This window comes from Amblyomma maculatum, chromosome 1, assembly GCF_055883805.1.
Source record: "Amblyomma maculatum isolate TAMU_Amacu chromosome 1, ASM5588380v1, whole genome shotgun sequence".
In the NCBI taxonomy this organism is placed as follows: Eukaryota; Metazoa; Arthropoda; class Arachnida; order Ixodida; family Ixodidae; genus Amblyomma; species Amblyomma maculatum.
In genome coordinates, this window is record NC_139344.1 from 401,121,701 (window position 1) to 401,193,789 (window position 72,089).

The 72,089-nt window shown below is 45.4% G+C and overlaps 2 long non-coding RNA genes across 3 annotated transcripts; one reads left to right on the forward strand and one right to left on the reverse strand.

Moving 5' to 3' along the window:
• Positions 1-5,099: 5,099 nt before the first annotated feature.
• Positions 5,100-35,103, forward strand: LOC146208698 (uncharacterized). Its single transcript, XR_014703397.1, has 3 exons — positions 5,100-5,213; positions 26,212-26,254; positions 34,591-35,103. It is a non-coding gene; the product is annotated as an uncharacterized LOC146208698 (long non-coding RNA).
• Positions 35,104-46,457: 11,354 nt separating this feature from the next.
• On the reverse strand, positions 46,458-54,019 carry LOC146208699 (uncharacterized). Of its 2 annotated transcripts, none has more exons than XR_014703398.1 (3): positions 53,437-54,019; positions 51,412-51,561; positions 46,458-46,625 (listed from the first exon to the last, which is right to left on the reverse strand). It is a non-coding gene; the product is annotated as an uncharacterized LOC146208699 (long non-coding RNA). The 2 variants fall into 2 exon arrangements; XR_014703399.1 differs by lacking the exon at positions 46,458-46,625 and adding an exon at positions 50,788-51,158.
• Positions 54,020-72,089: the final 18,070 nt, after the last annotated feature.

Below are 72,089 nucleotides of genomic sequence, written 5' to 3' on the forward strand. Positions count from 1 at the left end.
CCCCGGGAGGGGGTCTTTAAGGTGAATGAAGTGAAATGAAGCTTTATTACCATTTACCTAATTGTTTATCTTAAAGTAGAGGGCTGCACCGCTTACGCTATGAATGCAGTATCAATTCATCATTTATCTAACTTAATCTACCATAAACCAAATTAGTCACCTATAATTTAACCTCACCTAAATTAATTCAGCGTGATCACCCATAATCAAACATGATCAGCCTTAATTAAACGTAATCCGCCAGTATCTAAGCAAATCAAAAGGAATAACTTTTAATCCAACGTAATCTACTATATTCCAGCTTAGACCACTATAATTCAACTTATTCCGCCCTAATGTAACATTACCACGCTTCATAAACCGCACTGAGCTCTAAACGTCCCTCAGGTACTTACCATTATTACACCTTAATGAAACTTGATCTAACCGTCTGCACCTGATGCTCCTTAATCTCCATAGTGAAAAATACCCTATGAGTCACAATAACCTCATATTCATTCTCATACTGAACTCATACGAAACTCGTACAATTCTCATACCATCTCATACAAATCTCATTCAACATATGAGAAATATACGAGATTGTGTGACATTTGTATGAGTTTAGTATGAGAAATCTGTATGAGGCTATTGCGACTCATACGGCTTTTTTCACTAGGGCTACCCACAATCTAACATTCTCCACACTTTATCAGAATTAACACGTCATTCATTTGCGCGACGAAAGACGCCACGGCCTCATAGACACCAGGCCTGGCCATTTTTTCCATATGTTTTTGTTAATTTTGGGGCACAGCGATGCTTTTCGAGAGAGTTAACTATATACTCTTTGCGTAACAATCGCGCGAAAATTCATCAGCCATTTATACTTTAATGTACAGAAGAAACGGTGTTGACCCTATATACTGATTACCGGCGACTTTAGCTGCTCTGAAAATTGCAGAGCCGGCACAGAGCGTATGTCCAACCGTGCCGTTTGTCCAATCCAGTTAAAGAATTCTATAGTAAAATAAACCGAACACAAGCTCCCTCTCAGTTCAGTTCAGTCGTTCAGTCGTGTCCGACTCTTCGTGACCCTATGGACCGTGTCATGCCACGCTTTCCGGTCTCTCACTATCTTCGTAACATCACATAACTTCATCTGCAGCGCCTCGAGGATGCCATCTAACCATCGCGTTCGCTGCGTACCCCTTCTCCGGCGACCCTTAACCTTTCCCAACATCAAATCTTTCTCCAGCGACTCCTCTCTTCTCATCACATGACTAAAGTGTCTGCCTCTATATTCCTTTTAATTGCCAACCCTCGAGGCGAACAGCCCTTTCTCGAAATATTCGCGCCTCGGGCCTCAAGATTCTTTGGAAACCATGCACAAAAGAAACAACCGCTATATGCCACACGAACGCACCGAACTGCAAGGGGCACGGTAAGTTAGGAATTAACTATAATGTTTGCAATTTGTGAAATATGACTTGTGGTGTCGTTTTTTCACGTTTCGTACAGCCCTAAGCCATGCATGAACCAACAATGTTTGTCTCGATTGAGTTACACGCCGCGCAGCTTAACCAGTTTCTCTTCACCTTTCGCTCCGCCAGCGCGCTCAGAGGCATTTGGCTCGCTTTTCTGCCCTCCCTCAAGATGGCGTCGCGGAGGCTTCACACGACGGGCGCGCCTTCAAATACAGCAGTTTCTTATAACATCTTTGGCTTTCTCAGCCTTGTCAAAAGCTCTTATCAGCAGCGGCTCGAGGCGCGGTTATGTAGGTCACTACAATGCTCACTTGAATACTTGGTGCGTTTAGCTAGGGAACGGGCAGCATATACATGCCCTCACTAGCACGAGTCCCTGTACAAGACAGGACCATGAACGTCACTGCTCTTCACTAAATACCACCGAGTCTTGTTATCTCGGTATAGAAAACTTGAAAATTCACCGAGGGATGTTCAATCCCCACTGCAAAATTTTGTCAAACATTTACCAATCTCTCGAAGACATGCACCTCCTCAGAGAAATTATGCCCGCGTCCTAATATTTTCCAGGCTGCACGTCTTGGATCTCTCTTTTCACGCAGAGTGACGTCTTGCTTCTTTTTCCCAATGAAATTAATCCGGTTGCGTTCGGCACTCACTCTCGTCACGAAGCACAGCGTAGTTGGCAGAGAAATGCGACGAGGCATCACTAAAAGCTATCAAGGGTTCCAAGAACTCTTAAGATTTCCGCTTCAACGTCCCCGCCATCCATTGCAAATATAACATAACAAGTACTATAGGAAGCGCCTCTTCCAGCAAATGTTACTAACTAAACACGTTCCACAGACCTCGGTATTTCACTCGTATAGCATTACAAACTACGAAATAAACGGAGGAAAAGAACGTGTAAACAAAAGCTCTCGTAACAAATTGTTTAATTTTAGAGTTCATGGCCATTGACGCCGCTTTGATTAGCTTTTAGCGCTTCTCGTTTCTCAATTTCTCAATCGTTTGCTTCAAAGTACCTAATACAAAAAAATAAAAACTGCAGTACCTTAACACAGGTCTCGGATGCTTGAGTAGACTGATTTCTGCCTAAGGTGTTACTGAGCCGAACTAGTGATCATGCTGACGATTCCGAAATATTTGCTGTGCTTTTGCAATTGGAACATTATTTACTTCGGATAGTACATTTAGTCTGAAGCTTGTTATAATATTGTGGTGTCCGGTCTCCGGACGGAGGTAACAAACAGGCTTTTCAAGGACTCGGGATCGAATCCCGGTCTCGGCGGCAGCTTTTCGATGGAGGCGAAAAGCAATCACGGTGTGCTCTGAGATGTCAGTGCACGTTAAGAACTTCAGGTGGTCGGCATTTCCGGAGTCCTCCACTACGGCATCTCTCATAGCCCGAGTCGCTTTGGGACGGTAAAGCACACAAACAAACCAGATAACGAACAGGCTCAAAGGGCAGCACTGTTTATTTCTAACCGAGCGCGTAAGCGTGTGTGCTCGAGAGTAGAAGTGATGATAGCACATGTCATAGTAGAAACGAAGCTTAAACTGGTGAGGGACAAAATTACCCAATGAAGCATTTGTAAAATGTCTTTAAGTGAAATTCTGGCAAGCAGGAAATACTGATGAAGGAAAGCCATTTTCAAGTGCAGCCTATTCTTGCCTCATTGGCAGTTCTTTTAGCCAGCGTTTTTGCGGGCCTCCCTTGCTTCCAGAGCTTCCTAAATATTTGCTGAATTTCAAGTAATTGTATTCATTTTAAGCACTTTACTTGACATGTTTGTTCTTGCGTCGGTGATGGGCACGTGTGCGCAGCATGCTTGACAGCTTTCTTAACTTTGGGGATCAGTCTGGATAAGCTTCCATAACCTTTTAGTGACAAGCTAGTTTCTTGAGTGGCCTTTTCTTGCTTCGATGCTCATTCTTTGATGAATACTGACAGAGGTTGTTGATTATGTATGAATGCTGTTAGGCGGTGTTCTTTATAGGACACCCCTAAGCCGGCCGAGGAGGTGTATTATTTGTCATTTCAATGGCCATGAACAACTGCTGGTTCCGCATTTTCCGGAACTATGAAACAATGCATTCAAGTATGTCTTCATTGACTCTGCCAATTCTGTGAAATCTTAGGACCGACCCGTTTACATCAAGCAGAAGATCAGGCAAGAAATGCTTGAAGCAATAAAGCTAGGTACAAGGTACGCAGCGCGTAAAACCAAAGATAGGTATCGGGGAGGTTAGGCGCAAAAAAAATGCGATCTGTTTTCTCAGCTGGCCAAAGGTTATCGCCAAGGCTGAACAGCTTGTACGCACCTTTCAACCACGAGACTCCTGCCAGCTGATGAACATCCTGAAAACGACTTATTCAATAATAATAATAATAATAATAATAATAATAATAATAATAATAATAATAATAATAATAATAATAATAATAATAATAATAATAATAATAATAATAATAATAATAATAATCTTTATTTAATGTGCGCAGTAACAACAATGTGGTCTTTGTGCTGCAGCACAAATAAAAAAACAAAAATGAAAAAGCACAAACATGTTTACACACACAGAGAGAACACAAAAAAAGAAATAAATAATACATGAAATGAAACTGAGACAAAAAGTATCACGGAAAGTAAGCAATCAATGAGTAGCATCACTTAAATACACAGCGAGAGAATTTTTGAGCACACCAGGAAAGAAAAAAAAAAAGAACGGTAGATAGAAGAGAAAATAAAACAACAACAAATAACTGACATTGATTAGAGTAATATAGAAATATACATAAAATAAACAACCATTCCAGGCTCAACAAGTGCATGGCACTTAAAACACAGGCTAGAAATACAGAATAATACAATAAAGAAGTAAAATTGAACAAAGGACAGTAAGATTCGAATATAAAGTTTAAAGTTGAAATATAAGAAACGGATAAAAAGTAGTTGAAGATACAGACAGCATTGAACAGAAGAAAAAGCAAAAAGTTAAGTAAATACAATACTAAGGCTAGAAAGTGGGAGTTAATAATAATAATAATAATAATAATAATAATAATAATAATAATAATAATAATAATAATAATAATAATAATAATAATAATAATAATAATAATAATAATAATAATAATAATAATAATAATAATAATAATAATAATGATAATAATAATAATAGGTTTATTTCTTCCTCCAAAAGTGCAGGGACAATGGAGCTGCAGAAAACGCTTAAAAAAAAAAACAGCTCGACAAAGCCACAGTGCTCATTTGGAAAGCAGCAAACAACGACTCATTCATTCAGGCGTAGTCTTATACTAAGAAAAACCTAAAAAGAAAAGATACGAAGAAAAATGAAATAAAAACGAACAGCACATAACTGAGTACATTACGATGCCATTCACATAGAACTAAATAGAAACAGCTGATAACTAAGTACAATGCAATATAACTCGCTGCGAACGGCACACAAGCCGGAACAAAAAGAGAAGTTTGCAACAAATGTATGATACTTTCATGCAACAAATGTATAACACCGAACCAAAGTGTAACTCGGCATGAAAAAAAAAATGGGCTGTACCTTCTACATAAATGCTACGCAGCATCCGATGGGTGTAATAAATTAGCGGAAGATTAAAGAAGAATGAGCATTCAGAAGGGAAGCAAGTATATGTTGCAAGCTTTCTTGCCCACAGTTAGGTGTACAGTCGGCACTGTCCAGTTATCGAGCTGTCTGGGGGTGGTATGTTGTTTTTTCTTTCAAACTTGCCAGGCTTCGAATATTCTTTATGTTAATTTTAATTTCTTTAAAATGAGTGCTTAAGCGATACTGATATAACCCAAACATCCTTATCGCATTAGCTTCTAGAAAGAGACCTTTGCTGAGTGCCCTATAAGTAATATTAAATTCATAGCGAAGAACCCTTTTTTGTAATGCGTGAATTTTAAGGAGACAGGAATATGTTGCAGATTTATACAATGGGCTAGTAATTCAGGTGAAAATGAACGCGTGCGTTATAAAGAACTAGATTAGGTGACATGGGAGTAATTTCTCCTGTTCCCACCTATCATGCCAATTACTCTAGCCAATGGTATGACATTATTTACTTGATCTCCCAATGACATAGCTAAAGAAACGTTCACCCCGAGGCACCAGAAATAATCAACTATGTTTATCGGTCAAAGGTTAAATGTAATAGAATAGTCAGTAAAAACTGTTTTTTTTTTTTTTTCGGGAGAAACACACTGCTTTTGTTTTCTTTTCATTCACACACATTTTAAATTGAGACAATTTTTCCATCATTGCCATTGTTGTATTAACACTTTCACTAAAACCTGAATATTGTTTCCAGTAAAAAAAAAAAATACTCGTGTCAGTTGCAAATATATTAAAATTGGCATCTCTATAATATTGATGAGATCAATAATATATACATATTAAAAAGAAATGGCACCAGTTTGCTACATTAGGAGACACCGGAAAAATTTGGTTTTACTTCTGAGAGTACATTATTTATAATGACTGCTTGCTTTATTTTAGTGAGGTAAGATTATATTAGATTTGCAGGTTGGTCTCGGATCCCGTAGCACCAAAACTTCGTTACGATCAACTCAAGATTTACCATGTCGACTGCCCTTAAAAAATCTACAAATATTCCTATTACGAAAGTTATGTTTTCAAACTGTCACAAAATATATTATTTTTGCTCTAAATGTCCTAGATGAGTATATATATATTTGCGGAAACCGAAGTCAGTACCTTAACTTTATTTTGAATAGTCGACGTAACTGTTTGATAAATTTAATTAACAAAAAAAAGAAAGCAACGGTGGTGACATCAGGTGATGTTTTGCTACATGACAGCCTGAGTGTATAACGGCGGAGCAAGAGTATTATAATTAGGACTAATCATGAGTCAGAATGTTTGAAAGGAGATATCAAGAAGTCACCTCATTTTGGAAGTGATCGCTGGGTTTAAAATTTTTCTACCAAACGCTTTATAACCAAATCAAATAAAGGATACATTCATGTATACACATGTTCATTAAGAAGTCGCTATGGAGCTGAAACGCGGAGACTAACCAAATGGGTACTACTTAAGTTGAGGACAACCCGGAGGGCTATGGAACGAAAAATGGTCGGGCTAACATTAAGAGATAGGAAGCGTGCAGATTGGGTCAGAGAAATAAAGTCACTGACACTCTAATGTAAATCAGGAAGAAGAAATGGGCGTGGGCAGGATATGTAGTGCGAAGAGAGGATAACGATGGTCGCTTAGGGTAACAAACTGGATTCCAAGGGAAGGAAAGCGTAGCAGGAGGCGGCAGAAAGTTAGGCGGGCGGATGAGGTTAAGAAGTTCGCAAGGGTCAAGTGGATGCAGCTAGCACAGAACCTGGTTAATTGCAGAAATATGGGAAAGGCCTTCGCCCTGCAGTGGGTATAGTCAGGCTGATGATGATGATGAATTTATTCGAATATTAATGTTGTCCGCTGTAACTAAGTATTTTTTTTCTACAAGCAATTTTGAAATTTCTATTGCTTCATATGTAAAAAGCTGAACAAGGCCAGCAGAGTGCCAAGCACGTAGCTCCACCGCTGCGTGAGTAATTATTTTTCGGATTTGTAAACAGTTTGAACATCCTACTCATCATGGCATACAATAATTAAAACATTACATAAATTTGAGTGCTTTAATGGCCTCTCATTATTGGGTCTTATATATAGATATGCAGAAAAACATTTGACCTCGGTTTAGCAAATAAAGAAATTTGAAAAGTCGATAATTTGAAGACGCTGTTGCTATAAGCAACATTTCTGGAAAAAGTCAAAGTTTGGCGGAACGGGCGTGTCCTTTCAGCTAAGAAAATGAGGCCAGAGAGATGGGCTTTTCGCAGCGGTGGTTCAGTATGTAATAGGAGATATCCTATTATCCAAAGAGGAAAGTAGAGCAGGTTATAGCACAAATATAGGACCATTTCACCTGCTCCCGTTTGTGAGAGCGTCGGTTGCTCGTCTCACCAGTGGTGTGAACTGTTCAGTAAAATTGTTAACAGAGCACGTTCGAAAAAAGTTGATGCCAGTTGGTCGTCTTCAAAACGCACTTTTTGTCACTAGTGCCTGCCGAGAATAAACCGCTGATCTGGGGCCCTCGTGTAGATACTGGGTTGTTTCCAAAAATGCTTTACCTCAGAGGAGTCCGTAAGTGGGGCTTGAAAATTTGTATGGGAGCGGCTGAGTGGCGAGCAGACAAAGCCGAGGGGACCTAGTGATACATTGTATCTAATTAAGAGTCATGCCACATGCCTGCTACCACGTGGCAGAGGAATGGCGACACTTTTTTTCACACAATGCCGGTGCCAGATGTCGTGGAGATAGAGGCTTTAGCCCTCTCTTGCTGCATGAAAGCGAATTTTTAAATCTCCATTCAAGAGACCGCTGCAAGAGGAGTCCTTGTTGCATTTTACACGCCAAAAATATCTGCGATGAACGCTGAAGTCATTCTCATTGCGTGAAGGGAACCCTTCCTTTACCTTTGTACCTGGCCAGGACATTTTGTGGGGTACAATAGCTGCGTCAAGTTGATCAGTGATTAGTAATGTGCATAAAAAATGACAATGCACATTACAGAGGAGGCTCTAAGGCATCGCACAGATAACTAAGAAACATTATTGATGTCATAATTCTAGAGATGCCTACATGATAGATGGCTATTGAAATCAGGTATCAATACGCATTTTTTATTTAGACTTTAGCAAAGAAGCTCTTTTTCATTTAAGTGCCAATTAGTAAAAGCTGACATTTCCTAGCATTTGATGATCTTCGCGGAATTCGAAACATGCGAAGACGTCATTAGAAACTTCTAGGGAATTGAAAATATTCAGATAACTCATGCGATTTTTATGGTACACTTTGTAATCGGAGCTGGTCAAATATATTTTACGATGTTTTCACTTGACGAAAAATTGGAACATAGGGAAAATGCTGATTTCTATAGCATCATTATGCGTTTATGCTAGAACATTCACACACAGGAAAACGTCAGTCACAGTTTTAAACCAAATACATTATACATATAGTGCCTAACCTGTCTCATTAATGACGCGACTCAAGAGGACGTGGTGTCTTTTACAGAAACCAAAAATGGGAAACCTAAAACGATGGCCACCTGCCAAATGCCGAGCAGTAGTAGCCTGGAGCTTGGCGCGCAAGGTGGCAAGCGGAAGTAATCCATTGGTTTTAAACATGTGCACGGAAGATGGCCAAAATAATTGCTTCGCACGAAATGTGAGATTAGTGAGGCCCAGTACGGGTTAAGGGGGGGATCTAGTTTAGGGAAAAGGTGTATAGGAAGAAATCCGAGCATTCTTATCACGTCTTAAACCATATGTCACTGATATTTAGCGACTGCGCGGTGCATTCGAAAGCGTAGAGGCTGGAAAATAATGCCGGTACAGGATGTGACTAGACATCAAGTACCTTGCGCTTGTGTTAAAATCAGTAGATGGCGCGGATATCTTATTGTTAGATATTGAATGTCTCTTTGTCTATGCAGCAAACACTACTCTAAACATACAGAAATTCAGCTGCGTGATCATCAATGACACCTTTCAAGACGACAATAGAATTGCTGAGATTTTCGAGGCCCAAACATGTTATAGAATCGTTTAGCTGCATAGCAATTCGACTCACCTTTCGTAAATGTACGGCTCGGTTATAGTTTGCTTTGGGAATAAACGGAGCTGATAGTGTTTTTCTATCCGTCAGCCCGCAGGTCGACCTTCTTATTCAAGGAATATTGGTGTTGGATAGGCGGCGCATTGAGTATATTTCCAAGGGGTTGTACACGTTAGGGGATTGTGCGTACCATATAAATACTCAGGCTTCTCGGTGAAGCCACGTCAGAACGGCAACACTAGCCGCAAATATGAGAGCAAAACTAGAAATGTAAGAAGAGAAGCCTACGAAGCAGCGCAGTTCCTTAATGACGGATGATTGAGAAAGGCAGACTCAGCAAGACGTTTGTCGGCATCAAGAGGCATCCGATTTTAACACGAGGGTTCAGGTTTTCTTCTCACTGGAATAAACGTGACACTGTTGTATTTGAGCAGCGCCTGCACGCTGATGTTCACATGTCAAGACGTATTTTAGGAGCGGAGAGTTTCAAAATTTTGAAGCGAATTCCCTATGTGGTCATGGTAACACAGCCATCTTTTCAGCTTCAAGCAATGCGTGCTCGTATTCATTATAACCACGAAAACAGCACGGGCCATACGCCGGCTAATAGGCAAGGCAAGGACTACAAAAAGATCACTAGGCTTCCCAAAAGCGGTTTTCAAGTTTCCGAAAATATAATTTAAAAGTCAGCTTTCTCCTAATTATGATTTCACTTCCAACCACAACAACACGAAATCTAAAAACCAAGACTTTTTTGCTGTCACTATAAAGCGATAATGGTATACTCTCAGATGCATCAGAAACGCCATTGAGTCCGTATCTCTATTCAAAACAACCAATGAGCCAACAAATATAACTAAGTGGATACTCCATGATGTGCAGCTCTCCACACAAATCTCCCTGAAATCTCTCGCTTATGCTTGTTCCATAACCTTGGTAGGAGAAACCCTCTAAAATATCAAATTTGTAATTTTGGTACAGAAACATCGAAACATCAGTGTCCTCTTCTTTCAAGCGCCACCTAAGAACATCAGAAACACCAGGTGATAATATCATCACATTCATCTGTGTGGTTACAGAGAAAAGGTACCTACACATCTCACATTTTGGGATTAGCCCAAAGGAAAGGAAAACAATCTAAACTCCAAGTATCTCACGTTGTACGCAAGGGCATCTTTTATGAGCACGTGAAATATGATGCAGATATCTGCACCAGTTTCTAAAATATTACAGTAAAAGTAAAGTATACTGCGTATGCCATCACAATCGACTCTCCGCCAAGCATTCTGCTTCATATTAATCATTCCCTGCAATATGTCCTGTCCACATGTTCGCATGACGATGTTTACTGCACTGTTCTTTCCTCCCCTAAATAGAATGGGTTTCCATAGGACATTGCTGCGCACTTATGGGCAATTAAATGCTCCTAATGTTATAGGTTCTAGTCTTAAAACTTTATATTTTGTATATGCAATAATGCATGTCTGTAACAAAGTCTTTCTGTGCTACCGCTGATATCGGGTACTTAGTATAGTGATATATCTTATCGATATAATGCGTAATTTATGTATGTGTGCATATTTTCAGCCGAAACTGGGAATAATATGGCACGGGAGCTGATTTCAAATAAATATACCTATACAGAGATGTTAATTTCACTCCCGAACAAAGCACGTCAAATGCATTACACAATTAATCTACAGAACCGATTGCTTCAAATATTCCTTTTAGTTCAGTCAATAGACGAGTGGAACAAGCTGCAAAACGATATTGTCATTATTACAGAACTTACAGCGTTTTAAAATGCTTTGAAAAAGTGCTCGTTAACTGTATGATGATTTCCTGGTGCGCTGTCTAAATTATTCGGTTAACGAAGAGTAGTTATCCCATGTACTTATTGCATTAGAATTTGCTTCTTGTTCTATGATAATTAAGGCTGTGCGGGTTTCTTGTGAAGTGGTGTGTTTTGTGCATGCGAGTACCAATGAACTGCACAGTTTGATCGTTTCTTTTTCTTGATGTCTGTAATATGGTTATTGTACATATCCTGCAACTCCTGTCTTGGCTCAACCTGACAGTATGAATAAATAAGTAAATAAGTGAATAAAATATGCACACATATATATATATATATATATATATATATATATATATATATATATATATATATATATATATATTGCCGCGAAACCTTCAAAACAGTATTTGTTGTTTTTTAACAGCCACCGGCATACAGGCTTATCACTCTGATTCTGGACCGCGTATCAGTTCCGTAATCTTTGTTTGTTAATGCTCGATGTCGCGAGTCACACCTTTATCAGTTTTGTTGTAGCGCAAGATGCACCGAGATCTGTCTCGAAGGTTCCGGCCACTTGGGTGTCTTTCCACGATGTTCCAGCCCGTGCTGGTAGCTGTTTGCGACGTTATCTATATTGTTCTGTGCAGCCTTTAAATTGAGCGTTTCCGAATGTGGCGAGCATTCTTTGTTCGACGATCGACGAGCACGTTTGTTTCTATCGCCGCCGCCGAGTTGCTTAGTTCTTTTGCGGGTGCAAGTCAGCCAAAATAAACAGTTTCTTTAGTGCAATCATCGACCCTTCAATTGCGTCGTCGACCTCGTCACCACTACGTGACAATATATATATATATATATATATATTGTGAGCCTTCTGTGGACCTTCTTTCATTTGTACATGCCATGATCTTCTTCTTTCATTTGTACATACCATCATCATCGTCCCGCGGTGCCGGCTCCGGCGCGCGCCTGGGTTCGTGATCGGATTAAAACGCTAGACAAGGCTTCACTGTCCTTGCCGTCACGACCTCGCCGTCTCGACCTAGCCTTGTTTTACAATATATATATAAACTGCAGAAAAGAGAAGAGCGAGCAGATTGACAAAGAAGGCTATAGTGATCATGCCAACTGATGTGAAGACTTTCAGATGAGAAGAGGTGTTCACTTTGAGCAAAGCCCAGAATATTGCTATGTAACTGGTAGCATGTTAGTATTAAAATACCAGAAGGTAGAAAACGGTTTGGTAGGCACTGCAGCTATAAAGTGGAGTGCAGAAAACCTGGTAGAAATTTTCAGGTAACAAATACAATACATCTTACTTGGTTGCACAAAAACGATGCCGGCATTCTGTCTCACGATCAATGGAATCAATAAATTTGCATCATCTAATTTAGCAGGCGAAGTCTAACGCAGGGTAAGTGATAGGTATGTACTATCGGGGACATAAGTGCCCAGGACGCGGCTTCGCCGGCCGGAGCGCGAAAAACTGCATCGTTGCGCCAGCTAGTGGCAGTTCACCTGGTTCGAGATCAAGGAGGAACGCATGAGCGCCCTAGCTAGCACGTAAGCATGTACTGACGGTGCCTTCACGTGAGTTGCTCTTCACGAAGGAGGCTGCCGCCAGATGCCGCAATATGGGTATCGCTGTGTTCGTGTGCTACACGTGCTGCTGGTCAGAATGACAAGACACTTGTCATGTCGTTCGTCAAAAGAACGCAATAATTTCTTGAACAAACCTGCATTGAATGCCTTGCTGTTTTTATTCTTATTATTTCTAACGGCGGCTCTCTTCGCAGACAACCGAAAATTAGTTTTGTGGAATTGGAAAGTGGTACACGCCCCCTTTGAAACCCTTATCGGTATTTGATAGCGCATGATTTAAACCCACGAAATGTGCCGGTCAAGAGACATTGGTAGCGAAAGCTTTTGTAAGTCAGTCACTGCGTCTCAGAGATGGCCCCTCCTATTCCAATTCAAGAGAGGAAATTAATTGTGCGCTACTTTGTTGAAGGTGTGCCTCAAAGAGAAATCGCTCGGCTCACTGGCCATTCGAAGTGGGCAGTGACTCGTATTATAAAGGCGTTCCGTGATGAGCAGGGGCGACTTACCGACTTCCCCGTTCTGGACGGCCAAGGGCAACTGACGACGAGACAGATCTTCTCATAGTAGGTGCCGCAGTCGCCGATCCGTTTATGAGCGCCAAAAGCATCAAGAAGGAGCTATCCTTGGATGTCTCTTGCAAGACCATCAAAAGGAGACTGCATGAGTGCGGGCTAAAAAACCATGTCGCTGTCCAGAAGCCCGTTCTCAGGGAAGCACAGCGACAGGCAAGGCTTCACTTCGCGCGTACACATGAGCAGTGGAGTTCTGCCGACTGGTCCGAGGTCATCTTCACCGATGAGTCTACCTTTTCGACAAGGTGGGACCAGAAGCGGCGCGTTTGGCGCCCCATGAATTGCAGGTATGATTTACAGTCCTTTGCATTACTGTCAAATAGAACGGAAAAAAATTATCTGCCATTCATGGTACCGGAAGCATTGTGGAGCTTTCTCAGTTCCTTTAATTTTTGTGAAGCTTTATTCTATTCATTCCCTACAGAAACTTGCTTTAAATTCATTCGTACGCAAATTGGCACCGTACCTGTTACTGCATAACTATGCTGCTCTATAAGCACAAAAAGACGAACAATCATATTTACGCCTTCAGATCAATGAAAATATTAGCTATTAGAACCCACCAAAAGAAAAACTCGAACTTTGCCCAGTTTTCCCACTGTCGTCTTTCAAATAGGGGGTTACGCGCAAAAATACATGGACAAAAGAAGTAACTCCTTTGAGGCGCACTAACCCACTTTTTGCAGGATGAATGTCCACCAACTAGTACACATTACTGCTCTCATTGCACCGTTCTCTTCTCCTTCGTGCAGGTACTTGCCAGAGTACACTCAAAGTGTCCTCTCCAGTGGGCGCTGTGCTGTTGCTGTTTGGGGAGCCATAAGCAAGGAAGGAGTGGGGCCACTTGTAAGAATAAGTAGTCACTTCGACGCGGACGCCTACTGCGAGATCATAAAAACCACACTTGTGCCGTATGTTCTTGACGGTCCGTTTCCGGATGGGCGCTACCTGCTGCAGCAAGATCGCAGCCCAGTGCACACTGCCCGAAAAGTGAGCGCAACGCTTGAAAGACACAGCATACCCGTGCTGGAGTGGCCACCCAATGGCGCCGACATGAACCCAATTGAAAACGTTTGGGGCATCCTCAAAAGGAACTTGCTGTCAAAAAAACCTCGGTGGCGCCACAGCAGACGGATTGTGGAATGCAATACAGCACGAGTGCGAAACGCTGCGTGAGCATCCCGAATGCATAATCCGCCTTTACGAGTCAATGCCTCGCAGACTGCAACAAGTCATTGCTGCGGAGGGAAAATTTTCCAGGTATTAAACCAAAGCCACGGTACTTTCTATAGCTATGCTGAGCATGCCAAGACGTTTTTGTTATTAGGCGAATAAAAAGTTTTATCGCCCCTGACTGAATTTTTTCCTCATATCTAAGGCATGAATTAGATATGTTTTTCTCAGTTGCAAGTAAACGTGATGGTAACATCATAGTCACCAACGAACACATAGAATTTTCAAGATATTGGCTTCCAAACTCGCTGCTTGTTAAAATTGAAAACAAAGCATCAGACAAAAAATCACCTAATTGAAGCTCAGTACTTTCTACACAACGTTGCGCCCAGTTAACGACAATCATTGAGAATCTGCGTGTGTTTTTTACTCACGTAATATAGAGACGACGTTCGCATGAAGCTTTAACTTCCCAGAACCGGGAAGAAAACCACTGTTGCAAACAATAAGAATAAAAACAGCCTGCCTATCAATGCACGTTTCTTCAAGAGCATGCGTCCAAATGGCAAAAGACATATGACTAGTGCCTTGTCATTCTAGCGCAGCAGAACGTGTAGCACACGATCACAGCGATGCACATATTGCGGCATCTGGCGGAAGGCTCCTGGCTGAAGAACAACTTGCGTGAAGGCATCGTCAGTACATGCTTACGTGGTAGCTAGGGCGCGCATGCGCTCCTCCTTGATTTCGAACCAAGTGAACTGCCACTAGATGGGGCAACGATGCAGTTTTTCGCTCTCTGGCCGGTGGAGCCGTGTCCTGGGCACTTCTGTCCCCGATAGTACAAAGGACGCATTGTCGTGGCTTCAAAGCTTCGTGGCATTCATAAATACAGTCACGCCATTGGAGTCACAGTATTCTCCTTGTTGAGAACGAGAAGTAATGCATTTGCCCCAATTCTGCGTCAAATATTGTCCGGAAAATTTGAATAATAAAAAGTTACCTTTGCATATATGATAGTTTTTTATGACACATTGCTTAGTTTTGCGCCGTCATAGCGTATTCCAGCTACATCGGTTGACAGGTATTATTTGAGAGACGAAAGTCCTACTCTCCAAATTTAAGTTGGGGAGAAAAGAATGGCTGTCTTGGAAATCAAACTAGCGCACTTCAAAACAAAGACACAGGGAGAGAACGACAACACAGCGCTGACTTCAACTGGTTTTTATTAGAGAGTGACACAATATATATATGTACGAAAAGTGGGCGTGAAAGGATTGATAACTGCTGAGTTTGCACGTGGCGTAAAACACCGAACGCAAAGTTAAAAGACGCACGATAACAATATAGGTCAAAGCAAGGCAGAACGGCAGGGCTATAAAAAATAAAGAAGCGAAAAACGGGGAGGCATGTAGGTAAAAACAGTAAAGAAGGCACGATCCGAAGATACATAAACTAAAATCGAAAAAAGGCCAAAAGGGGCATTAAGAGCGATAAAAGCCAATAGGGGCATTAAGAGCGATAAAAAACACAAAAGGGGCATCAAGAGCGATAAAAGAGTCAAAAGGACAATTAAGAGCATTACAAGACAAAAAGGGCATTAAAAACAGAATACCTAAAACAACCAAGGCCAGGCCGCTAGAGGCTGAGGAGTGTACCCGGAATCTAAACATTAAAACTACTGTGCGTCTGATTCAGATATTCTAACTCGCGTTTAGTCAGGGCTATTGAGGGTGTGCGAACACAATTTTGACCTAAGTTTAGAATGTGAGCGGCTTCTATGATTTCGCGTGTATACTGATGTGCATTTCTCGCAATGACAGTGCAATTATGAAGGGATGGCTCACAGGGCTGAGAAGGACACTTTAGGCAGTGAACACCAAGGTTTCTTTTCGTAGTATTGTAAACACTGTTTGAGTGTTCCATTAGTCGTTCGTTTAGGCAACGCCCGGTTTGCCCCACGTAGGCCTTGCCACAGCTCAGGGCAATCTTATAGACGACACCAACTTGGCAGGGAACGAAAGGTGCCTGGTGCCTAACAGGGCAGGCTGGCTTTCGCACAGCCGGGGCATTGACTCTGCGGCAAAGCTTGGAAAGCTTATCAGGCGCCGAGAACACAACACGGACGCCTGCCTTTTGCCCAATCCGTTTGAGCCTGTGGGAGATTGTATGAAGGTAAGGCACCACAGCAACCTTGTGTTGATGCTCAGGAGCAGCTCTCACTTGACCCCTTTTAAGCTTCTGCAGGAGGGAGCCTGCTACTGAGGTCAGCAAATGCTCAGGGTAGCCAGCATTGATCAGCCGCTGAGTTTGCTCATCGATGCTCCGGCCCATAGAGTGTACACAGGACTTCATTAAGGCATTTGTGAAACAAAGGTTCACAATGCCCCTCTTAACAATCTTAGAATGGGCTGAACTGTAGGGCAAGAAGGACTTGCCCCCTCTCGGCTGGTACCACCAGCACAGGTGGTCATCTGCCCTGGATAGCCTTAAATCAAGAAAGCGTAAAGCTCCCTTATCCGGTACCTCATATGTCAAAACAAGGGGAGAGAGGCACTGTTCAAAGCAAGAAAGCACTTCTGAAACTGAGCTCTGAAAAGTACATTCGTTACTAGCCAAAAGGATTAAGTAGTCATCGACAAATCTGAAAATCTTCACAGCAGCTGACGAAGATAGCTGCTGCTCTAATAGTCGGTCATGATGGGCGAGATATATATCACTTAATATTGGAGCAATGCAGGAGCCAATGCAAACTCCGCTTTTTTGAATAAAAATGCTTTCATCCCATGAAACGAAAGTTGAGCTAAGGTAAACTGTCAAAAGTTCCAAGAAGCCGCTCACCGAGATGCCACAAGAATTCTGGAAGGTAACGGATCCGAACGCGTCGATACAACTTTCAACACACAAAGGAAGCTTGTCGTGTGGAAGTGAATAGTAAAGATCCTTAATATCGACTGAAAAAGGCATTAAAACATCAGTGGTGTCTTTTAAGAAATGAAACACCTGTCTCGAATCTTTAATGCCCCTTTTGGCCTTTTTTCGATTTTATTTTATGTATCTTCGGATCGTGCCTTCTTTACTGTTTTTACCTACATGCCTCCCCGTTTTTCGCTTCTTTATTTTTTATAGCCCTGCCGTTCTGCCTTGCTTTGACCTATATTGTTATCGTGCGTCTTTTAACTTTGCGTTCGGTGTTTTACGCCACGTGCAAACTCAGCAGTTATCAATCCTTTCACGCCCACTTTTCGTACATATATATATTGTGTCACTCTCTAATAAAAACCAGTTGAAGTCAGCGCTGTGTTGTCGTTCTCTCCCTGTGTCTTTGGTTTGAAGTGCGCTAGTTTGATTTCCAAGATGAATTACCAACTAGCCCGTTCTTCCACCCTTGCAAGAATGGCTGCACAAGGATCTAAGACAACAAATGGACTGATGGCTCCCACATCCACTTTCTGTGTGGTCATGTATGGTTCGAAACTCGCCAAAGACAATGATGAGAAAAAAAAAACATTTCCCCTCACGGTTCCTATATTTCTTAGTAATGTACGCTTGAGCATTTCAAACATACTAGCCTGTAAAGGTGGTTCGTGTTATCACCGCTCATACATGAATAAACAATGAATTATGCATGCCCCAAGTTTCGATACCCGTTCTGGCGTCCTATCACTACTGTAAGCAATCTGGAGAAGGAAGGTTTTTCTACGTGTCCCTACAAACCGAGAATGTCCACGCTTACCTGCTGCTTGACTATTTGAGATGAAGAACAGGAGATCGAATCAAAAGCTCATACATCACAGCAATGCTGTGTAGGTGGCGTAATACAATCATGAGGGTCCTGTGAGTAATCATCATAGCGAGAGCTGACATTTCTATTACATGTGATAACATTTCAGCTGACATACTGACCTAGGCAAGACATGAGGGACTCATGAATTAACAATAGTTTGGAAGGTGTTTACCAGAGAACCGTATCACTGCGCCTGCTGGAGAAGTGCTAGCTTCCCACTATGTTTAAAATAACGTGGTAGATATCTCTCCTAGCCAGAATGTATACTCGCCGGAAATTGTTGACCTTGATAAATTATTTTTGGATCAAAATTATCTTTCTCAGAAAAGAAAGTATTTTGTATTTAGAATTCCGAGAAAGCTGCAACATAAAAACAAATGACATTGAACAATAATTGCGCATTATATTTTCGATGCCTATACCTTTTTATTGCTTTTTTTTACTACAAGGCCATGAATAAGTTTCAAAAGAGGATTATTATCGCAATCACAGCCCTCTTTAAAAGCTTTCAGCATTGGTGTAGTTGGTGCAGGAGGCAGAAGAAATGAAACTCGTTTGGATATTCCTTTTCTCTGCTCTGGGGTGTTTAAAAGTAGCTGAGTGAGTACCAGTTTTTCAAAATGTGCTCATGAAGTCTTATATTTTTGCCACAAATGACCGTAAACCATCCATACTTAGCGGTGAACCAGCCAGCATAAGTAATGTTTTCTCAGTACGACGCGTTATTCATCTGGGTCGTTATTAATCAATGAAATGCAGCTGCCATGCAATCTATAAGTTTAGCGATTCTAGCACCCAAAACGTTACTTCAGTTTTTAATGTTTGCGTTCGCGGCCATCATTTGTCCACAGGTAGTGTTGCCTCCTGTTCCCTTCTTAACGCCTCCTGGATTTTAAGTGTAAGCATTGGACGTTTTCTCCTGAAGAAAAAGAATACAGGAGTGGGCTGAAATCTGTGTAAGAGCGGAAATAGCCAACGCCGAATTAGAGTAGTGTTCTCACTAGGTGCATCGTCAATTTTATCTCTTCTATCAGTATCTCTATCTTTACTACCATCATTGTCAACTAATGAACCGTGATTTTTATTGCTGTATCCTTATTATTGTCCCTGACTCGAACGTCGTCGTCATTGATACTATTATCCGCATGCTAGACAATAAAAATTACGATCGGTGTCTCATGATGCTTAATCACCTAAATGATCGATGTCTTTATTCTTAGAGCGCGGAATTTGGGGGTGCGAGTAGTGTATGCTGCACTACAATGACAGCATATTTGGCTACTGCATCTCGATTATTGTGCGTGCGTCCTGGAGCTTTGAGATTTGCTTTTGGGGGGAATTACTGGTTGATAATGTGCTTGCATGGAACACCTACTTGATCTAGTGCATTAGCTCTTGCAGTTTCTTTTCCTCGGAAGTATCCCAATGTAATAAAAAAAAAGCTCAGCACAAAGCAAGGTTTGTGCGCTTGACTGGGCATCGGAGGGAATAGGAGTTCCATTCCTAGTAATACATATTTCAATATAACTCGCTTCTTGGAAATATTTCCGCGCCATATTCCATGAGCCTAAAAATGCTTACGTCCTAGAAGGCATCGGCTTGTGTTGACGTCGACGTCATGACGGAAACGTCAAGTGCATGACTATTACGGCTGATAGATGGATTGTGAAAAGGTTGCGTACTAGATCGTGCCTAGTTGTCTTATTGACGAAACTACATGCCATGACCGAAAACGCACGCGGTACTCAGTCGGTGCCCTCCATTTAGGTGAAAAGAAGAGCGGAATTAAGTCCTCTAGGGCTTTTGAAAGCCTATGTATAGGCTTCTCCCCAAGGCCATGGATGAACGTTGCTAAGAGCATGGATCTATATTTATACCTTGTTGTCTTTCATCTAATAAGCCAGCTCCGCACAGTATGTTAATGACAATCTGTTAGAGGAAATAGCACAGTTTAGGGAAATGCTGATTTTGCCAGTCGCAAAGGGATTGAGCAAAGTACACACAGTGTCCGCGTCTCCGCGTATTTTTGGAACGTTGCCTCAATTACGTTCATTTGCAAATTTCGCGTTATTCGGCGTTATTCCAGCACTTAGCGTCTTATGTGTTTCCTAGATGGTGGAACCTACACACGCTACGAATGTTGTTTAACATCGCGCGGTTGTATCCACGCTGTGAAGCAAACTTTGTCTTCATCGTAATGGGCAGGCACAAGAGCACTCTGCTATTGCCGTCGCCGATCAAGCTTCATGAAAAACTAACATACTCTCGTGCAATGAAGTAACCATCGTCGTCTTCATGAAGATGCAACTGCAAAATACTTGCTTGCTGTGCAGTGAACATCGTTGTCTTTATAGCATAGTTTCCATTGCTCCGTTACTTCACTCAAATAACCAAATTCATCATACACATACACGAAATCTCTCAAGACAAAGACCAAAGTTGTGCCAGGCAGGCCTCCAAGGCTATTGATCAGTGAGAAGTGACACTAGCCAATTGCCGAGAAGCTAACCAAGCGCGAAATCGAGCCAAGATAGCAGTGGCAGCCACGACTGTAGTTACGGCCGGTACCTAACACTAGTGAAACATGGTTCAATATAGTGGAACCTCAACATTTTGAAGCGAAAAGCTTCACTACGAGGGTCGGAGACGAGCTTCGCGTGAGCCGGTGCACAGATTGTACCAGTTCTGCGCATGCGCGAAACCGTGTGACGCATGCCGCGACCGAGTGACGTCACTGCCAAGGCCAGCTTCGCAGCCCTCTTGCCAAGCTCTGCCGGCGTTGCCTAGCAACGCTTAAGAAATGTGCGACTCCTCCTAATTAAAAAAAAATTGTCTTCATCCGGGAATCGCACTTCCATCCCATGTAACTCCAGCCGAGCGTTCTACTGCTGTGCCACTTTTTTTTTCTTTATTGCACGGAAAAAATTCCGTAAAAAAAAAGGAAAAACTCTACATACCTAAACTTGTCCATGTCTAATATTAACCGGGCTTTTTAACACGAGCCTATCCCTAGCCTGACAATGCACCGTCGTAAAAACATCAGTATTCTGGGAGGCAAGCACATGCATCTAGATACGGCATCCAGTTTGCAGGTTCTTCCCGTGCAGCATATACACTCCTCACCAAAGCAAACTGCTCCCGAAACACTGATTTGGACGCTCTTGGTGGCTCTGCATGCCTGTCCATCATGCGGCTTTTCCAAAGACTGAACAGTCCCATCAACACAAATAGATCGTAAGGCACGACAGAGTTTTTGTCAGGAGGCAAAAATCCAATTTCAGTGCAATTTCAGTGTCCTTTTTAAGAGTTCTTTGTAATATGTCCCAAAAGAACATAGCATCACGGCACAGAATAAATCAATGATCAATTGTCTCAGGCACGTTATAGAGACGACAGTTCACCGTCCAGGGCATAAACATCTCCTTATTGTGAAGAAATGTCTTGACAGGCAACATCGCTGTGTGTAATTTGAAAAATAACGTTTTTGCAGCTGCCTGAATGAGCATTTTCCTAACACGCTTTAGAGCAGTTTTGTTCAAAAACCCCAGATAAGGCTGCCGATACAACGGTGTAGGGAACAAAGACTCAGTGAGAGTCTGGGTCATCTGCTTTCTCCAGAGGCTATACAGGTAATCTACAAAGAAACGAAGAGTGAGAAAATTGAAAGTGTCAGCAATCTTCTAAGGGATCCCCATCAAGGCCCCTCACGAGCCTGCCCAGTCGGTACGAATAAGTAAGGTAAATGAGGACTAAGAAGCCTAATGAGCACAGCTACAAGAAATGGATAGTTTGCCGATTTAAAAAACAATAAACGGGAAACAAGTTTATGCACAAACCAGTGAATAAGACCCACTCCACTAAACTCTAAGGGAAAGAACAAGTTGTCACGCCGCATGGTCTCCCATTGAGAGCGCCACAATATTCTTGCAAATATTCTGTGTATAACTTGTAACTTCCTCCTCGCGCAATGCAGGACTTGAAGGAATACGCAAGCTTTGCAAACAAAAATATGTTACAGACCTGTGCCTTAGAAAAGACAGAGTTCCTTACCCATCCAAGCCTGTGTTTGTCGCCGCATAGGTACGATTTGTGAATCGCAGTAGGCTGCGCTGTTGCGAACTTGGGGCAGCGGAACCTCCAGGTACTGAAGAGGACTACAATCCCAGCATATGCCTCCAAGCTGGCTTGGTCTAGTGCCCCAATGGCCCAACGAAAAGCCTTTGGATTTATCGAAATTAAGAACCGCACCTGATACATCAAAGAACTATGCAGTCAAGTGTAAGCAAACAACAATGGAGACAGTGGACATCCTTGACGAACAGATGATTCCAGACGTATTGGTTTTGTTACCTCCGGATTAACAATTGGACTTGTATGTGAGTTCATATAGCACAACGTTATGCCTTTCAGCAAAACGTCACTAATGTTTGCATGTGCCAGACCGCGAACAAGAAAGCGTGCCGATCTTTATCAAACGCCTTCGCCAGGCCAATTTGAATCACAGATACTTGGCCCATCTCACTTGATACTGTCTCGATTACTGAATGTGCAATATGGATGTGTGTTTGAATACTGCGCCCTCTGATACCACATACCTAATGCGAACGTATTAAGTTCATAATAACCAGCTGCAGACGACCACAGAGAACCTTGGCAAAAAATTTGTAATCAACATTACAGAGGGAAATTGGACAATATCCCTGAGCAGTTTTCAACCGAATAGTATGTTTGCTTTTGGGAATTAATTTTGTGTGGCCTGACTAAAAAGGGAGAGGCAGGAAGTCCATATTATAGGACGCTTGGAAAACATTCATCAAAACATGCGTTAGGCAAGGTGTTTTATATAACTCAGTAGTAATACCATCTGGGACAGGAGAATTTTGGCTCTGAAGGTCTGAAATGGCTGATTTAAATTCGTCCAAAGTGATGGGTCTCTCTACTACAGCACACTTCTCATTGTCTAGTAGAGAAAAGTTGTCAAGTAAGGAATCAAAATTACAACTCTGATTTGGATCTCCACAACTGCCTAACAGCTTTCGATAATAGTCATATAAAGCAGCAAGTATACTAGGAGCATCACTGTATGTGCTATCACCATACTGAATTGGCACGCTCCGGGTCGTGAAATGTTTATTTTCTTTTACCGGTCAACAAAATATATAGAGGCATGGAAATCACTAGCCCACCTTCGACTTAAACGATGTATTAAAACGTTTTCGTTTTGATCAATGCGTAAATCACATCCATCCAATGAGGCTGCTCAGGCTGACTGCGGAGCACATCTCTGACAAATGTGACACTTTCAGTGAAGTTGTCCCTGACCGATCGTACAGGGAACCACCGGTCGTGAAATGCTTTCCATAATTCCGCTTGTCTACCGTGAGGCTGATAGCGGGATTCCGCGAGTGACAGATACTGCGATTGGCGCACATTTTGAAAGTACCAAAGACTAAAATAGTTAGATCACTCAATTAGGATGACGTCAAAGATGTGACGTCCTACTGTGGTGCGCCATCTGTCGCGCGCTCCAACGCCGCCGGGTGCGCTTCTTGCCTTCAGCGAGTACCAGTAGTATGCTGGTCACAAGGACGAATAAATAAAGAGCGTTAAGCAACAGGTGAAAAACACAGAAGGTAAAAATTGGATAAATTCGATGGAAAAGAAGCACAGTGTGGAATTATACCGAAAATGGAAAATGGCAGATCAGGAAGGAAGCTTTCTTTCATAACTCAAGAGGCAGTGCCCTACTTTTTGAAGCTAGATCAGGGTGCCTTCGAACACGCAGCTACAAAAAGAAATTTAACAATGAAGATGACGGATGTGCTGTATGTGGTAACTCCAGTGAAACAATTGACCATATTATACTCGAATGAAATGGTATCCATCCGGAAATCGATGCAGGCGCAGTCACTCTTCCTGAAGCTCTGGAGTTTAGAGATACCAGTGGTCGGGTGAATAAACGGCGGTGGAAGCTTGCAAAAAACGACTTAAAGATTGGTGGCTTAAAAGCAGAAAAGAGAGATAATTGTGAAATAATGTAGAATGTAGAAATAAAAATTCATTAAAAGAACGATGGTATAGGTAAGCAATCTAAAACAATAATTAGGATATAGGGAGAAATATGAGCATGATAGCTACTGCTACCACCCCGTTTCAAAGGGGGCACTCCTATATTCCATCCGTCCGTCCGAGTGAGAGATGCTGCGCATTTCCTTTCCGTTAAACGAATTATAAAACGTCGGTGAACTTAGACGCGCTCGAAATGGAAGCCCAGGAGAGTTTAGCTGCTGGCGAAAGGCGCAGAAGACTGGAGAAATTAAGTTATTCTCATCCCGAGTATAGTCACTGCTTTTCGCTACGTATATCCAGTCATAGTAGAGCTAAGCCATCTTCCATTCTTTTTTTTTAGTGGTTATTCATTTGTTTTTTAGACTTAACGTCCAAAAGGACATGATGAATAATGAGCGCTAACACGAAGAGCAAGAAGCAAGCAGGACGGTCGTTGACTCGCCACTGAAGTTTGTTGAAAAACCTCCGGCTAAAAGGGACGCTTAGCCGAGGGCTCGAGATAAATTCGACGAGCTGATGTTGAGCGTGCAATTAAATGGTACAGCACACAAGCTCCTTGCATTCAACCTCCATCTAAATAAAGCCGCGTGTCTACGATCTACCTGTTGAGCAGTCGTGTTCTGTAGGTAGTAACACCTACACGTCGGAGCATTTGATATATCAGGAAACTTCTCTGCTTTTCGCGTTGCTGAGAATAGTTGTGAAACTAAATTCTTCGCAGCAGCTCACATCTCGTCCGGTTCCATTTTCCAAATATGTAGTTGTGGCGTAGAGTGCTCTAGTTACGCTGGCCGTATAGAAGTTTCTATAAATTGGCCCGCTGAAATGAGACGTCAGCCCCTGCTCATGGAGAGGACGCTTGGACGGAAAGATTAAAGCTGACTTTTCATTTCCATACACTACTGGGGATAGAATTTACGGGATGCCGTAGTAACGAATTGAAGCAGCAATGGAACAAAACTGATAAAACTACAGTACACGAAAGAAAAAGAAGTAAAGGACAAAAGTCTAGTAAAAAAATCTTCTCTATAAAGATAAAGTCGCTTGTGATATACTTGCAATTGCTTTGCGAAAATGATCAGTGTCCATGATAGCAACTAATGCCGTCGGCAGGTATTTTGCACTCATAACAGGCCTTTGGTAAGGATGAATACGAGTGGGTGACCGTGTCAGGGAACGTACCCTCTTTGCCAAAAGTAACCAGGCTGCGTGTTCTGCTTCCCGGTCGGGTAGCAGCGAATTCGTACCTCTTCTGAAGCAGAAAATCTGTCCAAAGTAAAGGCGAGCTCCTGTCCTCACTTGTCAACAAGTTGTGATCCTCTGGGAATTCATGTTGGCTTTAAAATGGAAGCGAGAACCAAAACTTGCAGCCTGGTTACTTTTGGCAAAGGCGGTACATTCACTTTGAATAAATAATCATACCGTGGAGAGATAAAAGGCGCGGATGTAATCTACCAACAACAGATTATGTGGTTATGATAGTAGATCTTGTGAAAGAGGGAACGACGCAATGGTTTACTGCGGAAAGAACGGCAAGATAAAATGTAGGTTTCATATTAGTCACGTAGCAGTAAGATCATAATTGTAAGAGTGCTGAAACGCAGAGAACGACTTTCTACGCTTTCAAGAATTTTTTTTTACAGTGGTACATCCATAATCTAAAACTGGGCGTACATATTCGAGGATAGGTCTGACATTAGTGACGTAGAGTTGTTCGGTAGAGGTGCTGGATCTAAGGAAAAGTTTAGTTTGAGATAACTAAATTCGGTTAGCTTGCGACGCATGTATTGTGCACCGCGCGGTGATGTCAGTGACAGCGGCAGAAGCTGTCTCGTGCAAACATTAGGCTCTTCTATTTTCCTGTGACATATTAAGACGAAAGTCTTTATGGGCTCATACTCACGGCTTCCGGCGTCCTGTCCCACTAAATCTGTGAATCAAATGACGTCATCAACCAAAAAGCACTATTTTACCCCAGGTGCGAAACACTATAGTGTTCTTCGCGTTTTACTTTATGCTCTTCCAGTAAATATATGAATGGATTTATTTTTCTTGCAATTTTACCAGATCTTCCAACTCTGAGCCTGATCCTAAATGCCCCCATAAGATGGTGAGTAACCATATTTTTCTTATTACATATGTGAGCAATAAAATCAATAAAATATCACATTGGTTAAAGCAACCCATGACGCCCATTGGGAAAGACATTCCTGCGTAACACGGCACCAATAAATATTTGTTACTGTTCCCATGAGAGAGCGGCTTTGAACGCTACTTCGCTGGAAACGTTTGCAAACCTATGTTTCAATTTAAGCCTTGACCAGAAGGATGGGTAGCACAAAATGTGGTTTAACTTTGTAATATGCCACGTGCGTAAGAAGCAAGGAGGTGCTACCAAGCATGGTTCTAAACATCAGCAAATTAATAATAGGTTCATGAACAAGCAAAGTGTTAAAACTACAGCCTATCTTGCGCACGGAACTATTTTTAAGTAAAGTTTGTAAGCTATAGCACGTTTTAAAAAACATTGAAACCTTTGGAAATTTGGTTTCTAATTCTCTATGGTGCTGACAGTGGTGTATATTCCATGGTAAATGCTTTCGTAGCATATTCAATTGAGTCTTTTATGCCCTGGAACTGCATTTTATGTTTACGGAAACGCGGTTTATAACAAAATGAAGTTGGAATAATATGTGCAATAAACCTGCTAAACAAATTACAATAAAACAATGTGTCAAACAACAAGCTGAAACCCATTTGCTTAGCCGTCAACTTGTCCACGTATCCTTGCTTTAATTCAAAGCTATTCAGCCGATAAAGCTACAGCAGTCTGGAAATTCCTTTTGAGCGTTATTCTAGATTGACTGACAAGCTTCATGCGATAATGAAGTTGGTTATGCTATCTATAAGCAATGTCAGCACTGCTCAAAGAGCCTCAGTTTCAGTTTTCTATAAACAATGCCAGCACTTCATGGAGCCATTGGAGGGTAGGGGCGGTACGGGGGCAGATAGCGGAGTTTAAGGAGAAGCAATGGGCTGGCACAAGACCGCCGCGAGCGCTTGCTCCAAGGAATGAGCTGAGGTGGATAGCGGGAGCTGAACGTCGGGCGCCTTAAGCACCCTGACGACATGTGCACTCGAATGATTGAGACACAGGAGCCTGAACTAAAACATGGGTCATCCTGAAACGTCAGTAGTTGTCGAAGGGTAGCGAAATGTTGACCAGTAGAGAACAGTACTTGGTTGACTAGAAGGAGTGTAGGCCCAGGCAATGGCAGTTTGTTACAAGTGCTCCCTGGCTTGGTGGAGAGATGATAAAGAACCAGAGTAGGTACCCCACTCAGCCTCGTCAGCGCTGCAGGAGAAGCATGGGCGGTTGGTGCGCAGTCATTGTAATGATGACCAGAGGCTGTTCGAGAGCAGACATTGCGAAGCAGTAGGAGTCGCTGATCTGATGGAGCTAGGTTCTGTGGGAGGCGATGGGCCTGGGTGCCTGCTGCATCTCTGAAGTCTGGATGCAAAAGAATGATTGTCTTGAGAAGTCCAACAATTGAATGGCCTCCGATTAAGGACCCAGCTTTGCATGGTCCGTCCACCTCCCTGTTCCTCGCTATACAGAGGTGGACATGAATTCATAGAGCGACAAGTCCGACCTCTCATCACGGATTTCCAGGAGGCAGGACCGGAGAAATGCGCTCACCGCTTGTGTCCCATGGACATTTGAGGAGCCGGAGGGCAGCCCTCAGTCCAATTGGATGATGGCTGCCCGATAATGCGGGACCCTACACAGGAGGTCAGCGGCCTGGTGGAGACCCGCTAGTTATACTGCTGTGGAGCCGCTGGAAGAGTCTGGGGCTGGTCTTGTACAGCCCCAACTCGAATTACACAAGCTGCGGTGCCTTCTGAGTGGACAGCAGAATAGAGCCGGAGTATCTGTGTAGATGTGGTAGAATCCACAGGGTCCTCCTCTGTGATGAAAGATCATGTGCTGAAGGCCAGAAGCTGCAGTGCGAAGGTTGTTCCATCCGGCAATAGAGACGTTCCTCTCCAGAGGAGGATGGATGGATAACGGGGCACGGCCGCATAGGCTGGACGGTCTCCGGCAACAGAGGTGTGAAGAGCATACAGGTGGCCATCTTGTAGGGGATCTCGAGAGGTGAAACAGGAGGGCCTATTGTTGGGACTATTGTGAAGACGGAGATAAGCATTGAGGAAGAGTAGCGACAGAGGCCATGTGTCGGATTCTGCATAATTGGCCGCGATGAGCGAGATCCAGAGGAGGCCTACCCCTTTCGGTTGAAAGTGTGGTGAGCGATCGCAAATATATGAGGCGCGCACGCAGTCGACTCATGAGTGGGGAGGCTTAAAACAAGAGGGATTTAGCTATTCGATGGTGGAGTCCAAGAGCTCCGGCAGTTCTGCAGCTTGTTGCTCCCGCATGAAGTTTGATGATGGTCTGGGCGGTGTGCCTATGCCTGGGGATGACAGCTTTCACAATAGGAGCCCAGGTGAATTTGCGATCGGTAATCTTACCGTGGTATTTCACTTGGTCTCGAGAAGAAGTCATCTTCACAGACGGGCAATGGGGATGTCCCTAAAAGGGCCCCCATGGATATAGGAAATTGGCGTCGGTCTTGGAGGCGTCTGCCTTGTATGTAGTCACGATGGCAGGCAGTGCTTTCTGTAGCCTTTGCTTGGTCTTCCGGATGTTTATTTGGGGGGCGGAGCCAGACGTCAGCGTTGTCTGCATATACCGAGCGGCCCAATAAGAGAGGCGAATCGACTGGCAGAGAGCCTGGGAGCCCTGACATAGCGTAATAAAGAGGTTTTAGGAAAAATCTCTTTGAAGCCTCGTGGTTTATGGAAGGGGGGGCGCAGAGGCAGTCGCCAATGCGTACACGCAGACCTCTCAGAGGAAAACACATAGGAGTCGGTGGGGAGCTAGACAGAATTTCTTGCACTGCTAGACCCTCTGCGATAGAGCTCATCGGGAGCCGAGCTATGTTAAGGGGGCTTTTTAGTTTTGGAAGTGAAGTGCTCCAGCATAGGTGCGGTTTGAGGCGGGGAAGGGCGTGTTTGCTTTCGGACGTCTGTGTGGACCGGATCTCCACCAGGATTGCGCGCCTGGCTGTGGGATTTGCCATCTGCAGGAACGTTTTAGCGGTCCCGCTCTGTTGTCTCCGGATAAGGCACGCGAGTTGTGGCCCTGGTAAGTGAACACAAGTAGGATTTTAAGCCTCGAACATGCAATATCGCGAAGATCCACGTATATAGTGAGCAGGTAGGCATGGTGCATATGGTAGGAACATGAGGTTTTTTGCCGGAGCGGGCACACAGAAGAGGGCGAGTCTAAAGAGGATGTAAAGTGAACTTCTTCCCCGAGATGACGTGTTGGTGGAGAGCCCGGAAAACATAAGGACACAGCTCGCCGGCTTCACTTGACGCTGAAGATGTTCACTTCAGGCTCGACTGTTTGCGCATCAGTTGCCGAGCGATCTTCATTGCTGACTGCGTGGAGCATGCCGACATAGCGTTCTGTCACCGTTTGCGTTGAAGGCCCGATGTTCTTGGTTAGAAAGGAGCCCTTGTTCCTGTTGTTTTTTAGCTCCTTTCATGTCATCCTATGAGCGGCGATGATGTTCCGGCATCTGTTAAAACCATCCTCAGGCTGAATATAAGCCGCTACACATAAGTATTTTTGGTGCCGTCCTAAAGAGTGTGAAGCAGGCGTGGTCTGACTAGTTAAACGACACTCCTGTACGTCTGGGAAGTATGCAATTATTTCCAAAAAAAAGCACATAGGCTTTAACATGAAGCAAAAATGGTACGTAGGAAGCGTAATGTGACAACACATACGTTTGCCTCACTATGGTATGCTGGCAGTTCTCAAATACTCAAAAACACAGACTGGGAAATTGTGAGAAGCATTATACCATCTAAACAGTATAATGAATAATTCTGTCATAAATGCTTGTCAATGAGTGTTTTGGGCAGTCTTCGCTGCGTAGACGACGTATTAACAAACTTCTTTACAAAGAGCGCGGGAACGCTTCCCCACTGAGAAGGTCTGTCAGGAAAACGTTTTTTAAGGAAAAGCGCCGTTTAAGCTTAGAGGCCACTTTGAAAACTTATTCTCGCAAACAAATAATTTAGAAAATTTTATTTTCCTGAATTACACAATCATTCGCACATAAAACTAAACAGACGCGTAGACAGCGAGACATTCAGGGCGGCCACCCGTCCTGTATATCTCCCTGTGGTGTTTTTGTTTAACGCTATGTGGTAAGTGAATGTCGCCCACTCGGCCAAGCTTCCATTCTACACAATCATCTCTGAATGATTAGCAGAAAATTGCGCTTCTCACTAAATTCTTTCAGAGATGCAACACAATTTGTAACTCCTTGCTCATTTAGCAACCCTAAACTACCAGCTTCGGTTTCCACATACCGAACTTCTTTTCGCTGTTTTTATGATCTTGCACTTTTTCTTCCAAATATTGAAATTTTAAATTAGAATAAATGTTTCTTAGTATGTCTATATTTAGTTGCATTCAGCAACAAAAACGCTGACAAGAGGGGCGAGCAATATTTTACCGCGCAGGTTTCAGGTTCATGAACTTGCGGACTGATTTTGTTTTTTTATATTTATTCAGTGAACTGATGTAATCAAATTGAAATTATTGGCAAAAGGTTTATACTTTTCAATAAAATAATACGGAAGATAGATAGCCAAACTTGCAAAGCTGTGAGGATTCGGTAAACCGAAAATGTTAGTTTCGGTTACCAAGTATAATAAATATTTTCCTGCTCACGTATCCTAGCTCTTTTTATTCTTAATTTTTAAACATATATAATTACACTTGTTCTCATGCATGAGTGTGGATTTTTGCTTGCATTTAGGAGCAAAAAAAATTATCTATGGCTTAGCTTTAGTTAAGCCCGGTAGGTTGGGAAAGCAATAATAGCATGGTAGCTAAATTTCAGCTCGTAGTGTAGCCAATAGTGCTGTACCATGTTGATCGCAAAATTAATGCACAACACTCGTCTAGTTCATCTAGTCGTGCGCTCGTCTAGCTGCATCTTGTGCGCGCCGTCGAGCGAGACGCTGCTCCCGTTCTTCATATGTCTCTGTAGCCCGCCGTCGTTTCCTCACTTCATCGAGACGGCGTGACTTTTCTTTATGTTTATCAGGATGCATAACGAGTGCCTCAGCTGAGCAAGCGCGAGCATTTATATACCCATCGTTTTCCTCTTTCTCTCAACTGCGAGAGAAGAGGCGACAGCAGTGTCTCCACTCTGTAGCAGAGCGACTCTAGCTGCAGCGCGCCGTGCCTTTCGACCGCCGCCACCCGGCAACTCGACTTGGTAGCCGATCCTTCGCAGCTGGTATGAAGTTACAGTGACATCATCATATCATCCGCGGCGCGCCATGCCTACCGACCGCCGCACCCGACGGCTCAACTTAGCAGCCCATCTCTCGCAGCTGGTATGACATCACAGCCATCTGGGGTCATTAAAGGTCAAACGTGCCTGCCGACCGTGGCTACCCGAAGGGCTGGAAATGAGAGTAGTATTGCGTTCACAATACAATTGCGGTGGTTTAGCTCCGGGTAAACGTAATCTGTCAAAACACTTTTACGCACAGTTAGACGTAGTGAAGCTCTATAGTGTCGCAGATTGCTTATCTTCTGTTTGTTGCCAAGTTAGCTTAGACGTATGCAGTGATTACTCCAGATCTGGGCTTCTAGGTGTTGCTATCGACTCGTGTTATACAACGCCGCAACTTCTGGATCCATCCACGTGGCTTCCCGTAGCTGCCGCTTTTGTCGGTCACAGTATACGGGCTGACTTTCTAGGCACCATTCACTTTTCATCTGAAGAGCGAACACCTTTTGTCCGCCTTTTATTAGTAGCCGAGTTATGACGTCATTTGTAGTTGCTGCGCATGCGCGACGCGCACAGGGAGGCTGTAGAGTTGGCGGCGGCACAATCCCGACATCAAGTAGTCCACGCCTGTTGCTCCGGCTCCGGCTCGGCACGACAACCTTGGATTTACATGGCTAGTTGAGCTCTAACTTCACAACTCTTAACACCAGCGATGCATGACATCTGTAGTTTCACTGGAGCATTCCGCAGCGAAATGAACCTGCAGACTATTTGCTCGGAGCCTCCTGTGCTTCTATGCCTTCTTTTCGTTGTTTACGCGCTTTTATTACATTGGAGAGATGAATGCTTGTCGAAAGCTCCTTGAGTAATGACCAATAATATCAACAAGAAATCCTCTCGTCACTCTATCGATGCCACCAGAAAAGCAAGGGAAAAAAAGAGAGCGGATGCAAAAAAGAAAAGAACTGAAGAGAAGACTAAGGAGGACTTTGCATACATGTAGCCGATTTTAAACCCTCTTGGACATATGCCATATGTAGCTATATGATCCCTTTTTTATTATTTTTCTTGGAACTTAGTTTTCTGCCGAATCGGCTTAAGCGAACATTTGCAGCATTTTTCTCCTTAGAGATTTTTAAGGATATTTTGCGCACTTATTTTACTTATATTTGAATGTGTAATGAACCACGTGAAATAAATATATAAGGTAACTTTTCTTGTTGCATTTCTTTTAAAAACATTATTGATTGAAAACTATTGCTTTTGTTAATCAATCGTTAAAAGCGGCACTTTTGAAAGTAATTATGTCGGTTCATTGCACAGCTGCCACCGTTATGCATATAACAGCAAAATGAATTTTCACTGTGGCGAAGTATATAATTTCGGGCGTTGGATGCATATTTAGATTTTTTTTATTTACAATAAAAGTAAACAATTTTTTTTCTTTTATTTGATTTCAGTAGAGTAGAAATTTGAGCCAGTTGATAAAGATCCATCTAGAAATGGCCCACAAGAAACACGAAAACTAAGAACAAGAGCGCAATAGCAACTGATGCATGGTCGAAGAAACACGTCACACTCAGTGAGCATACTACCAAGAAATTCAGCAGTGCCAACAACATAAAAACCAAATCAGTACACGAGCTAGCTATGGAAGAACCCAAGACAATGTTACGCCAATGGGCCACTGATTTATTCCGCCATCGGACAATCATACGTCAGCCTCGTGCGGATGAAGCCCATTATATGACTTCATTTTGGTGCCAACATTTTTGGTCCATGGCCCCTTTTTCCAAGCATTTCATCCAAAACAGCCGAACACCAAGCTGGGGAATTTTTTAAAGTGTTTGTCGTAGTTTCTTTTCTTTGTTTATAGTACAGCTGCATCATGTTTTGATGTGGTTTTTATGATGCTGACGCTGCTGAATTTCCTAAAGCATGCTAACTGAACAAGAGGTCCTTCTTCGACCACCCATTAGTTGCTAGTGTGCTCTTGTTCTTTACGTTCTCTTATGTGTTTTCGTCTTTTATGTGCTCCATTTTTAGATGGGTAGTGTATTTGAACTTTCTGATTAGAACCCAAAAAGGCCATCTTCAATGTTGTCCTCTAATTTCTTCTTCTTTATGTTTAATAATAAAACCTTTTTCCGTAAAAGTGGCCTCCTATCTTAACATTAGCTATATATATGTTTCGTGTTTCGCGCGAAGGCACGCATACGCACACCACCACTGATCAAGAATCTTGTCAGAGTATGTTTGTGCGCTCTGATAGCTAAGCCATTTATTGAGGTCGTATATACATGGCTTCGAGCGGATAATTTAAACTCGGCCAAGTATTGCGACTCTAAACCGCCAGTCTTCAGGAGAGGTCTTTCAAGTTCGCCAACCAACAGAGAGAGTGATTCAACATTTGATTGAAAAATGACAAATTATTTTCACCTCTAAAGCATTTATTAAAAAAAAAAGCAACAAAATCGGTGCGGGTCTGAACGCATCGGTTTTGAGCCCATATATTCGAGCACCATTTAACCAGCGTCTCCTCATAATCAGGTCTAAGTGGGGCGAAACGTGCACCATCTAATGCAGCGGCTCCGAGATGGCGGAACATGTACTGCTGAAACTGTAGCCCCCCTGGGGGATAGTCAAAATTTTATAACAGGTTAGTATCATGTAAAAATTATATACAAGTTTAAATAAGTAAATTGAAAAAAAAAAGGCGATATAATCAAACTATAATCGGCTTAACATGGACATTCCAGTCAAAGTTTTGCTTTTAATGAATGCCCGAAGAGTGCCAACAATTGAGATGTTGAATAAAAAGCGGTGGCGATGGTCTTTATGGTTCACTCAATACACACCATATTTAAACTGAGATGACAGTACTGTCATTTGCTCATAAGTGCCAACATCACCATGCATAACAGCCATTTCCTGGATACGATCTAAAAAAAAAAACTATTTTTGTACATATATTCGTAATTTGCTGAGTTAACTTTTGTGTAACGCGTTTCATTGCGCACAACAACACTGTTTGTTTGCTTTCTTTTTTTTTTCAAAACAGTGCAAGCCAGATGAGTCTCCTAGTAAAACGTGTAAGGCTGGCTGTATATGCAAGAAATACCAAGTCCCGAATACTGAACAGTACGCTGGCTACTGCGATGAGCCACCCTCTCCGGAGGAGGAGGAGGAGGAATACTACTACGACGACTACTATTATTCCGATGAAGCTTATTATGAAGAAGAACATGGCACTGCTTATGGAGATCCTCAAGCAGCTCCTTATAGAAGTTCTAGAAATGCTCCAAGAAATTCTAGAAATTCTCGCAGTTCTTATGGAAATTCTCGTGGAGAAGATGATACAGCGCAGACCGCAGTCCGAGTGACTGAGACAGTAGTGATGGCGGCTTCCGGATTGCGTGGCGCAATCCCCAATTTTCGAAGACCAAGTGTGAAAATGGGGAAGTTCAAATCACTAAAGATGAAAGCGCCGAAATTGAAGTTTAAGTCGCCGAAAATGAAATTGCCAAAACTGGGTTGAGGATTCCCCTGTTAACTAATAAAGCACTGGATGTTCTACAGTGTAGAGCATTGCATGTCACTGGAATGAAAAAAAATGCAAATTCTGGTGGCTCTCTTTTTTTTCACAAAACGCAAAGGTTACTAGAGGCTACAGTTCATGACGAACGTGTTTTTATCGTCAATATCATGATAAAGAACGCACATCTGGATGGGACCTCTTTTTAAACACAACGGTATGGATTATTACACAACGTACCAAAACCATGTAACATGCTTAATAGGTGTAAATGTTTTTAATCGGCAGATTTCGTTATGGATGTTACTCACTTTAGGGGAAGCTAAATGAGACACTAGTATTATAAAGGTCGGAGGTGTTTTGACGGGTAACCTCTTAGAAGAAAAATGTGTTGGAACATATCTTTCAGCGAAATGATTTTCAGGAATAATTACAAATACTAGCGCATGTAACTAGGACACAGACAGATAGGACAGGAGGAGCACTAAACATTAAGAGTAGATGTTTAGAGCTCGTGTTTAGCGCTTCTATGTCTGGGTCCCAGTTGCATGCGGTTGTCATTTTAATTAATCATGACACACCAACTAGCCCAGTTGTCTGCCTTGTTTGAATGATTTTCTTTTGTCGTTCTTAAGCGAAACAGCTGTGTCTCTTGTTCTATAGCGATGACGGCAGTCTATTAAGGAGAAATCAATTGTACACCGTCATCACTGGTTTTCTTCGGTTTTGCTCGTCAGCCCGCCATGCTCGTATCAGACATAATAGACCGTTTAATCGGGGGCAAGCAGGAGAGGAGGAAAATACTCTCTAACCAGATTCATTGCGGCGGACCATTGTTTCAAGTACCAAAGGGGCTGTGCGTTCGAACGCTCATGCATAGCATGCCTTGCACCTCGGTATATATAATCGTTTGAGGTACCTAAATATTTTTATCAGCGTTCCTTTTAGGAATAATATCATTTGGACAGCAATTCGTGCTCTTCAGCTGCACGAACAATCAAAGTAATCGCAAGATGACTGCTGAGAGCGCACTCCGACAGTCCGAGTGCGGCTGTGATATATTTATGTTTCACTGCTTTCTGGTCCATCCTGATTTAATTAGCCTATGAACGTTTTGTATAATCCAGACAGACGATACCAATGACGGACTCGCGAATATGATGCTCATTTTACTTCCCCCGTCGTAGTAAACACGCACGCCGGGCATGCCGTGCCTCCCGTAAGCCCTTCGCGCCAACGGTATAAGGTGTATCTATTCCACCAGCGCCAGAAGAGCGTGCTAAAATATGTTCTTCACTTAAACAATAGCCGCCAGCAAAACAAAAACCTTCCTTGCAGATCTTTGACTCATACTGTGCCGTTCATATTTGCAATACGAACTAGTTTCGTAACACTGCTGCAGCTGCCGCTGGTGCGGAGCGGGCTCATGGCCTGCACGCTGGCTCCGCTGCTAAAGCGTCACCAAAATTTACATCTTTCTTTTACTGACACAATAGGATCGGCAGTAAGGTACTTCCACGAGCGACCATTTACTATAGCGCTGAGCATTACAAAGCGCCGTAGAATATGCCTTCGATGTGAAACAATTTAGGCCTAGCGACAACTAGGGAGTAGCGCTCGGTGAGAGTGCCGTCGTCCACCGCGCACGCGGTCGGCACCGCTTTCGTATGCGCTGCTGTATGTGCTGTGAATTTGTTATCTTCGTTCATGGTGCAGATGAGAGCTCACGTTTTTCGACGTTTTGCTCAACAATACGTCGTGCAAATGATGCTGCTACGACGGGACGGGGATACGATGTTGCTGCGCCGCCGGACGTACACCATGGCTGCTTAAAAACGTCGACGGGTGGTACTTTCAACGCTACTTATTTTATATGCTGTTCTTAAACTGTGGTTCATCTTGAAAGTAAACGTTCTTAAAGCAGGACAGCTCAATCGTATGCTTTTCGCACTAGGTCGCCGGCGCACCACAGACACGCATGCATTTGCCAAGCTTGATACGCGATAGTCAGCGGCGTACACCGCTGTGAACGCTGCCCATACCTTTAATGCTAAATGAAAGAAGCGCAACACTGAAAATAAATATGCACCGTCGAGAGGGAGTACACGAAATGAAATGGGTCGCACTCCACGTTAAACCAACGCTGCGATGTCTGGAGAGCATCTTTCGTAATATATGTATTCGGCTTTTGTAGCTGCCCGTACGGTTCACTCGCTGTGCATAAAGGTATAACGATTACAAAAAAAAATATTTTAAAATACATGTATCATGAAAGATACAACACATATATTCTCACTTATAACTCTGACGTGTTCGGGCTGTGGAAGCGGAGCGCAGTCCTTCGCAGTCGCCCCGGCCGCTAGGTCTGCTTCCAACTGCCACCATGCAAACGGGTGGTATACGGTTTCCTGGCGCGCTGAAACAAGGCACATAATAGCCCCAAGGTTTCGGACAGCTTTAACCAGCACCGCGAAATAGCACTTTTACACTGCCGCATTGCAGCATCAACACGCACAGCACAGCAAAAGATGGCTTCAAGGGGAGCTGAAGCAATGGCAGGGGTTTTATTTGTCTTCATTACGCAAGAGTATTGAGGTATTGTAAGCACTGTGCGTGAATATTTTCCATTTGAAAATACTCGGTACAAGACGAAGCCTGACGGGTCGCTGACGGGTCGCCCAATTTGCCTCCTATGGGGCGCTACCATCAAATTAACATGGCTGCGCCCAGGCGCCGAAACTAAAATCGTCTATACCTGACGCACAAAAAATACGCACGAGAAAAAAGAGACCGGAAGACTCAGGCTAGCATAATCATGTGTCTCATCGGCCACTATTATGTACGTGTGTTTATTCAACACGAGGTAATGCAAATATATATAAATTAACTAGTACATAGAGGAGCCTCTTCACGCGCTTCTGAGTCCACCATTGAAATTCATCCAGGATTGGTCACTTCTGTCGCCACTTTTAGCGCCCTAAATCCGACAGAGATATAGCTTTTGCTTTGCAGAAAATCTGGTGTTCACCTTTGTTGTGCATAAAATCTTGTGTTCGGCGGTGCCGGCTTCTCAAGCGAAAATCACTAGCATACTTAATTATGGCAGGTGGTAGCAGCAGGTCTCTTCGCCAGGTGCTGTTTTGATAAACGTGCTGTGGGAGGTCACAAGAATACATTTAATAGGGGAACTGAATCGGCATCACCAACATAAAGTAATGAGATAACAACTAAACTATAGACCCTAGAATTACGAGTTTGACATGCTGTACCTTGGCCATGAAGGTAAGGTCTTGCTCATGGTTGTAATGAGGGACTTCATTATGTGGTGTGGTTTGGCTATTTACTATTCTGTGTGTTTAAGATTATTCAGGCAATGATTAGGATTGAAAATTTTTTTTTAATGAGGACAGTAGCAAGTTTACGCCAGTGCATGACTAAAGTTCGAACCTCCTCTCCACCACATTCCTGCCAACCGCTCTGCACATTCCACCGACAATTTTCGATGTCGAGCACCCATTCTCGTACGGTTTCGGGGGAAACACTGCAATGTGGGGCGCCGTTCGTCAGCTGGAGCCTGCGTTCACTGTTTAGGGAAGAAAAGTAACACCCTTTGAAAAGTAACACCCGTTTCTTGATTTGCTTTTATGTGTAACCAAGGGAGTTGCGTGTCGGAGGGCGATAAGATTTTAAAGATGGGCTCGCCGACATGGAACCTAGCTTTCGCTGGCTGTGCCTTGAAAGTCCACAGCCAAGAGTATATGATTTTCTGATATGATATGATATAGAATGCGTTTCGAATTTTGTGCCATTGTCTTGTTTTTACACCATGATCTTATACCATTTTATACCAGTCTGTTTAGGCATACCTCCTATCGTGCTGCAGAGTATAGTTTTATTCGGCAGCAAGGTTTCTCTCTTTCAAAAGTCAGAGCGAGGCAAAAAAATATGTACGTGACTTAGGATCTCGCTAGTTTACCTCTGACCGCTGCAATACCCACCATGTGAACCTAGGATATTTATGGGAGTCCATTTTATGGACGCACCAAAAAGATTCAATTTCCGGTAAAAAAAAAATTGTTTCGGAAGCAGATAAGTTGCAAAAAGCAGCATCTAATGTCAATTCAGATATCTAGTTTATGCTCATCGCGTTGTGATACAAAAGTATACACTAAACACGAATCTACAAAAACAAAAGTAAGTGGCTTGTCTCTCTAACATCCTCCCTAAACGAGGTTCGAATTAGAATGCTGGATTAGAGTAAATATTTACACCAAGAAAAGGGTTGCACTTGCGGGTGGCCGCGAGAGTTCATTTGGGGTAGATTTTTACTCTCCGAAAAGGCAGCAGTTACTCTATGCAGCGGGAAGTGATATGGGGTAGAGTTTCACTCCCAAATATGCGGAGCACTTACTGTTCGTATAGGGAGCAGATGCTCACAGCGAAAAATACGTTCATTTGCGGCTACAGACGGAATTCGTAGCTCTAAAAACACACACGTGCACGAAAGAAAAGGAAGGACACGGGTAGCGGTGGTGGTGGTGGAAAGCATTTATTACAAAAGGAGAGGTTGCTTGGAGAGCCACTCCTAGTGGGCCGCTCCCCTTACAATACTAGGTGGAGTCCCTTATTCCGGGACTCCATTGGTCTGGGCCGCCACACGAGCTCGCTGGACCAGCGCTTGTTGTGCCGCTAGATCCAGGCAGCCGAGCAGGGCCACCTTCCAGTCCTCTTTGGTTAGTAGGGGAAGGGGTTATGGGTAAAAGAGAAGGGTTTAGCTGGCATGCCCAGACCATGTGAAAGGTGTCAGCCCCCTCTCCACAGAAAGGGCAGAGGCCAGAAAAGGAAGGGTAGAAATGTTTGAGTACTGCCGGGCACAGTGGAGTGTTAGTAAAAGACAGGCGCTATGAGACGTTTCAACCGCGGCATTTAACCAAATATATTAGGGTCGATTCAATTTCGCAATTATAGAGCTCTCATAGCCGTCACGTGTAACTGTTCGTCTCTGTCGAGTAAGGGATACGCTGTGCATAACGACTTCGTGCATGCGCACGGCGCCACCATTTCGCCCCTCCGACGTCCTCAAAGAGGTAAAGGCAGCAATCCGATGCGCTGGACTTTTGGCGTTCTCACTTTGCTCGTAAATTATAAGCGGAATTCTCTGCTATTTGGTAAGTCTCTGTATGCCCAAAAGTACCTAGTAGGACCGGTATGTCAACTTGATATATTCTGCCAGCATCTTTAACAAGTAGTGCTGTAAGGGACAGAGCGAAAGGATCAAAGGAAAAGCGCATCGGATAGCTGCCTTTACATTATTCTGAATGCTGGCTTTGCTACATTGTGATGTTACATACCCACGGCACCGCAGGCACGCGCAGCCTATCACTGTATTCAGTTAAAATTAAACGAGGCCAATGGTGGCAGTTTACGCTTTGTAATTACGGAATTCAGCCGAATCTAACAGCAGTGGCAATGGGTGGCGTCTAAGCATCTCATATTGTAACGTAACGTTACACAGAAGGCGCTGTGGCACTGTGACACCGAAGAACACCAACAGCCAGTCAGGGCAGCACGAAAGCGGAGCACCGTTTCGCTTCGTCGTCTTCTCCGAATCGCCGGTTCAAATCTTCGTCGTCTATGAATGGCATATGTGTCATTGCCCCCCTTCTTGGCAGCATCGCCTCGATGCTGCAAATGCTGCTTGATGCGATGAGCTGACAGATGTTATTCTAGGTTGGTGTGGGATACCACAACACAAAACGGGGCACCATCAGTCTCAAGAATAGTCAGCGGGGCGATCGTGGTAGGGTTTCATCCGGACGACGTGTACAACATCAGTGAACTTGCGTCGTCTGCGGCTTGAGGGATCTTGGGTCGCGGATTCAACTTCGTAAGTAACGTCGCTGAGGCGGCGGAGGACACGATATGGACCGAAGTACCGGCGCAGCAATTTTTCAGACAACCCACGATGACGAACGGGCGTCCAAATCCAGACATAGTCTCCAGGCTCGTAGGCAGCGAAGCGCCGTCCCTTGTTGTAACGGTTAGCGTCTAGTTGCTGTTGTAGGTATATGCGCTGCCTTGCCAGCTGCCGTGCTTCTTCCGCACGCTGGGTAAAACTAGCGATGTCCAGGTCAAGCTCACCTTCGTCGTCGGTGTATACGGGCAACATTGTATCCAGTGGAGTGGTCACTCGACGGCCGAAGACAAGCTCGAAGGGTGTGAGCCGCGTCGTCTCCTGAAGTGCCGTATTATATGCGAACGTGGCATATGGGAGGATTTGATCCCAGGTCTTATGTTCTATATCCACGTACATAGACAGCATGTCGGCCAGAGTTCTGTTTAGCCGTTCCACCAAGCCATTAGTTTGCGGGTGGTATGCCGTGGCCCGTCTATGGCTAGTATGTGTAAGGTTCAGTACAGCCTTAGTCAGGCGGGCCGTAAAAGCTGCCCCGCGGTCGGTAATGATAACAGCCGGAGCGCCATGACGCAACACGATGTCGTGGACAAAAAACTCTGCGACTTCGGTGGCAGTTCCATTTGTGAGCGACGCGGTTTCAGCATATCGGGTCAAGTAGTCTGTCGCGACAACAATCCAACGCTTTCCATTAGTTGACTTCGGGAAAGGACCGAGAAGATCCATTCCCACTTGTTGGAATGGAGTTTGCGGTGGAGCGATCGGCTGAAGAAATCCAGCTGGTTTCACGGGTGGAGTCTTTCGGCGTTGACAGTCACGGCAGGTTTTAACGTAGGATCGTACTGAAGGTAATAATTTTGGCCAATAGTATTTCTCCCGAATTCTTGCAAGCGTACGACTAACTCCCAAGTGGCCGGCGGACGGTTCGTCGTGACAAGCGCTCAAGATGTCAGGCCGTAGGTGCGTAGGTACTACGAGTAGAAATGTCTCTCTTGATCTTTCAAAATTGCGCTTGTAGAGAACTCCACTTCGTAAAGCGTATGACTGCAAGCCACGACGAAAAACAAGCGGTACTCTACCACCGCGTCCTTCCAGATAATCAATGAGCGGCGCCAGCTCCGGGTCCTTGCGTTGAAGGTCAGCCATATGGGATTGAGTAATAGCCCCAATAAAGGGGAACTCGTCGGCGTTTTCTACTGCGGTGGAGTCCAATGGCGCGCGTGACAATCAATCCGCATCTTGGTGTTTATGTCCCGACTTATAGACAACAGTAACGTCATACTCTTGAAGACGGAGGCTCCAACGAGCTAAGCGTCCAGACGGGTCTTTAAGGCTTGCCAGCCAGCACAAGGAATGATGGTCGCTGACAATACGGAAGGGTCGTCCGTACAAATATGGTCGAAACTTGCTGATGGCCCAGATTACCGCAAGGCACTCCTTCTCCGTTGTCGAATAGTTCGCCTCTGATCGTGAGAGTGTTCGACTCGCGTAGGCGATAACCCGTTCTACTCCGCCTTGCCACTGAATGAGTACCGCGCCGAGGCCAACGTTGCTGGCATCAGTATGTACGTCTGTTGCGGCGTCTTCATCGAAATGGGCGAGTATTGGGGGTTTGTGTAGGCGGCTTCTAAGCTCCTGGAAGGCTTGCTCTTGATCGTCTCCCCACAGGAAGGGTATGTCATCTCTGGTTAGTGCTGTCAGTGGTTCAGCTATCTTAGAAAAATCTTGGACGAAGCGTCGATAGTACGAACAAAGACCTAGAAATCGTCGAAGTGCCTTTTTGTCGGTAGGACGTGGAAAATTTGACACTGCGGTAGTCTTCTCGGGATCAGGGAGAACACCCTGTGCACTGACAACATGGCCGAGGAAGCGTAGTTCTTTGAAAGCAAAGTGGCATTTCTCAGGCTTGATCGTTAGTTGCGCGCCTTTGAGTGCTTGAAGCACGATGCGCAACCTGTCCAAGTGTTGCTCGAAAGTAGGCGAGAAAATAACAACATCATCTAAGTACACCAAGCACGACTGCCACTTGAGACCTGATAAAAACCGTGTCCATCATACGTTGGAACGTGGCCGGTGCAGAGCAAAGACCAAACGGAAGCACCTTAAACTCGTATAGGCCGTCGGGCGTCACAAATGCAGTCTTCTCTCTGTCTCTCTGATCCACCTCGATTTGCCAGTATCCGCTTTTGAGGTCTAATGAGGAGAAGTACCTGGCGTCGCGTAGCCGGTCGAGGGCATCATCAATCCTGGGCAGCGGATAGACGTCCTTTTTAGTCACGTTATTTAACTTTCGGTAATCGACACAGAATCTCAAGGTGCCATCTTTCTTTTTGACAAGGACCACTGGCGATGCCCATGGGCTCGTCGAAGGCTGGATCACGTCGTCCGCAAGCATTTCATCCACTTGCATTTTAATGGCATCACGTTCCTTAGGAGAAACCCGGTACGGGCGCTGGCATACCGGTAACGTGGTCTCATCGGTGATGATGCGGTGCTTGGCGACAGGAGTACGACCGACCTTAGAGCCTGTGGCGAAGCAGTCTGCGAAATCGCTCAGAAGAGCCGAGAGAAGATTCCTCTGATCGGGCCTCAAGTCGGGGTTAATTTTAACGGTCTGCAGAGCATGACAAGGTGCGGCCTCCTCTTTAGGGTTCGCTCCGGTGGTGCATAAATGAGGCAAGGCAGTAACATCGTGAAGGACGGCAACAGCCGTGTCCTTGGCGAGATGCCGCATCTCCTTAGCAAAATTTGTCAGGAGGACAGTAGCACAACTGTTCTGGAGTTGTACGAGTCCTCGAGCAACGGCTAATTCCTTCTCGAGTAGTAGCGGAAGGTGCCCATCCGCGATGCCCTCGTAATCGTGGAATAAGTCATGCTTTACAAGAACCAACACACTAGAACGTGCCGGAACCCTCACGTCATCGTCGACTATACGCAAAACGTTCAGACCCGGATCTTCGTTTTCAATGCGCGCCACGGCTCGTTTCGTCGAAAAGGAAACACGCGCTTCTTTCAGGTCAATGACAGCGCCGTTGGTCTGCAGGAAGTCTAGACCAATGATCAAGTCTTTCGAACACTCAGGAAGCACGATAAATTCTCCGACATACACAAAACCACGGATTCCGACCCGCGCTGTGCACTTGCCTGCAGGTTCGATCAAGTGGCTTCCCGCCGTGCGAATTTTCGGGCCGGACCAATGTGTCAAAACTTTCTTCAATTCTCGGGCGAGACCGCGGCTCATTACTGAATAATCCGCACCAGTGTCGAGTAACGCGGTGACATCCACTCCATCAATCGTTACACATAAATCGGAGGTAGTATGCCGGATGCTGTCGCTACCTGACACAAGCGAAATCTCGTCGGGTCGGCCTGACGATGACGGAGGATCTTCACATTTCCCGACATCAGCGACCCTGCCTCCGAAGGCCGCTGGTATTAGTTTTCCCGGCTAGGGCTGGGAGAGGAGCGGCGTCGGGAAGAGTGGGGACTTGTCGAACGGTAGCTCGTCGGGGACGTAGACCGACGCTCTTGGTAACCGGACGTGACGGGATACTGTCGCGCTGCAAGGTCGCTTGCAATCTCAGTAGGCCGTTCGTCATACCGAGGGTGGAGTTCCTCCGAGGCGAAACCCCGCATGTTGACGCGGCGGTACGGGCATGCCCGGTAAAGGTGACTGGCTTCCCCGCAATGATAGCACAGGGGGCGACGGTCCCGGGGCCGCCATACTTGACGGGGTCGCTGGTACATTGGCGGAGGGGAGTACTGAGGCCCCATGCGGCTCCATGCGAGGCCCTCCATGCGAGGACCCTGCGGCTCCATTGCTGGAGCTGCGGCGTTGATACTATGGTCCGGCGGGGGAGCCCTACGTAAGACGGATGCGTAGGTGGGCCTCGCGTCGATCGTCTGGTGGGGAACGTGCTGCTGGGGAACGCGCTGCTGGGGAACGTCAGCAACTTGCTGAGCTGCCATACGCACCTCGTCCCGGACGACTTCAGCCAGTGAAGGAAAAGCTGTTGTGTTGCAAGGCATCCGGAGCGCTTGCAGTTCCTCCCGCACGACAGAACGGATGAGATTTCGTAAGCGTCCATGTCGCTGCCGATATGCACAGGAGGTGCGTCGGACCCAATGATGTTCACGTCACGGTTGTACTGACGGGCTCGGTGTTGCAGCGTTGTCTCCATGGTCGCTGCCTCGCTGAGAAACTCCGCCACAGTGCGCGGTGGACTGCGCACCAGTCCCGCGAAAAGTTCTTGTTTAACGCCCCGCATCAGGTGACGCAGTTTCTTATCTTCAGGCATTTGTGGGTCTGCACGCTTGAAAAGGCGTGTCATGTCCTCAAAGAACATACGCACGCTCTCGTTCGGGCGCTGATTGCGCGAGTGTAGCGCAGCTTCTGCTCGCTCCCGGCGGTCGGCGCTAGGAAAGGTGGCTTTGAAATCACGACAGAAGGCTGCCCAGGATGGGAAGGCAGCCTCATGGTTTTCAAACCATGTCCGTGCAGACTCTTCAAGAGCGAAGTACACGTTGTGGAGCTTGCGCTCATCAGTCCACCCGTTGTAACGAGCAACTCGCTCGTAGTTCTCAAGCCAGTCCTCGGCGTCCTCGAACACGTCACCATGAAAGGAGGGGGGTGTTCGCGGCTGATGACACAGGATGTGGGTGGGAAGCCTGCTCTCAGATGTCATTCCCAAGCAGCACACCAGCATTGGTCCAACAATGGTTCATCACTGGAAAAGAATGGCATCAATATTGGACTGATATTGGCATTTGGGCATTTTACTACATTCTCCATTCTTGGCCCATCTTTCGTTCCAAGATTGGCCCAGTGTTCAACCAAGCTGGAGCCACCAATGTAGGCACAATATTAGACTTTCCATTCATGCACCATGATTCTTGCCAATACTGTCCAGCTTTATACCATCATTGTATTACCAATATTTGTTTAATACCAGCTATTCCATTGATGGCCCATTGTCAATGCCAATATCATACCAATGGTTAGCCATTGCAGGTGCACTGGCTACTCCATTCATGCCGCATATTGTCGATACCAATATTAATCCAATGGTTTATGGTACACCGGCTACTCCATTCATGTGCCATTGATGATGTCAAGATTACACATTTTGTGGCACTGCCTGTGCAGGCCATAAAATGCAGCCTTTTTCATTCTAGCCATATTCGTGACAGCACATCGAACTTGCTGGGACAATAATGGCCTTTCAAATAGGAGTGGCCATATAAATTCAAATTGTTGCTCATGAGCAACCAGTAGATATTCACAAAACAAGGGCATGGTTCACAAAAAGATAATATTTATTGCAATTGTTACTATAGACGGCAGTTGTTACTAGCCAGCGCTGAGGGCACACACAGCAGCAGTTAGCGGGGCAGTGGCAGGGTTGGTCAGGGCAGGGCGGGCTCTCGGGAAGTGGAAGGGGCCAGGGAGCTGGAGGGCACACTCATAAGCGTAGTGAGGGGGCTGACCATGCAATTGCATTCACAGGTGGCATGCCTGGTTCGCCAGGGGAGGTTTCAGCATAACGCCTTTTTCTTCCACCCCCCCTGTCACAGGAACCAGGCAGCCACCTGCGAATAAATGCGTGTGCCTCCAAATCGTCCACCCCAACTTTTTCGCAAATGGCACCTGCACAATAACAATGAGGAAACAAAATTTACAACACTATTACGAGGAATATAAAATCGCGCGCATTATTTTAGGAAGATGTAGAAAATTCCAGGATTCATGTACCGAAATTTATGGTCAATGAGAAACACTATACTGATGAGTTCCAGACTAGTTTCAGCTGCCTTGGGTTTATTAGGATGAAAGACGCATATACATTGCATAGCATGTGCCCTGTTGCATTTTGATCGCCTCCACAGCAATACGGCTGAGACAGCCAGTGTTTCATCCCACACTAGGAATTAGTGCTTGATTATCGGCTGTCTCCGCATATGACTGGCGCGCTAGTTTTTTGCCGCTCCTACGCTTTCTGCGATGTGCAAACAGTTTATACTAATAATCGTTACCAAGAGAATGTTCGGCGACCATTTTCATTTTTTTTTAAATGGCTAGATATAATATACACGAGCGATCTAAGCCCACGACTGCTGCACTGGCCGCTGGTTAGCTGATATACGCTTTTGACTGGTTTTGTGGGTAGTTCACTTAAACGGGAGCTCACTTAAACGGGTAGCTCACAGGTGCATCATTTTTACACATATACTGCGCTTGTCCAAGCAAATTTGATCCAAGGGATAAAAAAAAAATTTCGGAGCCAGGCAAAGGAAACCAGATATATATTGCTGGAAGCTACCTTGAGCGCCACAGAAAAGGTTTTGTTTGGAATCCTTATTGACATTATTTACCTAAATTACTGATTAATGACTTACACGATAAATGGTGTTGCTACTTTGAAGAGTACCGGCACAATCCACGTTTGATTATTTGTGATAAAGAACCCTCACATCTGCATTATGAACGCCAGATACAATAGGAAACCACGAAAATACAGAAATCTGATTCCCGGACAATACAATTGAGGACTTGGCTTGGCTCGACAGCCCTGTGTAGCGTTAGACCTACAAGTTGCCTATGGTTTCTTCGTCCGCGCCAGCACATCGTCCAACAAGACTGTATTTGTATTTTACAGCTGAAAAATACTGTTAAACTCATTTATATCCTTACCGCTTTGTAGTCATTATCCGCATTGCAAAGTTCGGCGCGCTCATTGTAACTCGAGCCTTCATGTGCGCCAAAGGGCCGACGCGAAGCAACCATCGCCAGCATATCACCCTTACTCATGCATGGGGCTAGCAATCTTAGCGGCAGGTTGTTTTGTCCGCTCAAAATCATGTTGTGAGCAGCACAGTTGAGGTGCGCGAATGGGCTGGTAACGGTTTCGGTATCTACATAACCCGGAATTTATCTACAGCTGGAAAAAAAGGTACACATGAGGTTTCTAACCGCAAATATTGAAACAGGGGTTTCCGAACGTGCTCACCGACTCTAAGTCCTATTTATTGTCTAAAGTGAATATTTAGTACTTTAAGCGAATAACCTCACTTCCCCACGTACAAAATAAAAATTTTCTGCGCTGTCCTAAGTGGCTGCCAGCAATGCACCACCGGTTTCCATCGTCTGTTTCTAATGGTTTATTTATAACCCTTGGCTCAAGCTATGGGGCGCAGCAGGTGTAATGTAGCTTGAATAAAACCTGCAAGAGATCATATATATGGGTAGGTTTGTAAGGTTTACAGATTTCACTTACAAATTCTACAGGAATCGCGTCACTGCGGCCTTTCTTTAAAATTGACACGTAATAGCGCTATATTCGTGGCTAAAATAAAGTAATCAACGCATTAATTCAGCTTAGCAAATGCAGCTGTAACAGAAAGTGAGGGCTGGCTACACCTAAGGTGTGCCTAGCTTTCTAATTTTCTTAGATGGCCCAACCGTTCGAAATATGGAATATTAAAAAAAGCCCTTGATATTGGCTTTCTCACAGCGTATTATGGGTGCCTTAGATAAGAAACATAATCGAGGTCCCATGGCCATCTTTCGTTTCCAATGAAATTCTTATATGTGGTGGGCAAGTATCTAGGCACAAAAGAATTAACCTTAGTTTTTCAAGATACGCGTAGTTTCCTCGAAAAAAAAAAAACAATTGTATGGTATATCTCTAGAGGTAGAAAACGCTGTTTTTGCCATTTCAAAATGTTGCAAGTTTGGATGCCATGATTTTGTCATCTGCTCTTTTTTACTCACTAAATATATGCAGGTTTTATATTTACAAACACTATTAGAAACCTATTTTGTTTTTGCAGTTGTGTTATTAAAAAATCACAAACTTTGCTTCAGGAGCGATATGCTGCAAAAATAATATTCATTTTTAACCTTATGTACTGGCATATGATGCATTAGGTTGGTTGCACTAAATATGTTTTCACTTCCTGACGCATGTTCTTAATTCCAGGCAGTATCTGGAGCTCCAGACCACTAGGTGTGTTCTCCACAACGCATCAAAATTGCTCAGAATTCGAAAACGGCAGTAAAGGGCAAATTTGCTGCAATTAAAAAAAGATCATCTTCGATTTTCATTCAAATCCCTCTCAAAAATCTTCAGTACCTCAAAAATATCACGGACTAAAAAGTGTTGCGTTATACTGTTTAAAAATGTAACATTAAATATTAAACCGAGTGCTTGTGTTGATAATGGCCAAACTCAGCCTGCATTCTTGCAAGATCCAATAATATCTTGGCACAGAAACTATTTTTCTACATTATCTAGGTTCCATTCTTTATTTCTGAAAAAATTTGAAGCTCTAGATTTGTGTGTGTATCTGCATATTATTTTGAAATTGGACAAAAGTAAGAAAATGGTAAAGTAAGGAAAACTGATTAGAATTGAAGAAACGGCCGCAACATCAAATTTTATCAAAATCTGTGGAAAAAATGCAAAGTACTTTCTTAATTTGAGTCAGTAAATATATTGAATTCTGCAAAATGTAATATTAGAAATATAAAAATGCTTGTTTTTGTTCTATAGATGTGCTTATATGGCTCCCCCTTATGGAATAGGCATCAAAACTTCAATTTAGTATTTGCTTAATTTAGTTACATTTTACCTTAAGTAAAATTTAAAACATTGTCAGCGCTTAACACCGTTTTTCTGCTTCTGGGACAAATACTTAATATAGCTTAAAATGGTATTAATTCACTATAGCATTCAGTATAGTATTCAATCTAGGTTATTAATATATTATTCCATTTGTCAGCTTTGACCACCACTAACAATACTATATTTTTGAAGATGATTTTGCAATGTGTAATTTTTATAATTACAATCTTAAGCAAATCGCTTTCCAGCATGATACTTTTGGTGGCGTTACAGAGAACACACATAGCAGCTTAGAGCTCCAAATTCTGCCTTAAATTAACAATATGACCTGCGTAATAAACACAGAATATTTTAGTGCAAACAACGCAATGCGTCACGCCAGTATGTAAGGTTGAACATTAACATTTTTGTAGCGCGTTGTTCTTGAAGCAAAGTTTGCGATTTTTTACTAAATCAACTGCATCAATGAAACACACTTTTAATACTTCTTTTACAAGTAAACGTTACCCAAATGCGGTGAGTAAAAAACAGTGGATGACAAAATTTTACGCAACCAGCCGGCCTCCAAACGTGCAACTTTTTGAAACGACAAAAACGGCATTTTCCAGCTTTAGTGATAGGCGTTTTTTTTTATTTTTTCGAGATTACTACGCTGCATCTGGCAAACCTAAGGGTCATTCCTTTGTGTCGAGACATTAGCCCACGACATATGAAAATTTAATTAAAAAAATGGTCATGGCACCACGATTACTGTTCCTGTCCGAAGACATCCATATTTGTTTTCATTTCGTCTCTTCAACAGGCTGGTTTAGCCAATGCGGTGAATAAAAATATCATCGCATATATTAAAGATTTTCGCGCTATATGTTATACCTAAAGCTACCTATATTGTCACAACTGTCATACATTATTTGTAGCTGAAACATCACAAAAGGGCTTCGATTGCAAATTGTTCGCTAGTTAAATAGACGTACGAGATGACACACGTATACTTTGTAGAATACAATTTAGGAAAGAGCAGATACAAACTACAGGCGAATAATGCTATGATATGGAGCATATGTATTACTCCGGTTAACAGTAAAAAAATCAACTTTAACATATTAATATATTCGACAAACTATTGCATGCTCACATAGAAACACAATTAATGAGCTCATCCACGCATCTAATGTCTATGGGCATTAGACGTGTGGATGACTTCGTTTTATTCCAATTCGTGCGTCACTCAAAATAATTGAACGAGAAAAAAGTTAATGTCTACACAATTTTCAGTGAGTATACCACAAATTATACTAAGGTGCTTCATATATGTCACATCACCTAGCAAGTGAAATGGGATAACAGAAGTAATCAGACTCTAACCCTGATCAGCATTTCGCTTTTGCGCCATCTTTGTAAGTTTTTAGGCAGGCTTTTCCACTGATTATCCTCTTCTTTATACCCCTGCCACCCACAGGACACAAATCTTCTGGGGGTACCGAACTGTTGGTTTTCGCACCAGTGATACAACTTAATCGATCCATTTATACGTAGAAAACACTCTCGATGCGCACCTAAAAAAAATGAAAGCATGTATGTGTAGGCGAAATCATTCACCGGCGATTTAATAATATGATTTGAACAATAATATCAAAGGATCACACTCGAAGTAACAAAAAAGTGGTGGAGAGATAGGAATTGAAGCAATGAAAGGCGGTTGCTTTCTGCAAAAAGCCAATAGCAAGAGGTCCACCGTCTATAAGAATAGGCAATAAAAATAAGGCATATTTAAAGGTGCATGCAACAGTTACAGTGATGCAGTGCTACCTTTTTTTAGGCAGGCTTTTCCGCTGATTTTCTTCTTCTTTATTGCCCTTCCAACCACAGGACACATATCTTCTGGGGGTTGTCGGTTTTCGCACCAGTGATACAACTCAATCGATCCACTTCTACGTAGAAAACGCTCCCGATGCGCATCTAAAAAAATGAAAGCATGTATGTGCAGGCTAAATCATTCACACATGATAAAACAATATGATTTGAACAATGAAATCAAATGATCGCACCCAGAGCAACAAGAAAGTGGTGGAGAGATAGAAATTGAAGCAATGAAAGACGGTTGCTTACTGAACAAAGCCTATAGTAAGAGGTCCTGAGTCTATAAGAATAGGCAATAAATTAAGGCACGTTTATAGGTGCATGCAGCAGTTAAAGTGATGCAGTGTTACCTTTCTGTTTCACTGCAGTGATTGGTATAAATATTACAGCAATTGCTAGGCATCTCAGGTAACCCCATTGAAAACTTCATCCAAAGTACCGAGGAGCAGTGGCGTGTTATTTGCAACTGTTAACGGAAAGACAGGCTGTCCTATGAGTGCATGCGCATTTCCTCCTTTTTGTATACTTGAATAAAAGCGACTGAACAGTGAGTGTTGTAAGAGGTGCAGCGTCCCTAGGAATGGGGAACAAAATTAAGTTTTAGTAAACAGAGGTACAAAAAGAAGCAAATATGCCTGCAATAATAGCATGATGGCCTACCTTTTGATCAACAGCTGTAAACAACCTGTCACTGCCAGTCGGTTCTTTAGATAGGCTTATCAATGCCAGAGCTTAAACCTAAGAGCAATATGAGTAATGTTTATTGCGGTCACGGCCGTAAACAATTCTAGCAGAACACTCCATTACTGTAACTATTCAACCGTCCATTTATACATATCGTTCATTAAAGAACCATGCACATCATATTAAGTTGCTCTTTTCTACTCCCAAATGATTTCCTATAGAATTAGAATACGTGGATCGCTGCTTCGGTTTCAACATTCTTGCACGATGGCTATGGCGTGCACTTCATGCGTACGGTACGGCACGTGAGGTACAAAGAGCTGTAATTGCCGAACAGGCGGACCTGACGTCCTGTCCCATTTCGCCTGAAAGTGCGCGCCGTCATCGAGCGCTTCGCGAGCAATATTTCGGACGATATGGTTGCCTCATACCGGCCGTCAATGTTTTGTACATTGTGTCCCGCGTGCACGTTGTTTACTTTGCAGTGACAGGGACGCAGTGCACACATGGCTGATGTGCCTTTTTGCTTGTATTGTTATTTTCCCCCGCCCTCGAAGCGCGTCTGCGAAATCGCTCTCCTATTGTCGCCGCTTTCTGATAACGCCCTCACCTGAAGGCACATGCTCAGAAGGGGGGCGTCGATTAAGAAAATTTTGAAAAGGGGCTCACTTGCGCTGTTCACGGCTTTCAATTCCTCAATATGATTTTAACCATTATAAAAGTGGAGGTTCATTATGACTTAATTATAGCCTAGTTATCAAGCGGCATCACGCACATGTCTGCCCCACTGTAAAATTCGCTTGCACAGACGGCACGAACAGTTTTCAAAACTTCGTCTGTACATCTGAAAACAAAAAACTGCCCTTAACTCTTAACAAAATCCAAAAACTGTGTGAACATGGCTTCCTGCGCGCAGAAGAGAGGCTGTCCAAAATATATGTACAAAGCCGGGCGCATAGTATCTGGTTACTATTTGATTGCGGCGCGCTGCACAGTAAAAAAAACTGCGCAAATGGCTGCCTGCAGTGTTCTCTCACGTGTTAGTGGCATACACACCTGTTACGCACGGCTCCTCTATTTTCGGCGCAAATGCTATTCATATCGCAGCCAGCAAATAAGTTCACGCACTTATTGCTTGCATGCAACCCGGACGAAAATTCGCTTAGTTCTTGAAGTCATGCTTCGCGCAGTTGTTTCGAGGATAATAAGGAAAGAGAACATTTCGGACTGGTAGGAGATTATATAGAACCAATTATGAAGCAATGGCATGCAGCAAAGATATATACTCACGGTCTAAGATGACGGCGTTCACTGAGTCTGATAATGCCGATGGTATCCCGCCGTTGCTGTAATCCGTACTCCGGCGACATTTCACAGCTCAGCTATTCACTGATATGTAGCAAGCACCAACCGGGGCACATGGACATGTATAGGCGCAAGAGAAAATTATGCACAGCACAATGAAAAAGAAAATTAATGAGGGAAGAAATTAAAGAAAGGTTTAAGAAGCTGTCACAAGTCTTGTAGCGTCTCCAACAAGCTCTGAAATGAACGCTTCGGGAGGAGGCCGCACAGCAGCGCAGCTGGGGATGCTGTCTGTTGTGTCTTGCACGTAGACGCGTAGGCGAGGGGGAACAACGACCCGCTCAACCAGCGCGTGATTCCCGCCGCGGTGTTGTGTTCGCAAGGGCTGCGCGTGGGAACGAAGGACCAACGACCCTCTCAACATTCCATTCGTCCTTTACCCAGCCCTCTTCTGCTTGCACCGGCCAGCCGTGACTTCGGACCGTGCCGATGAGCGGCCGCCAGCGCGCACCGCTCGAGTCGAGTTCTAATAAATAGTTTTGTTTTGTGTGTTCGCAAACGCATTGTTTCTTCAAGCCAACCACGGACAAACATTTTCTAAAAAAATAGAAAGCCTCCCCATGTACCATCCACATTCTTGAGTAAATCCATACAGCTGGTGCATCGACAAATGCGCGCGTCCCCTCCCTTTCGCCACCTATGATCGAACAAAGGATGGTCGTTCGACCTTTTATATTAACTTCAAAATATTATATACTGTTGCGTGATGACTGATTAATAATGTCAAAGAGGTGGAGTTCCGAGCTTCTCTTCTATTCTGGCCAACTTTGGTTATAGATTATACAAATTATGCTCAAGTTAGCTAGCTGAAAATTATCCGACTAAATATATACATGTTTTTATTTGTATTCAGTTAATGTTCGCTTTTCGGGTATGAGTAGATGTTTTTATAAAAATTCTAAACACCGGCCCAGGAAACGAAAATTTTCCTAATTTGCAGGCCTTTATTTCAGAAAAGGTTCATGGTAGAGCAGCAATAATTCCACAATATGTTCTCAGCATAATTATCCGCAAACAGCTAAAGCTCATATTTTTATGACATTTGGATACAGAGATACGATCGCGCTAATTTACAGAAAACAGCGAACATTGAAAATTTTTAGGAAAACAAAAACAGTTTTCACATTGTTTAAACTTTTTCCACCTATTCTACACTACCTCAGTTTTCAAAGCCATTAAAACACCTTGCATAATTTTGTTGCGCAAGTAATTATGGCCACATCGATAAAGCCTTTGTCCAATTATAGCGCACCGCGCTGTTCTGAACATTCTGCGGAATTTGTGAATTGTTCAAGGTTTTTAAATTTTGGCATATAATTTTGTAACAGGGAGAAATATATTTACAAAAGAGGATTAAAGATATATATACATTGAGGAACAGCCAAGGAGCCAGGCTACGAGGGCCGCCCATTCGACGCACTTCTTTTTCTTAATCTTCCACAAACGAGCGCGCCACTTCGTCCTCATCATTCTCCAGCTGTAACAATATTTCTTCGCTCATGTTTTGTCTCGACTTCGCAAATCGACGGTGACAGACACAGCAATGAATGATTCAGAATCAATTTTGTGCGCGTCGAGGTCCTGAAGCGCTGTGGCATCAGGCAATACACAGACGTTTTTCGCAATCACCTTCACCTTAACGCGGATTGCACAAAAAGACGATAACGTTCAATGAGCAAGCAACGTATTCCAAATCATTTTAGTAGAATGAAAGAATTGGAAAGGGCATGGAAAACTGCCTCATTAAAACAGTGTTTGTAGGCTGCATTCGTTTTTTCGAATGACTCGACAGCGCACATTATTTTCATTCCTGTACAGTTTTTTTTTATTCCTTTGCCACCACCTAGCGCGGTTGGAATGGTCAAACTCTAAACTAATAGGCGGAACAAACTATTTTTTTTTGTTTATTGGCGATATATATGTTGTGCGCCATATAAATGTACCGGGGCCTTCATGCTCGCAGTCTGCACGAAAAACTGTCATTTTTTTTTTACCACCGTGTGAATGCCCAAAACTAAAATGGTAACCTCGCGAGTCTTCCGGCTTTTCATTTTCCAGTGATTGCGTCTAAAAGTACACACATCGTATTCGGTCCTTTCTCCAGGTAAACAGACGATGCTGCGCGTAGTTCCTTATGGATAATACAAAAGCACTAGAACAAAAACATCGCTGAGAAAATGGTCATTTGTTCCTTCAACTTGAGGCAACGTTTTCCTTCTCGGCAATGAAAAAGCTACCTCCTAATCACTAATTTAATGTCACATGAACATGCTATGGCGACACGATTTCGTTTTTATGCGCGTTCTCACTGACAACTGGATTTGTACTATAGGTTACGTATAGATGCAGGGATGTAATCGGCGTCCAATACAGGCATATTGGGTCGTGAGTGCTAGCCGGTCTGGGGTATACATATGTGGTCGCACGGTCGTGCTATCATTAGATATGATTGTGCGACAAACGTATGCGCCTGCGACGAAATCTGCATGCATGCCAATAGGCTAAAACCATAAACACATATAGCTGACCCCCAAAGGTGCGCCGCATATGACGAATCCAGACAGTTGCAGCGGTACGTGCTTGAATGCGTTATAGTAATTGTCGTCCCGTACGTGGTAATTGGTGAGGTCCGAACGATCGGCTGAAATGTTGTCGGAAATAAATGCCACGGTTTGGCGTCCAGCGCACGTGTATTCAACCATAAAAATGGAGAATTTGTTTTGATTGAATGGTCAACGGAAAATATTCACTTCGGCAGCCCATTAAAGCTGCGTTGTTAGGATGGCAATGACATTTGCGAGATCAGGGGAAAAAGTGGTCCATCGTGGGCAGTTTTCATACAGGGATAGCTAATACTGGAAAAACACAAGACAAATTGCAATGGTCCATTACAGCCAGTTTAAAACAACGGAACGGTCAACGTCGGAAGAACACAGGACACCTTGGCCCATTGTAGCCAGTTTTAAAACTGAACGGGCAACGCCGGAAGAACACTGGACAACATGGTCAATTGTAGCCAGTTTTAAAAAAGGAACGGCCAACGACGGCGGAACACAGGACAACTTGGTCCATTGTAGCCATCTTTAAAAAACTGAACATCCAATACTGGAAGAACAGAGGATAACATTGACCATTGTAGCCATGTTTAAAAACCGGAACATCCAATGCCGGAAGAACACAGGACAACTTGGTCCATTGTAGCCAGTTTTAAAAACGGAAAACCCAATGACGGAGGAAGGCAGGACAGCTTGGCCCATTATAGCCAGTTTTAAAACCCGTGCGACCATTATTGGAGGAACAACGGCAATCTCGGTCCAACATAGACATTCTGTATGCACGGCAGTGCCAATATCGGGAACTCACTGTACATCCTGGCCCAAGCTAGCCAGTGTTGGCTACTGGCAGCGCCAACACTGGGAGAGCACTGGCTAGACTGGGCCATTGTTGGACATTGTGTTGACTGGCATGTCCTATGTTGGGAGCATGCTGGTTAGGCTGGCCCAATGTAGGGCCACTGCTTGCCGTTGTACTTACAGCATTGGCCCAATGCTTTGTGCTGCCTGGGTTGCAGCAGGTTCTACGGCCGTCTGAGGATGCGTCGTCCTGGTAGCGGCCGGAAGGGGTCCGAATTCAGGGGGCTCTCCGCGTAGGCGGCGGCCGACACGTTGATGTACGGGGGTAAGCTCCGTATTGACAGGCTGATTATGCAGGACTGGATCGATACCTGGCAATTCCTCCACCAGATTTGTAACGTAACGTTACACAGAAGGCGCTGTGGCACTGTGACACCGAAGAACACCAACAGCCAGTCAGGGCAGCACGAAAGCGGAGCACCGTTTCGCTTCGTCGTCTTCTCCGAATCGCCGGTTCAAATCTTCGTCGTCTATGAATGGCATATGTGTCAATATTAACCATCGATCCCGTTCTATCATGCTAATTGCCAGGCTGTAAACAAATTACACACACAATAGAACGAATAGATCAGGTAACATTAGAAACCATGTAAAAAGCGCTTTCATTTAAACATCGGTTCACAAAAAATGTAAAACAAACACTACCACAAAGAATACGTACAGGACCGGGCTCTGCATGAAGGTTCTGGACCCAGAAAGACACGTTTCTCTTCCATTAAACAGCATTAATAGCCCAGGCATAAAATAATGAGAATGCAAAAAGTGAAAAAAAAAGATACTGAAACACACGCAAGCATGACAAATTGTGGCGAAAATTTTTTGCATCACACTTTGGCTTTAGGAACTTTCTGGTGCATTCCGCACAGAAAATGCGAAGGTTGCTTAGTTTCACGGGCAAATGCAACAGCGTCATAAGGTAACAAATGTATATGAATTGCTTTCTAACTATCGTTCGCTACGGCGCAACAACAGGTTGATAGCTAAAACGCGTTTCCCAATATTATGCTCAGGACTGTGGGCTTGCATTTCAGAAAAAGCAAATTAACGCCGAGTGCCCAAAAACACAATGAGAAGGGGCAGGACCATAAAGTCTAATTTTGTTTGACAGAAAATCAAGGCATTGATAATTTTCGTTCATTACACGATGTGTAATTCACGAAAACAATTTGCCACAGTAAACAGTCAACTTCAAGCTATGGTGAATAAAAAGCTAATTGAATTTCCGACCTCCCGTGTGCTTGACAGTTTTTTATTTGAAAGCAACAAAAACACGCTTCAGAAACATCTGGCGAGAGAAGCAATTTGGCTAACGCATACAGAAGAAACCTTTTTCCCTGGGGACTGCAGCTGAAAAATAAGTGATCAGTTCAAAACAATAGGTCCTAGCATTGCGTGCACCCGGTTAGGCGATCAGGCAAGAAGGTTGCGAAAGGCTGCAGATGTTACCTGTATGCACGAAAAAAAAAATGGTAGTTACTCCTGACACTGCTTAATTGAATAAAAATGGTGAAAAATTATCTCCCCTGCGGACAGCAAACTTCAGTGCAGACATATGAGAAGACTAGCACAGAGCGCGCGAGCTACGATCGGCAAAATTTAACGCTGGTACTTCACTGAAATTACACTAACGATGCGTCGTTCGAGTGCAGGCTTATAATCATGCAAAATGACAATGGCAACGAGACCTTAAAACAGTATACCTGCTCTACTTCGCCCCTTTATTCTGTACCACTATCAAGCACTCTTGATTGTGAGCTCGATGCGACTAAGACGCAAAACAAAACAAAAATTAAAATGAGATTTGCCGCCCAAGCAGACAGATGCAAAAGACTTAAGCTGATATTTTCCGCCCAAAAAGACACAAGATTGGGTTTCAAGCGTATCTAATAAGGGCCGCCATATCAAGGCAGAAATATTACTCAGGTCAGGAGCGCGACAAAACACGCACAAGACCATCTAGCGGTGCGCACACAACGCCGCCGAGTGAGAGCCAAGCAAAAAGCCAACAGACCGCTCACTTAAGTAAACTCCTCGCGCACGAGTCTGTTTATTTTCATTCGCCCTTGGAAACCGTTCAAGACAGACGCGAAGGTGCCACCGCTTCATTGAGGAGCAGTTTGAGAACTTTAGGCCTGCCCCTACGCAGCCTCCACATCACTCGGTGCAACACGACCCTTAAGTTGGGTTCAGACGAAAGGACCGGAGCGCGGATGGTCCGCGCGCGTCAGCACGGATCTGGTGTCACGTGACTACGCGTCCGCTCGTCGATCCGGCCGTCGAGCATTCACACGAAGCCAGCGGACCATTCGCGTGTACCCTCCTCCCCATCGGTGGCGGGCCGCTGCCGAAAACCTTTCTACCGAGAGTTTCAACATGGACGCCGAGCGAAACCGTCGCCTCGCTGCTCTGGCTGTTCTACGTGAAGTGTGCGAGGACGACGAGGAAGCGAAAAAGCGTTCGTATATTGCAAGCGTTCTTTATTGCAAGCATCGTCAATATTCTATATCGGGGGGCAGCTCTCAACGAGTGCTAAAAACATGACTGTCGCTTCATCACTGAGCGCTTTTTTCGCTATTTCACCCATAATAAGCACTAGAAACCGAGTAAAGCTACAACTCTGGCACACCCAAAAGCACAAACACAAAAAACGATGCACTGCGGCGAACACAGAGCGAACGCCGCAGCGCATGCACGACAAACAATACGCCGCTCGAACTGAGTACGAGACGAAAAGCGCGGGCGTAGCAATGCGGAGGCAGCAGCGATAAAGCAAAAAGAGCAAAAACAATCTCGGTCCGCGGCGGACGCCCGGTCCGCGCGGACTGAAAAAGGCGCTTTGCATATTCAGTCCGCGCCGCCCGGACGGCCACGCCGCACGCTGCTGTCGCTCAGAGCAGTGATGGCGTCACGTGGGACGCGGGTAGAGATGACGCGCGCGGATCATCTGCGCTCCGGTCCTCCCGTCTGAACCCAACTTTTAGCGACACTCACGCAGGGGTCTTTTGCACTCCCTAGTCTCACGTCGATTTTGTTGGATGAAAACACGAATGGCCTTAGTCAGTGGCCTTAGTCAAACAGTGCAGCCGGCCGGGCTCCACTTAGCGGCGCAATTCGTGATGTTAGGCCTACGAGGCTTGCTGCTTGCACCGTCGGTATACCACTCTATACCGCGTCCGCCTCTCTCGGCCCGAAACACGATGCTTGCACCGTCTGCTGTTGAGTGCATCGCTCGCCTAAAACAAAACTTGATGCTTCAAAAGCGAAACTGATAAAACGAAAATGCTAAGAAGCGTACTTTCCACTGCCGTATGCTTAGGGAGCACAGCGTCGCTTCGACCTTTCTTGTTCTAAATTGCCATACGTTCTTTTTTATACAACTTTACAATCGTGAATTCAGAGCTAGGGTAAACATCCGCCAGAGCTCCGCGGAAGAGCAGACGGAGTGACTTCGGGGTCGACAAGGTCCTGTGCGCCGTTTGACCGGAGTTCGTCTCCATATCACGGGCATAAAAATCTGATGACATGCCGTAAGTGCTCCCGTTTCTTATATTTTGTGTTTAGTGTGTAAGTGAGTGCTGATATTTCTTTGAAGGGAAAGTGTGGGATATTATTTGTGTGCTTTTCAATCAGTATAAGATGCGCTTACTATTCTTTGACACAAAATATCTGTATTGTGCCCACCTTGATGCACCCCAGTCCACGTTGCTTTTACAATTCAGTGGGTCTGAGTGTCAGGACAATAGAAAGCTTTTAATTTCATATCTGAATTCTATTTGTATTAGGTTCGATATAGGACCTATCTTTGCAATAACAAGAAATGTCAATAGTGTTAGGCGACGCTGCAAATTTAAATAAGCACTTTTCAGCTGAAGACAACATGAGGTTTTCTACCTGCGCTGGCTGTTCAGCAGTTTCTGATTTGTCAAGCGTTTGTTTTTTAATTTTCACTTTTCTTCCCCAACATCTGCTACCTAAACCCCGCTCTGAAAAACATCTTGGTTAAGTTTTCTTGCTGCGTGTCATCACTTCTTTGCCACGCACGAGCTCGCTCCTCCAGCTGCATATGTTTTCTTAATAACACGTTAAACATAGAAAATTTCAAGTTCTGGAGCTATCATTTCAGAAGCGAAATAATGCTTTTATTTCTCAGTTCCGTCAAATTTGAGCTCATCAAAAGAGGTATAGTTCGTTTAGTGTCCAAAAAGTGAGTAGAAGACAGTGCGTGACCGAAAATGAGACGTCTTTATATCTAATGGGCTCATGATGAAGGTTATATCCGGTATATTCTAGTTTGATTTATTTATTATTCTGCACATCCTGCATTAACATGAAAAATAATTTCCAGGGACTTCTTTGCATAACCTAAAGTAGAGCATAGTCTAAATAGTTTTACTAAAAACCTGTGCTATTTGACAGCAAAAACAAAAGAGCATCAGCTGATCATTTACATGCGTCAAATGAAGTGGCATAAAGAGGGAAATATATATCTTCAAACTTAAAATCAAACTTTACTAGTTGCACAACTCAAACACAAATGTGCTGTTATTTAGACGACAGAATAAAACACGGTAAATAGCAGCCGAGCATTCACCCACGCCACAAGCCTTACATCAGTGCTCGGAAATAAGCCTTGCATTGCGCTGCAACATCAAACTGAGACAGCTTGTGCTATTCTCCGATGCGAGGACTTGTGGAGAGAGAGAGAGTGCATTAACATGTCGTTAGCATCTTCTGTATCACAGTTTTAATTTGTGACTGCATCTCCAATAGAGTTTGGAGTGCAAGCAACAAGTTTTAAATCTTATTTCATTATAATGAAATAAGCTTTACCCACTCCCCTCTGTAATGCCTTTGGCCCTGAGGGTACAATAAATAAATAAATAAATAAATATATATATATATATATATATATATATATATATATATATATATATATATATATATATATATATATTGTAACGGGTATTGCGCCAAACGTCCAGGCAACGCCCTGAGCCTAGAAGACTGCCGAAGTCTGAGAGCGGTCCGAGAAGCAGTCTGAGCGCGGTTCCAGGCAACCAACTTCTTTGTCTACGTCAACTAGCAACCACTTCATCGTCTACGTCAACTAGCCACTGATTGTCTCCGCTTCGTCGTCGAATAAAGTTTGTATCACTGCCCCCCTCCTCTGTAGCATCGACTCGATGCGACGCGGTGCTACTAGGAAGAAGTCAGCGAAAGGGTGCACTAAAGTGTCACAAGGACCCAGCGGCGTTGACGAAAAGTTCAGTCATGCACGGTCATGATAGGGCTTCAGCCGAACCACGTGCACGACTTCAGGACGCTGTGGCCTTCGGGATGGAGCTGAAGCTACGGGAACAACGGCGTAGGTGACTTCACTGATACGGCGAACAATCTCGTAAGGGCCGAAGTATCGCCGTAGTAACTTTTCAGACAGGCCGCGATGACGAACAGGTGTCCACACCCAGACGAGGTCGCCCGGCTCGTAAGTGACGATTCTTCGGCTGAGGTTATACCGAGCAGCGTCATTCGCCTGTTGTCGGTGGATTCTGAGGCGTGCTAGTTGCCGCGCTTCCTCAGCACGCTGAACAAAGATGTCGGCATCAAGTTCGGCGTCTGAGCCGCAAGAAGGACTAATTGCCATCATGGCATCCAACGACGTGCTCACTTGGCACCCGAAGACAAGTTTGAACGGGGTCAGTCGCGTCGTCTCTTGAGTGGCGGTTTTGTACGCGAAAGTTATATAGGGCAAAATCGCATCCCAGGTGCGATGTTCTGCGTCCACATACATAGAAATAATGTCGGTGAGGGTGCGATTGAGGCGCTCCACCAGCCCGTTGGTCTCAGGGTGATACGGCGTCGCACGTAGACGGCTAGTGTGAGTCAGAGTCATGACCAACAGTATTAGGCGAGCCGTAAAAGCTGTTCCATGGTCAGTGATTACCATGGCGGGGGCGCCATGACGTATGACAGTGTTATGAACGAAAAATTGAGCAACTTCGGCTGCAGTACCTTTAAGAAGGGACGCGGTCTCTGCGTACCGTGTTAGGTAGTCTATCGCGAAGACTACCCAACGGTTGCCAGACTAGGACTTCGGAAAAGGACCGAGAAGATCCGTGCCCACCTAATGGAAAGGGGTCTTCGGCGGAGCACTAGGCTAAAGAAATCCAGCGGGTTTCAAAGGCGGAGACTTCCGACGTTGGCAGTCACGACATGAGCGTACATATGCCCGCAACGATGGGAGTAACCTGGGCCAATAATACTTTTGACGAATTCGTGCAAGTGTACGGCTCACCCCCAGGTGGCCGGCTGTGGGTTCATCATGACAGGCACTCAATATATCTCGGCGCAACTCGGAGGGCACAACAAGGAGAAACGTCTCTTCACTGCTAGCGAAATTTCGCTTGTAGAGCACGTTACCACGCAGAGTGAACGTTTGAAGCCCACGATGAAAAACACGGGGAATACGGGTGTTGACGCCCTGCAGATAGTCGACGAGTGACGCTAACTCTGGGCCCATTCTCTGCAGCTGCGCCATTTGGGTTGTACTAATTGCCCCCAGAAAGGGAAAATCATCGGCCGTTTCTTCTGGACATATGGCGATGGGCGAGCGCGACAGACAGCATCCTGATGCTTCCATCCTGATTTGTATACGACTGTTGCGTCATACTCTTGTAATCTAAGGCTCCATCTACTCAATCGTCCTGAGTGGTCTCTGAGGCTCGCGAGCCAGCATAATGAATGGTGGTCACTTATAACGCGGAAAGGTTGGCCGTAGAGGTATGGTCGGAACTTGTGAGGGCCCATATTACCGCCAGACATTCTTTCTCAGTTGTTGAATAGTTGGTTTTGGAGCGGGTAAGTGTTCGGCTCCCGTAAGCGATGACCCGTTCTGCACCGTCTTGCCACTGAATTAGCACTGCACCAACCCCAACGTTGCTGGCACCAGTGTGAACGTCAGTTGCGGCGTTTTCGTCAAAATGGCCTAGTATCGGAGGATTCTGTAGGCGGCTGCGAAGCTCAAGGAAAGCGGCCTCTTGTTCACTTCCCCACAGGAACGGCGTGTCATCTCGAGTCAGTGTGGTTAGCGGTTCTGCGATGTGGTCTGTAATAGGAGCAAAAACCTAAGAACCGTCGAACCGCTTTCTTGTCAGTAGGGTGCGGAAAACCAGAAACGGCAGCTGTCTTTTCAGGGTCCGGGCGAACACCTTTTGCGCTGACAACGTGACCAAGGAAGCGAAGTTCCTCAAAGCCGAAGTGACATTTCTCTGGTTTGATTGTCAGGTTGGCGTCTCGGAGAGCTTTTAACACAAGGCGTAACTTTTCTAAGTGTTCGTCGAAGGTGGTCGAAAATACGTCCAGGTAAACCAAACACGACTGCCACTTCAAACCGGACAGAACGGTGTCCATCATGCGTTGGAACGTGGCCGGTGCCGAACATAGGCCGAACGGTAGCACCTTAAACTCATACAAGCCATCGGGTGTCACGAAAGCCATCTTCTCCCGGTCTCTCTCATCCACGTCTATTTGCCAGTACTGTTGTGACAGTGGATTCCACAGCTGCCACCAATGTTGTGACAGTGGATCCCACAGCTGTCACCAATGTTGTGCCGGTGGGGTTATCACACAGTAGCCCACCGTCAACAGGGTTGTGCCAAGGAGTTGGTAACGCAGCGCTCGTCACCCGTTTCGTGAACGAGGGCTGTCAGCTCCCTGGCGGTAGCGATGAATCCGAGTCGGCGTTGGTGAGATGAAGAAAAGGCTTTATACACTATTTACAGGTATTTAAACAAGGATTTCGGCTCTGGGGCCGAAAGCTAACATAGCCGTACGCGACTGTTCTCGCGCAGCGACGGCCGGGGAGATTCCGCCGCGTCCGCACTGTCAGGGGGCGAACTGCTCCTGATGGACGCTCGTGACGAACTCACACTCGGAGTCTCGAACGGAAGCACTTGAGACTCCGTCGCCGAGAACCGTTGACGCTCAAAATGGTCCAATCCGACGGCAGCACTTTCGCAAGGCCAATGGGAGAGCTCGCTGCGCTCTCGCTTCAAATATGCCGCGGGGCGAGAAGGGGTTCACCGTCAGGGCCACGGCGCGCCGTGCTGTCTGGACGTTCAGCTCATGTTGAAACACGTCGCTTCTCTCCCTTTGGTACGGCTCGCCTCCAGTGCACTGGTGCTTTCCAGAGAAGTATTCAGAGTTTGTGAAGGAGGCGTTCGCCGAAGAAGTTTGGCGTCCGGCTGAATTTCTGGGCGGCTTTGGCCAGGCACAACAGCACCCCCGCCATCAGACAATGCGCCGGGAAGACGAGCTGCTCGCATGTGGCTTGGATGCCGGGCGCGCTCGTTCGCCAGGTTCCTCCAAGCTCACGTCCAGTGTCCGGACGCCAGGTAGCCTCACGTGCCTCGGGTTCCACTCGCCAGGTCAGGATCTCTGCCGACAGCCTTGTTGCCGGGGCACGCCGATCAACTTCGCTCGGGTCACTGCGATGCCCTTGCCACTCGTAACTGGTAACGGTAGACTTTTCTGCGGCTTGCAAAACCGACCGACAACAGGCAACAGCCAACACAAGCAAGTACCCTCGGTCACCCGTCAAACACCAGACAGAGGCAAAATTTCAAATTCAGTTAGCTAAATTGTTGTCCAATTCTTTGCTCCCACTACAACAAGAGACAAGTGTATAGGATGCAGTGCACAAGGTTCCAAAAACAATTTTGCACATTAACGATACATTAAATAGCAAGGAAAATTATTAATCAGCAATGGAAAAGAGTCTCCTTCAAATCACTTGGGCCATAAAGCACAACTGAGGAAGTAAGGAGGTCCTTCAATTTTGCCCCGATCTGCCTAGAGCATTACCGTTAGCGACGAAACGCTCGTCGAAGGTAGCTATGTTTTGAATGCATGAATCAAAGCATCTGAGTTCGCATTGTGCTGCTCTCTTCCGCAAGCGGCAGAATGCGTTGCAGTATTCGGGCGGTTCGGCTCTCCTCCCTCCGCTACAGCTTCGGCTGTCCATTTCTCTACGAGACCTTTCTTTCCACTTTATGCGTGAAAGTACGGACGTGCACAAGTTGCTCGCTTTGCTGAACGATCTGTCTCGTTCCTTACGCTTTGCGCACCAATCGCGCATTTTCTCAGCACGGGTGCATTTGTGCCGCTGGGATCGCCGCTTCTTTTCCTTTCGCGATCGTTTGCGTTTTCTCACCTTTCGGTGACAGCATTCTTTCATGCACCTGCCTTTCCGCTCTTTTCGGCGGCTGCACTTGAGTGTTTGCTTTCTTTCTGTTGGTGCCAGCTCTTTCAAGCTGCTGGTAACCGGAGCTAGTATGGCGCCGACATCGTCGGAGTGCGGCGCCGTGCCTGCATCGCGGCCAGCAGCGCATGACTCACTGCCAGTCGCGTCCGAACAAGGACAAGGCTCGCTCACGCCAGCCCCCGAGCTAGGCATATCCTCTGCAGGCTCGCCACTCAAGTTGCACTGATCTGCCGGTGTGCCGCATCGCTCAGCGCTAACCGGCGCACGATCATGTTCGTCCGACAGCTGGGGCGTTTCGGATCGCGTGAGGTCCATGTTCGCATTAGGGTTGTTTTCGCCAACACAATTGAGCACGTCAGGACAGGAAGATTCATGGCTCCTGTCTAGTCGCTCGCGGTCGACTTCACAGGTGTGGTTCTCGACAGCGTCCGCGTCATGGGTTTGCCTTCGCTGTTCACCACTCGTGGGCTGCACAGTTTCCATGAACGGCACGTCTTTCTGTGTGTCATGATCTACGACAACGCTGATTTCGGAAATCACCCATTTGTCATCTCCTAGCCTGACTACATCTCCGCCACGCTGTACAACTGCTGCTTCTGAGTTGTCAGGCGGTTGATTTACTGCCAATTCCCCACTCTCGATTGGTGGAATCGGATTGCTTACAGCTACGTGAGGCGGCGTGCAGGACGGCGTCACTGCGGATTTCTCGCCGAGGGAGTCGGCTCCAACCGTCTCAGCTGCCAGTGGCTCGACCAAGGTAACCCTAGAAACTTCTTTTCGAGACTCTATCAGCTCGCTGCTGCGGTCGCATTGCTCGGCCGCTTCCCCAAGCTTTGTCTCATTCTCTGGTGCAAGTACAATTTGCTCCGAGACTTCCTGACTGTCTAGCCATTCGGTTACATCGGCTTTCAACTGATACGCCAAATCAAAGTACGACTTGTAAAAATGTTTCTCGCTCTCATATCTTTTTCGAAGATCCTGAGGCGTTATCTGGTATCGTATCAGCAATGACTCTTTTAGCTCATCGTAATTTTTCAAGCGGTCGCCAACCAATCGCTTGATTTCTTCCGACGCTTCAGCGGAGAGAAGAGCTACCACCTTCTGCGCCCAACTATCTCGCTCGAAACGTTTACTTCTGCAGACATTCTCGAAGTCTGCCAAATACACTGCCATATCCTCGGCGATGAGGAACGGTGGTGGACAGTCTCGCGGTATTGAACCGTTACAATGAATGGCATTAAAAGCTTTAATCTTTTCTACGCTCATTCTATGCGCTGAAATCTCCAGATGCATCAGTTGCCTTACGCGGGCGTCCTCTTTCTCGTGACGTTCCCTACGTTCACGATCCTCTTTCTCGCGACGTTCTCTACGTTCACGATCCTCTTTCTCGCGACGTTGGTCGCGGTTTTGGCGTTCTAGCTTTTCACCCTCCTCGCGCTTATGGAGTGCTAGCCTTTTGGCTTCCTCCTTCCCTTTTCTCTCTTGAATATCATCCCAGGCACCTGCGGCTTCCTCAACCGTCACTTCCTCTGCCTGCATGATCTCAAGAATATCCTTTTTTCTTTTCGCTGAGCCCAAATCGATGCCCAACTCATTACAAATTTGGAGAAGTTCTTTGACCTTGTAACTCTCCATCTTTTACCGGCCTCTTGCTGTTTGCCTTTTTAGAATAGTGTACTATACGTTCGCTATCTCGCTCCTAGCAAGAGATGCGCAAGCCTTTCTCACACTGATTCCCCTCTCAGCATCCCTTGATTTTCAAAACACTTCCTGTAGGCTTGAAACACGCAAGGTTAACACAATGCTGGCGTTTGAGGGAAACTTCAGGTACTCACCGCGCCGAGGTGCCTGACGCCGGTCGATCCCGTAGCTGCCATCCAATGTTGTGCCGGTGGGGTTATCACACAGTAGCCCACCGTGAACAGGGTTGTGCCAAGGAGTTGGTAACGCAGCGCTCGTCACCCGTTTCGTGAACGAGGGCTGTCAGCTCCCTGGGCGGTAGCGATGAATCCGAGTCGGCGTTGGTGAGATGAAGAAAAGGCTTTATACACTATTTACAGGTATTTAAACAAGGATTTCGGCTCTGGGGCCGAAAGCTAACGTAGCCGTACGCGACTGTTCTCGCGCAGCGACGGCCGGGGAGATTCCGCCGCGTCCGCACTGTCAGGGGGCGAACTGCTCCCGACGGACGCTCGTGACGAACTCGCACTCGGAGTCTCGAACGGAAGCACTTGAGACTCCGTCGCCGAGAACCGTTGACGCTCAAAATGGTCCAATCCGACGGCAGCACTTTCGCAGGGCCAATGGGAGAGCTCGCTGCGCTCTCGCTTCAAATATGCCGCGGGGCGAGAAAGGGTTCACCGTCAGGGCCACGGCGCGCCGTGCTGTCTGGACGTTCAGCTCATGTTGAAACACGTCGCTTCTCTCCCTTTGGTACGGCTCGCCTCCAGTGCATTGGTGCTTTGCAGAGAAGTATCCAGAGTTTGTGAAGGAGGCGTTCGCCGAAGAAGTTTGGCGTCCGGCTGAATTTCTGGGCGGCTTTGGCCAGGCACAACAGTACCCACTTTTTAGGTCTAGCGACGAGAAGTATCGGGCATCTCGCAGTCGATCGAGTGCGTTGTCTATGCGGGGAAGTTGGTAAACGTCCTTTTATGCCAAGCATATTAACGTAGGTTTCGGGCCTTCGCGCGACGCCCGGCGGTGGCCACCATTCACCCTGAAGTGGGGTCACGTGACACGTCACGTGATGACGTCACACCGGCTGCAGATGGGGCCTCATATCGCACCGTCGGTCGCCTCCCGGCGGTAGCCACCATTGACCTTGAAGTGAGATCACATGATGCGACATCATGTGATGACGTCACACCGGCTGCAGATGGGGCCTCATATCGCGCCGTCGGACGTCGCCCGGCGGAGGCCTCCACGCTTCGGTTCGCGCCGACGCGCGCGACGCGGCGGCGCGAACCGATCCGACGGCGCGAATCGCTGCATCACCTGATATGTGACGTCACGCCAGGGATGAAGCGGCGCGCACCCGCCGTCACGTCAGTCTCTTTGCCCGCAACCGCGCCAGCGTCTTTGCGCCGGGCGTGTATGCGGTCAAGATGCCTCCAAACGCTAAGGACGTTGATAATAGGAATGCAAAACGAAGGCTGCAGAGTGCTACGGAAACCGATGAAGAACGCGAAGAACGCCTAGCCAAGCGGCGCGCTCAATATGCGGATGCCGTGCTGCCGTCAAGAGTGTGTTTGTCGGGCTGCAAGGAATAGAGTACGACGATTAACCTAAACCCACGTCTCCATTACTTAGCCCCATCCACACTGAGGCAGCTGCTTACCATGCTTCGCATCCACTAGGCTTAACCTTGATAAGCCTCCAATTTTTTTAGTGACGTGATTAAGTTTTTTGTAATCGACACTGAACCGCAGAGTATTCTCCTTCTTTCTCACGAGAACAACCGGCGAAGCCCACGGGCTTGTAGACGGCTGAATGACATCGTCGGAAAGCACTTCGGTGACCTGTCTGAATCGCTGCTAGTTCCGTTGGAGAAACGCGGTATGGGCGTTGGCATACGGGGCGCGTGGTCTCGTCTGTTATTATACGGTGCTTGGCGACCGGAGTTCGGCCCACTTTAGAAGACGTTGCGAAGCAGTCTGCAAAATCTGCCAAGACAGCCGAAAGCACATCCTTCTGAGCCGGCGATAACTCGGTGTTTATTTCGACAGGTGGTAGAACGTGATGAGGTCCAGTGTCGTCTTGAAGGGCTTCTTCCACGGTGCACAAATGTGGACACTCCGCGACTTCTGGGAGGAAGGAGATCACCGTGCCTTTAACAAGGTGATGAAATTCGTTCGAAAAGTTGGTGAGCAGAACGGTAGTGCAGCCATCCCGTAGGTGGACGAGGCCTCGGGCAACAATGAAACCCCTCTCAAGCAGCAGCGGGATATGACCCTCCGCCATGCCTTCAAAGTCATGAAATAGGTCATTCTGCACGCCCATTACGGCACTGCACCGTGGTCGCACCGTGACATCATCCTCCACAATACGCAGAGCATGGCTACAGGGATCGTGGGTGTCTAAGCGTGCCACTGCCCGTTTGGTCGAGAATGTGACTCGTGCCTCGTGTAGGTCGATCCCAGCACCGTTTGCCTGCAAAAAGTCGAGCCCCAGAATCAAATCTCTCGAACATTCGCGCAAGACAACGAATTCCCCGACGTAGACGAAACCGCGGAAGCCAGTTCGGGCTGTGCACCTTCCGGCCGTGCTAATACTAGGGCCCCACCAAGGCGTCACAACTTTGCTCAATTCCTGGACGAGGGCGTGGCTCATTACTGAATAGTCTGCATCGGTGTCAAGTAACGCGATCGTGTCAGTTCCGTCAAGTGTCACGCACAAATCAGAAGTAGCGCGTCGGATGCTGTCGCTACCCTGCCCCTGTGAGAAATCAGCGTATTGGTGTATCGGCGGCGGAGGATCTTCAATTTTTCCGACAGCAGCGGCCCTGCCTCCGGAGACCGCTGGAATTAGTTTTCCCGGTGTGGACTGGGAGAACGCCGCTCAGTATTGCTGGGGTCTCTGCGAGGGCTTGGGGAACGGTACCGCAGCGGAGATGACGATCCTGAGGCATAGCGCCTGTATCTCTCAGGCCTCTGACTGGCCGACAGATGAGCTTCTATTTCGAGCGGCCGTTCGCCGTTCCATGGACAGGGCGCATCGGTTCCGAAGCCGCGAAGTCCCACGGGCATGCACGGTAAAGGTGGCCGGCCTCCCCGCAGTGGTAGCAGATTGGCCTGCGGTCCCGCGTACGCCACACGTCCGACTTGCGAGGGCGTGCAACAGGCGCCTCAGCTTGAGCCGATGCGTCATATGGACTGGTGCGGCTAACCACCGGTGTCGGGTCAGTAGGACCACAGGCAGCTGCTTGACGTGCAACGAACGCGTACGTTCGTTTGTCGTCGACCCGTGGAGGCATGGTAGCAACAGGATCGTAGGCAGCTGCCTGACGAACAACGGATGTGTGTGTGGGCATTTCATCGACGCGCTGCAGTACGTTGGTGACCGGGAATTCACGAGCAGCCTGGCGTACTTCATCTCTGACGACTTCGGTCAGTGATGTCACTGGCGCACTCTGAGGCAGACGGAAACGTTGGAGTTCTTCTCGAACAACCGACCGAATGAGGTCACATAAGGCATCCGCACTGCCTCAATGGCACGACAAAAAAACATCTGGGGCCAGGCTGCTGACACCTCTGTTGCACTGCCGGGCCCGTTGTTGGAGCGTCGTTTCCATGGTCGTTGCTTCCGCGAGGAATTCAGCAACGGTACGCGGTGGACTGCGAACGAGGCCCGCAAACAGCTCCTGCTTAACTCCACGCATGAGGTGGCGAAGCTTCGTCTCCTCCTTCATATTGGGGTCTGCGCGCTGGAAAAGACGGGTCATGTCTTCACAGAACATGCGTACACTTTCATTTGGCCGCTGGTTTCTGAACTGAAGTGCAGCTTCAGCTTTCTCGCGGCGATCGGCGTTGGGGAAGGTGGTCAGAAGTTCATGGCAAAATGCTTGCCAGGTGGTAAGGGCGCCCTCGTGGTTTTCGAACCACGTACGCGCAGACTCTTCTAGGGCGAAGTAAACATTATTGAGCTTTCGCTCGTCCCTCCAGCCGTTGTACCGAGCCACTCGCTCGAAGGTAGCCAGCCAATCCTCAGCGTCTTCGAAGACATCGCCGCGAAAAGATGGTGGTGTTCGCGGCAGGTGGCAAAGGATCGGAGCTCAGAGCCTGGGATCAGTGGCCATGTCGAGGTGACTCGAGAGTTACGGCTGCGTGATCCTCGTAGGGTTGGAAAGGGGCCCAACCTCAGGCGACTGTCCGCGGAGGCGGCGACTGAGTCGCTGGTGGACCGGA